The 60,948-nt window shown below is 34.7% G+C and overlaps 1 protein-coding gene across 1 annotated transcript; it reads right to left on the bottom strand.

Annotated features, from left to right (window-relative positions):
* Positions 1-15,190: 15,190 nt before the first annotated feature.
* LOC127559694 (SLAM family member 9-like) lies at positions 15,191-39,552 on the bottom strand. Its single transcript, XM_051993654.1, has 3 exons — positions 39,217-39,552; positions 18,472-18,813; positions 15,191-16,044 (listed from the first exon to the last, which is right to left on the bottom strand). The coding sequence occupies exons 1-3, from the start codon at positions 39,263-39,265 to the stop codon at positions 15,941-15,943; spliced, it is 495 nt and encodes a 164-aa protein (XP_051849614.1). The 5' UTR covers positions 39,266-39,552; the 3' UTR covers positions 15,191-15,940.
* Positions 39,553-60,948: the final 21,396 nt, after the last annotated feature.

Below are 60,948 nucleotides of genomic sequence, written 5' to 3'. Positions count from 1 at the left end.
TCACAGACAATAAGTGCTATTATTATTGTCAATTTAAAGTTGAAGAAATTGAAATAGGTAGATCACAAAACTGCTAAGAAGTTGTTTAGATTTGAACTTTGAGTTGTTTTTCAGTCGTGGCTAACTCTTCATGACCCCATTTGGGGTTTTCTTGACAGAGTTAGAAGGTTATTTCAATAGTCCAGGTGAGAGAAAACAAGGATCTGAATAGGGATGGGGTGAAAGAAATTGAGCTGTGTGAGTGGAGAGAAGGGAACATACACAAGAGAAGTTGGGAAGACAGAAACTACAAGATTGGGCAGTAGTATGAGAAGGAAAGACTCACTAATTTCTGTGTTATCAGTAGATTCAATTGTATCCATAGAATCTCTAACTCTTGATCTCTTTTTTATCATGTCTCACCTTGATTTAGCCCTTTTTCTTTGTTTTTAATTATTTTCAATTAATTTTTTAAAATGCAAAATAAGAAAAGTAAAAAAGAGGCCCAAGAAAAAACATTGTAAAGAAGATTCAAAATATGTAATAAAGAATTTCCATTTCAAGAAAGTATATATAATACTAGAAGACATTATATTCATAACTGTCCATCTTTGCTTCTGTGTAGTTTTTCTTTTGTTCTCTGATGTATACTTTTACTTTATTCTTTTTCTCTTTCCTCTCCCCCCACTTCTCCCCAAGAAGGCTACAGTTAAGCACAAATATATTTATGAATACATACCCCTCACCCCTTACATATATATATACACACATATAGAGAGATACATATATTCACACATATATGTATAAATGCACATATATACACACATACATATACTGCATACATACATACACACACACACATATATACAAATGCATATATACACATATGCAAAACAATATTAATATGGCTAACATAGATTTCTCTTTTGATTGAATTTTTTAATTGACAGTTTTTTTTTCATTTATATCATATCTTTCCTATTTGTAGTTTTTTCATAGTTTCAAAAATGCATCTTTTAAAAAATCTTTTAAAACAATCCTCTTAGAATTTCTAAACAGGACTCTACTAGATTTCCTCCCCCATCTTGGACAATTTTCTTTCCTCTTCAAATGGACTCACTTAGGAATTTGCAATAAAGGTTTATATTTTAGAAACATATACAGGGACTCCTCAAACACATAATCCAATTCTAGGGCCTTAACTACCTCTGGTGCAGTAAAAAGTTTAGTATAATACTAATTATGCAAATATGGTTCTTGTCTCCATTACAATAGACCAAGGCAATGAGGGCCTGCACCAGAGTGATGGCATTGTCAGGAGAAAAGGAGACTCTGATTAGACAAGGGTTAAGAAGGATGCCATGTGAACTCGATTTGCTTCTTCATGTTCATTTGTCCAGCCCTTCTTCCAGAATTCTCAGTGAAAATAAATTCTAGAAGTTCTAGTCTAGTTTCATTGGCTAATGAATATCAAGTAGTGTCTCTTAAACATACTCTTTTCATTATAAAAAAAAAAATCAAACAAAACAAGACAATAGAGACTCCACAAAGTCCCATAGGTACTACAAAAGTAAAAGTAAAAGATAAAGGAAAGTAGCAGGATCAGAACAAACAAACCCAGAGGATAGCTGTTTGGAATTTAGAGCTTAAGTTTTGAAAGTGTTAAAAGATCAATTCTCAAAGTATCTGAAAGAGGAAAAATACCAAAGATATGAAAAAATATGGCTGCTATTATTATTATTATTACTGTTCCTGCAACTAATAATAGGTGACCAAAAATTATTAATCCATATGTTTACTTTTCTGTCTCTACAAAATTTTCATGAGATTCACCTATAAATGCATTGAAGGCATCAAATAAAAACATGAAAAAGGATCATATGGGCTTCTACAAATGATATTCTATAACACACCATAAAAGTTGTATTCTTTAGAGGTAGAAGGACCTCAGAAATCATCCTCTCAAATCTCCTCCTTTACAAATAGGAAAATTGAAGCCCAAGGAAAGAAAGCATTTGGCCAGAGTATCATAGGTAATAACTAGCAGGGTCAGAATTCAAACTCATGCCATTTGACTCCAAACCCTCTACTCTTTTCACCACCTCACATACTACAAATACTTCAAAAGGTATTCTATGGCACTCATTTTCTTACAAAGATGTTAGTCTTTCTAAAGATGTTTCCCTGTCATGGAAATTTCAATCTTTGTATTCATTTAAATAAAATGGAGAGAATACAAGATCTCACTAGTCTCATTGTTTCTATATGATTTTTTTTGAAGCATTTGATTCAGTAGGTCAAAATATTATTATAAAGTCTGTCTTCTTCAACAAGGTATCTTACAAATATGTGACAAAACTGTCCAAGATTCCTTAAAATATGTAATAACATATTTTTTGGACATAGTCAATATAGGAATTCATTTTTCTTGACTGTAAATATTTTTTACAAAGGTTTTGTTTTTCTTTTCTTTTCCCAATGGGAAGGGGAGAAGTGAGACAGAGAAAAAAATTATTCATTGAAAAAATTGAACTAAATTAAAAAGGAAAGCTATAGTAATAGAGATAACTTTGGATGACAACTTTCGTATTATTAATATTAATTGCATTATGTGTAGGAAAATGTATGCTTACTAAAAGTATTCACTGATGGCAGAAAGGATATTTATTATGGAGTTTATATTTAATCAGAGTTCTCTGTAGATGACGAGGCAATGTTTGTAGATGACATTAAGCTGATTGCATGAAACCACAGAATACTGCAAGGCTTCCTAAATGATATTTACAATCAATTCAAGAGTTCAGACTAAATTCACAAAAAACAGTCAAGTGGATGAAGAATTTGTTTAAAGAATGTCATCAGCAAATATATATGACTAGAAAGAAAATGAACCCATAATATAGCAGGAGTAAAAAAAGTTAAAAAAAAAAGACAGTTCAATACTTTATTATTGATTAATTATTAAGCAATAATTTATTATTATTATTATAGAATCCATATTTTCAGTAGAACATGGACAAGAGTCATATGGGATGGGTAGACATGGATGGGATGTCCTCGGTTTCATTGTAAGGAATATCTTCATGAATGAGATTGCAGATCCACTGGAATGTAGGAGACATCTTTAATGGCATATTACATATTACAATTATGGAAGCTGACCAACATCTCTCATGAGATCGATGACCATTTCTACCCAGATAATTGCTAGGTCTATAGATCTAGTCCCAGTACACTTGCATTACTAGCTATCTTTTGGATATCATGTCGGTGGATCATGTGGATATGCATTTTAGACTCAACATGTCCAAAATTGAACCTATTATCTTCCTTTTTGCAAACTGCCCTATTATTGTCAAGGGCACTACTATCCTCTCAGTAACCTAGGCTAACTCATCACATAACCAATCTGAAGTCAAATCTTGTCTCTTCTATCTTCACAATATCTCTTGTATATACCTTCTTCTCTCCACTTACACAATCAACATTGTACTTCAGGCCTCTCTTGTTTCTCTGCAAGATTAATGCAATATCCTTCTTTGCTGGTTCCCTGTCCAAACTTCAATTCACTCTAAAATGTCCTCCACTCAAATGACAAGTTAACTTTTCTAAACTATGTCTGACCATCTCTCCCCCTTTCTTAGTAAACCTTAGTGGTTTTCTCATTGCCTCCAGTATTAAATATCAAATCTTCTCTTTGGCATCCAAAAGGTTATCATATTTGGCCCCTACCAGTTTTTCCAGATTTTTTATACTTTACTATCCTCCTCTATTCCATAGTCCAGAAATACTGGCCCACTTTTTATTGCTCCAACAAGACACTCCAATTACCTTCTTTTTGCTTTTTCATAGGCAATTGTCCATGTCTGGAATGCTTTCATTTTTCATTTCTGCCTCTTTGCTGCCCAGCCTTCCTTCAAATCTCAGTCCAAATACTAATTCCTACAGGAAGCCTTTCTCAATCCTCTCCACTTTCTTCTCTTCTATGATTATCTTTCATTTACTCTGTACTGTTTGTACCATGTATTCCCCAGTTATTGATGTTATCCACCCCACCAGAATGTTCAGAATTTCTATGTATTTACAAACTTTAGCACAGTGTTTGGCAGATAGTAGGTGCTTAATAAATGCTTGCTGTAAGGTTGACTTCGTTTTTAAGTAAGGACCACATTTTAATTAAACTAAACTTAACAAATCTCATAAGGAGTTAAAATAAACACCACAAAACAACTTTGTGTTTCAGAATCACCATTTCCTTCGTGGCATATCATAATTTCTGTCAACAGAAGAGTTCTCAGCAATTGGGAATATATTCCCTTTCTCTTCATGCTTCTTGTGACATCTTTGTCATTATTATCATGTAGTATCATTTTTGACTTGGTTTTTGTTCTCCTTTTCAAAATCTTGTGATAAGGAATCATTTGTAAAGCTTATGGCTATCATGTATCATTTATTTCAAGAATGGGAAAAAAAACATTTCTCAACTTGAGAAGATTTATTAATTCCTTTACAATTGTTTCATGAAAGTTCTCTTTTTTAAGTGACATTTCTTAAGTGAAGTCACCAACATATGAATCTGACATCCCTTAAAGTTCTATGTTCCTGGGGTACCATGATCTCCTTTCTTCTTTCTGACTTAAAGAGCATGAGTTTTCAGATATAGATTTTTTTCATAACAAGAAGGTAGACTTGGACTTTTGCAGACCCCTGATACTTCACTTAGAAACTTCCCATATATTGTGCACTCTCATTTTATATCTCATCAAATCAGAGAACCAAGTATCAATTTCTATTTCCACTTTAATTGTTGATGAAAAACAAAAGTGTTGTACCCAAAGTCTTTCCCTTTTACTTTTACTTCTCATTTCTTATTTTCTCATATGATTAAAATTCTTAAAAGAAATCATAAGACATTTATTGAGAAATCACAAAATTGCTCATTTGAAAACCATATGTTATGAACCTAAGGGAATAACTCAATGAGCATTGTGCTTTAACATCACAGATGTGTAAGTTTTTAAAAATGGCTAGGGGGAGGGAACATGGACTAGGGTGAATTAGTTTTGTCTTCTTAATTTTGCAGTGTTCCTTTAGGCCAGGAACCTAACCTAAGGTCCTTGTGCATAGATTTCAAAGAGTCTATGAATTTATATGGGGAAAAATACATAATTATTTCACTATTTTTTCTTTTTTTGCAATCCTTTTTATTTATTTATGCATTTTAAAACATTCTGAGAATGAGTCCTTAGACTTCATCAAAGCAAGTCAAGTCAGTAAGCATTTGTTAGCCACTAACTATGTGCCAAGTATTGTGTTAAAGTTATACTCTAAAGGGGAGATGATATTTAAACAACTATATACAAATAAGATACAGAGAGTAGATGAAAGATAATTTCAGAGGAGTTGGGAAAACTGGGAAAAGCCTTTCATAGAAAGTGGGATTTGAAAATTTCAAACCTATGCAAATGCTGTAATCCATTAGTGAATTTATATTTCAAAAAAATCAAAGAAAGAGGGAAAAGACTTATGGATGAAAAGATTCATAACTGATCTTTTCATACAAGATCCAAAATGGAAACTAATTGGGGAATGGATAAACAAATTGTGCTTTAAGGTAATAGAATATTGTTTTTTCATAAAAAATCAGAAAATGGGCATTTTCAGAGGTATTGGGAAAATTTGTTTAAATTGATAAAGAGCAAAGCAGGGAAAACTGGAACCATGTGTATATTGACAACAATGTTGTAGAGAAAAACAATTTTGAAAGACTTTAGAACTCTGATCAATGTAATGATAAACCACTGATTCAGAAAACTGGAAATGAAACATACCACTCACTTCCTGACAGGGAGATGGCAAACTCGAAAAATAAAAAAGCGAAACAAAACATGGCTAATATGAAAATTTGTTTTTCTGAACCACATATATTTGTAATGAGGGTTCTTTTTCCATTTTTTTTGTTGTAGTTATTGTTCAATGGAGGAGAGGGACAGTAATGGGACAAATTATAAATGCATATAAATAAATAAATACATTTTAAAAGGTGGGATTTAAACTCAGTCTTGATGGAAGCCAAAGAAATTAAGAGGCTGAGGTGAGGAGGGAGAACACTTCAGGCATTGGGGACATTAAAAAGATACCAAGTAAGGAGATGTGAAAAACAGGAAAGGAGTAAAACCTCCAGGTGAGCACTATGGAACTTTCAGTATTGGTTTCAGGAATGGGAGATCTACAGAAAGCTTCACTCCAGGTCATCTGTCCAGGTGTCTCTTTTTTTGAATGTTTATGTTTTACTGCCCTCCCCCAGCCCAAACCCTTTATCAGTCCTGTCCTCTGGGAAAAGAAAAGAAAGAAAACAGACATTTATTAAGTGATTATTATGAGGTGGGCATTGGACTAAGTGCTTTATAAATATTTCATTTGGTACTCCAACTCTGGGAGGAAAGTGCTATTATTATCCCTATTTTACAGTTAAGAATTCTAAGGCAGATTTGGAACTATGCTCAAAAAGCTATCAAACTGCATACCCTTTGATCCAGCAGTGTTACTACTGGGCTTATATCCCAAAGAGATTTTAAAGAAGGTAAAGGGACCTGTATGTGCAAGAATGTTTGTGGCAGCCCCCTTTGTAGTGGCCAGAAACTGGAAACTGAGTGGATGCCCATCAAATGGAGAATGGCTGAATAAATTGTGGTATATGAATATTATGGAATATTATTGTTCTGTAAGAAATGACCAACAGGATGATTGCAGAAAGGCCTGGAGAGATTTACATGAACTGATGCTGAGTGAAATGAGCAAGACCAGAAGATCATTATATACTTCAACAACAATACTATATGATGATCAATTCTCATGGACATAGCCCTCTTCAACAATGAAGATGAACCAAATCAGTTCCAATAGAGCAGTAATGAATTGAACCAGCTATACCCAGGGAAAGAACTCTGGGAGATGACTATGAACCACTACATAGAATTCCCAATTCCTCTATTTTTGTCTGCCTGTACTTTTGATTTCCTTCACAGGCTAATTGTGCACTATTTCAAAGTCTGACTTTTTATACAGCAAATTAACTGTTTGGACATGTATACATATATGTATTTAACTTATCTTTAACATATTTAGCATGTTTTGGTCAACTTGCCATCTGGGGGAAGGGGTGGGGGAAAGGAGGGAAAAAGTTGGAACAAAAGGATTTGCAACTGTCAATGCTGAAAAATTACCTATGAATATATCTTGTAAATAAAAAGTATTAAAAAAAAAAGAATTCTAAGGCAGATAGACACTAAGTGACTTTTGTTACTTCATATAATTAGTTTCTGAAGCAGAATTTTAACTCAAATCTTTCTTGCTTCAGACCTAGCACCCAATCCACTATGTCACTTGGGGACCTGAGCAAAACTTTCTCACAATGGTTATATTCCCTCAGTTGCACTGGAAAGTTCTTAGTACTAATAATATTTATAGTAATTTTGTTAAAAGTGCTTGGGAAGATACATTCTGGGAAATTGGTGGAATAAGTCAGAAGTTTTCAGGCTCTCCAGATTTCTTCCACAGACAGAAAATTGCTAAAAAATGAACATAGAACAAAAAAAATAATTTTTAAAAATTCAAGATGTCTTCTTGGCACATGTTGAGTGGATCTCAGAGAAGCTCTGGGGGTTGAGCTTTGATCTGAGTAAAGCATAAACACCTCCAGGCCAACTCCACTGAATTAAATAGTAGGCTTAAAAAAAGCAGACTAAGCCACAAGAAATTTTCCTGAGGAACTTTTACTTCACAAAATTTCATCTAAAGGACAGCAAATCCTGAGTGAGGCAAGACTGAAGGAACCCCTTGCTGTTTTCAGCTGTGCTGTGACTGTTGGGGAGAAAGTGTGAGCATATGCCCTGTAAATGTCATATTAAATGGAACAAGAACATTTTAGGAACAGGCTAATTGGGGGACCTAACTATAGATATTAAGAGAGGAAGAGAGGAGTCCTGGAGGCTGAAACTCCAGACAGAATTCAGAAAACGAAAGTAAGGAGGATTTAGGTCTAGGGCAACATTACCCACAACTCAGAATTAAAATTTAATAGTAATAGTATTAAGATGTTAAAAATAAAATAAGACAAATTAAAAATAAAAATGAGTAAGCAGATAGAATCGAGATGGCAGAGAGAAGTTGTCTGAGCTCTCTCGAATTTTTTTCTGAGACAATATTAAATAAAATATCTAATCAGATTCTAGAATGACAGAACCTAAAGAGAGACAGGATAGAAAAAAATTTCCATCTTAAGATAGCTTAGAAGGACTTCAGGCCTTATGAAAGGCAAACATAACCAGTGCAGATAATGTCGGGGGAAGCCAGTGGGAGGCTTTTAGCCACAGCACAGATCAGTCACCGAGACCCTTGGGCCTAGATCAATAGGCCAATGGCACAATATGCCAGCAGAGGAGCCTCCAGCCCCACCACAGAAAGCATATTGTCAGCCTTGGTAACCAGACAAAATCAGTAGGAAAAAATCAGGCTATCCCAGTTCAATGAGCAAGTCACCAAACATCTGAAGTCCCAGTGCTCCCCTGCCCATGGAGCCCAGGATAAGAAATTTGTGACAGTACCCTATGTACCCCAGGAGTATAGCTTAACTTTTAAAAGCCAAGAAATAGGCCAAAAAGTGATTAAGAAAAAAATAACCTTTGACCATAGAAAGCTACTAGGGTGATGGGGAAGATCAAAACACTAACTCAGAAGAGGACAAAATTCCTGCATGTGAAATCTCAGAGGGAGGTATAGATTGGTTTCAATTCCCAAAAGCCTTCTTAGAAGAATTTAAAAAGGATTTTTAAAATAAAATAAGAGAAGTAGAAGAAAAAATAGAAAAAAAGAAATGTAAGATATGTAAGAGGGAATCAATAACTTGGAAAAGAAAGGACAAAAATTAACTGACAAAAATAATTCATTAAAAAATAAAATTGGCCAAATGTGAACAAACACTGAATAAACCTGAGTAAAATTCCACTGAATAAAACAACTTTTAAAAAGTAGAATTAGCCAAATGAAAAAAGAGGCACAAAAGCTAACTGAAGCAAGTCATTCCTTAAAAATTAGAACTGGATATGTAGAAGTTAATGACTCTATGAGACAAAGAATCAGTCAAAATCCAAAGAATGAAAAAAATAGAAGAAAATATAAAATACCTCATTGAAAAAACAAATGACCTAGGAAATAGATCCAGGAGGGGTAATTTAAGAATTATTGGACTATTTGAAAGCCACAGTCAAAAAAAGATCCTGAATAATATCTTTCAAGAAATCATCAAAGAAAATTGTCTTTATATTCTAGAATCAGAGAGTTAAATAATCATTAAAATAATCCATAAATTAACTTTTGAAAGAGATACCCAAACTCCAAGGAATATTGTAATCAAATTCCAGAATCATCAGGTCAAAGAGAAAACACTGCCTGCAGTCAGAAAGAAATGGTTCAAATCAGGATTACCCAGGATTTAGCACCTTCTATATTAAAGAATCAGAAGTCCTGAACATGATATTCTGGAAGACAAGAAGCTTGTAATACAACCAAGAATCAACTACCAGAAAAAATGAGTATAATCTTTTAGGGGGAAAAAAGGGATATTCAATGAAATAAAAGGCTTTTGATCATTTCTGATGAAAAGATCAAAACTAAACAAAAAATCTGATCTTCAAATAAAAAACACAAAAAAAGCATAAAAAGGTAAACAGGTAGAGAAAAAGACAAATTATTCAAAAATTAGACTGTTTACATCCCTACATAGAAAGAGAATACTTGTAATTTTTGAGAATTGTATCTTTATTAGCACAGTTAAAAGGCATATATGTAGAATGAGGGTATGGGTATAAGTTGATTTTGACATGATGATATAAAAAATATATTAGGGGGTAGAAAAAGAATTGTACTGGAAGAAGAGGAAGGGAAAGGCAAAATGACATGAACTGCATCACATGAAGAGGCACAAAAGACCTATTACAGTAGAGAGAAAAATATTAAGGGAGATGAACATAGTTTGAACCTTAATCTCATCAGATGTGGTTCAAAGAGGGAATAATATACACACGCAGGTATAAAAATTTATCTTAACTTTCACAGAAGTAGGAGGAGAAAAGGGAAAGGAGAAGAAGAGAGTAGATAGAAGGGAAGGCAGAAGTAATAGGAGAAAAGGGGAAAGAAAAGAGAGGAATGCAATAGAAAGAAGAGCAAATTGTGGTAGTCAGAAACCAAACACTGGTGCAGAGAGACAGAATGAAAATAGAAAAAAAAATATGAATAGGGGAAGAAAAAAAAGTAGGGTAGCAATCCTGATCTCAGACAAAGCAGAAATAAAAACAGATCTAATTAAAAGAGAGAAGGAAGGAAACTATATCTTGTTAAAAAAAATAGATAAGTAAGACAATGAAGTAAAAGCATAGTGATATTCAAATTATTCAATATTAACAATATTGTTAAAATTATTTATTCATAATATCTAGTAATATTCATAAATAAGAAGCAATATTAATTCTAAACATATACATACTAAGTGGTATAGACTCCAAATTCTTAAATAAGAAGTTAAGTGAGTTACGGGAAGATACAGACAGCAAAGGTATAGTAGTGGGGGACCTCAACTTTATCTTCTCAGAATTAGACAACTCTAACTACAACATAAACAGAAAAGTTAAAGAGATGAATAGACTTTTAGAAAAATTAGATTATAATAGATGTCTGAAGAAAACTAAATGGGAATGGAGAGAAGTATTCCTTTTTCTCAATCATAGATAATATGTACACAAAAAATGACCATGTATTGGGGCATAAAAACCTTACAGTTAAGTGTAGAAAGGCAGAAATATTAAATGTCTCCTTTTCAGATCATAATGCAATAAAAAAGACATGCAATAAATAAACATGGAAAATAGACAAAAACTAATCGAAAATTAAACAATCTAATCCTAAAGAATGAGTGGGTCAAACAACAAATCATAGAAACATCTAATAATTTCATCCAAGAGAATGACAATAATGAGACAACATAGCAAAATTTATGGGATGTAGCCAAAGCAGTCCTTAGGAGAAATCTTATATTCCTAAATGTTTAAATGAATAAAATAGAGAATGAGAAGATCAATGAAATAAACATACAGCTAAAAAAGGTGGGCAAAAAACAAATTAAATTTTTCCAAATAAATACCAAATTAAAAATTTTGAAAATTAAAGCAAAGATTATTAAAATTGAAAAAAGGAAATAAATAAATAAATAAAAATAAATAAAACAAAATCAAGAGTAGGTATTATGAAAAATCTATAAAATAGATGAACCTTTTTTAAAATTTTAATTTTAAATTTAATTAAAAATTTTAAAATTTAATTTGATTTAAATTTAAATTTAATTTAATTTGATTTGATTTAAAAAAGAAAGAAGAAAACCAAATGAAGAAACACCAATGAAGCAAAAAATAAAACAATAATTAGGAGATATTTTGCCATACACCATGCCAATAAATCTGACAATCTAAGTGAAATAAATGAATATAAATAATAATATAAACTGCCCAGATTAAAAGAAGAGGAAAAAAAAACTTAACGCCCTTTTAGAAAAAGAAATCAAACAATTCATCAATGAACTTTCTAAGAAAATATCTCCAGGGCCATATATATTTACAAGTTAATTCTTCTAAATACTTAATGTACAATTAATTCTAATATTGTATAAATTATTTGAAAAAACAATGCAACTATGATTAGGCAGTTTTCAGATGAAGAAATTAAAGTTATTTATAGTCATTTGAAAATTTGCTTTCAATTACTATTAATTAGAGAAATGCAGATTAAAACAAGTCTAAGGTACCATTTCATACCTATCAGATTGGTTAATATAACAGAAAAGGAAAATTATAGATATTGTCAAGAATGTGAAAAAATGGAAGTGGGGAGGATTCTGGGAAGATGGCAGAGTAGGTTGGTAAATTTCATGCTTTCTCTATTTCTCCTACAAATAGAACAAATCCATGCCTCAGGGCCAACATAAACTGGTAAAAAATCAAGAATGCTTGGAGCAGAACAGGGATCCTCCTGATATAGCCCTGAAGAAAGACTCTGGGCTAGCAATTAACCTGCCTAAAATGAAAACACCTCTGGGCTAACTCTGCAGAAACATTGAGTAGGGACCCTTTAAGCTAGTTGGGTGGAACTGGAGAATCAGTAGGGACCACAGAAACTTTCACCTCCTAAAGTGTTTGTGGAGTTGGGATTTGAATCCAGGAAAATGAAATGAACTCCTGGCTGATTGAAGGCCCAGCTGTGCTGCTGAGACATGGTGAAAAGAAATCAGCATTGAGTACAGAAGCAGAGGACTGGAAGGCTATTGGTTGTGGGCACTTTCAGAAGGGTGGGATTCTTGGTTTGGGGTTCCTGGTAAGAGTGGTTTATTGAAGAGAAGCTTGAAGCAACATTCCTCCCCATGATTATAGGCGCTAACAATAATATCTCTTATTTAAAATTAAAAAAAAAAGATAACAAGGAAGAAAAAAAACTCATCATTGAAATATATTATGGGAACAGGAAAAACTGGGTTCATCTTCAGAGGAGGACACTTTCGTAAAAATAAAAAAAAAAGCTTCTGCCCCAAAGAATAACATAAAATGGCTTCCTGTCCAGAGATAATTTATAGAAGAATTCAAAAAAGAAATTAAATATCAAATGAGAGACATTGAAGAAAAACTAAAAATAAAAACCATCCAAGAAAAACAAGAAGCTTATGAAAAAAAGTTAACTAACTAGAAAAGGAGGAACAGAGTCTTGAAGATGAAAACAATTCTTTGAAAATTAGAATGGCGGGGCAGCTAGGTGGTTCAGTGGATAGAGCCCCAGCCCTGAAGTCAGGAGGAGCTGAGTTCAAATTTGGCTTAAAACACTTAACACTTCCTGGCTGTGTGACCCTGGGCAAGTCACTTAATCCCATTTGTGAGAGAGAGAGAGAGAGAGAGAGAGAGAGAGAGAGAGAGAGAGGAGAGAAAGAAAGAAAGAAAGAAAAAATTAGGATTGGGCAAGGGGAAGTAAGTGAAGCAATGAGAGACCAAGAAATAACAAAACCAATTATAAAGAGTGAGAAAATATAACAGAGTGTGAATCATTTTATGAGAAAAATGACAAATCTGGAGAACAAATCAAGAAGAGAACATATAAGAATAATTGGACTTCCAGAAAGTTGTGACCAAAAAGAGAACTATGACACAGTAATGCAGGAAACAATTCAAGAAAATTGTCCTAGAGTGATAGAATATGAGGAGAAAGTAGAAATAGAAAAAATCCACCTATCATCACTTCAAAGAGATCCTTTGTGGAAAATGCACAGGAATATTCTTGCCAGATTACAAAATCCGCAAATCAAAGGGAACATTTTGCAATAAACAAGAAAAAAACAAATTCAAATATGCTAGAGCTACAATTAGAATTGTACAAGACTTATCAGCAGCTATAATAAAAGATCAAGCATCTTGGAATCATATCTACCAACAATCAAAAGAATTAAATCTGTGGCTAAAAATATCATATCCAGCAAAATTATCTATAATTTTGAATGAGAAAAAAATGAATCTTCAATGAACTTGGAGATTTTCAGGATTTTCTACCAATAAAACCTGCATTTAATAGAAAATTTAACATATAAAAGCCAATATCAAAGATCAGTTTTAAGGAACTCAACACGGACAAACTATTCAAAGATGGACAAAATGTTTGTGCTCTTTTTTACATAGGAAATGTATACTATATGTTTAAGATTCACATCAATAATTGCTTGCTCAAAAGAAAGATTGGCAGAGTTAAGGTAAAAATAGTAATCATGTTATACAAATGAAGTACAGAGGAAGAATAAACACAGAGGCATTAGAAGGGGGAGGAAGTTTATAGTTCTAAAAACCTACTCACATCAGGAATGGGTTCAATAGGTAACACATCTACTATACCATAAAGGTTATAAGACCCTCCAAAATATATAAAATAAGGGGGTAGGGATGAGCAGGTAGGGAACCAAAGAGTGAGGGAAGAAGACAAGGAAGGGTCTTTGGGGAGGGGGAAGATTAAGTAACAGCAAAGCAAGTTGTGGAGCAGAATTTAATTGCAGAATCAGCAACGATAGAAAAGACATGTGTGAATGTGGTGTGTGTGTGTGTGTTTATGTATATATCTATATAAATATATCTTTTCTTAACTATAGCTTATTGGACATGGTGGAGGGGATGAAAGAGGAAAAAAGCATAAAGCAAATAAAGTGCACAGCAAAGAATCAAAGAACAATCTATAAGGAAGTAAAGAAAAAGATGGACATTCATGAATACAATTTCTTCTACTAACATATATATACTTTCTTGATCTGGTAAATTGTTGTTATACAATTTGAATCCTCCCTAATGTTCTACTGGGTGCATGACAATGTTTTCTTTTATTTTCCTTTTTTTTTTGTTTTGCATTCCTTTCCTGTTTTTCTTTTTTTTTTTCTTACTATTTTTTCAAATAAAATAAATTTTTTCAGAAAAAATGTGGGAAAATGAAACAGTAATATATTGTTGATGTGTTGTGTACTGATCCAACCATTATGGAAAGCAATTTAGGATTATGCTCAAAGGACAATCAGACTGAGCATATCTTTTGATCTAGCAATAGCATTACTAAGTCTGTCTTCCAAAGAGATCATAAAAATGGGGAAAGGACCCATATGTACAAAAATGTTTATAATAGTTCTCTTAATGGTGGCAAAAGAAGTGGAAAGTGAGGGGATAGCCATTAATTAAGGAATAGCTGAACAAATTATGATATATGATTGTGATAGAATACTTTTTGTCTATAAGAAATGATGGGCAGGCAGATTTCCATAATTTCTATGGTGTGAAATGAAAGAACCAGGAGAAAATGATACACAGTAACAGCATCATTGAGCAACGATCAACCTTGATGCACTTCTCAGCAATAAAATGATATAAGACAATTCTAAGAGATCCAAGATGGAAAATGCTATCTACAGTCAGAGAAATAACTACAAATTTGAATGTAAACAAATCAAAGAATAACATTTTCACTTTCTTTGGTTTTTTTTTTTCTCTTTCTCATGTTTTTTACTTTTTTCAAACATGACTAACATAAAAATAGGCTTAATATGATTATACATGTATAACATATCAGATTGCTTGCCAGCTTGGGGGAAAAAAGGATGAAGGGGGAGAGAAAAATGGAAATCAAAATCTTACAAAATTAAATGTTGAAAATTATCTTAACATCTAATTGGAAAAAATAAAAATATTATCAAATGAAAAAATGAGTAAACAAAGGAAAAAACTGATCATTGATAGCTACTTTGGTATAAAAGAACATCTGGGTTCATATTCAGAGGAAGATGGTGAGATTAAGAAATTCATTCCAACTCTAAAGAGTAAAATCAAATTATCACAAGCCCCAAAAGAAGTTATTCTAAATAAGTCAACCCATGTGGCAGAAACTAGATAAAAACCAATAATATCTCCATCATCCTGAATTTAGTTGCAAGCCTGTCACACATCATTCTTGATAGGGAACCATTATATAACAAATTCATTGTTTCAAATGCAATCATCTTTTTTCTGCACTTTATATATGGAAATGTTTATATTTATTGATGTTTGCCAGCTTAAGAATAACAAAAAATTTTTCAAGTAAGTAAATACACAATGATTTCTCATTCCCATATTCAAGTTTCAGGTAAAATTACTGTTTTACTTTCAATGATAGCAGGAGCAGATGCAGAAACATCCTGCAGCCAAACCATCTCTACAGATATAGGGATTCTAAGTGAAATAAGAAACTAGGAGAGCTGTATTCTCAGATTGGCTGATGAGCATAAATGGAAACTGGGTATTCCCTAGTGTCTCACAAGAGGACATCTGTCTTCACACTCTTCCTCCTGATTCTTTCTGTGTTAGGATCACACTTGTGCAATTCTCAAGACCCCCAGAAATCCAAGGAGGAAAGTCCCCTTTCCCAAAGAGGAAGAATCTGATGAGGCTGAATGAGCAAGAACTGCAGAATCTGAAAGGAGAGAAGAAGAGCAAATGAATCAAAGCCACTAGGAAAATAAAGGAAAAAGGGAAATTATTACAGAGAACAACATTATCAAGGAGGGACCCATAGCTGGAGCCCTGAACTCCATCCTTCAAGTAGTCTGGACCTTAGACTAATGGAACAGAGGCTTCTGTTCCTCAGGCTCATAAGTATCTGAAGCCTGATTTTAATTTAGCTCCTCCTGACTCCAGGCCCAGCAATATACTCACAGCACCTCCTGGCTGCCCCTTACTAATTTTGGGATCTTAGGCAAGGCTGCTGGCTTCTATGAACCTCTGTTTCCTCATCTATAAAAATGGAATAATAATAATAGTATTTATCTCACAGGATTAGTGTTGTAATTTTCAAATGATAATGATATAATAAAGGTTAAATTTCCCCCCAAATTGTCATGTGCTATTTAAACCAATTGAGACCTCTTTAGTCTGGAAAGTGTCAAGCTTTTGTATTCTGTAATATTTAGCACAACACAGGCTCCATGTTACTCACTTGATATCAGTGAATAAAATATCAACCTGGAAATGATTCTCCTAGCTAGCAAAAAGTGCACCTGTTAGGGTCTGTCTTGGAGAACTGAAGTAAGAAGGATTGTGACTCTTCCAAGGAGAAAAATAAAAAATCTCTGTTTGTATTTCCTTAGGAAAGGTTCTGCTTCTGAGAGACCCCAGAAGCAGAACTCTGGGCAGAAGCTTGAGAAGAATCCTTTTTTAAACAACTTCTCCCAGATCACAAGTCTTTGTAGGTACTCAGTCTTCCTAGGATTGTAAATTTAAAGCTGGAAAGGATTTTTAAAAGTGTTATCTTACAAATGAGAAATGAGGTTCAGAGTTAGGTCCTATTCCTAGAGGATTCCATTTGAGAAAAGTGACTTCCCTAGACACAAGACTAAGAGGGAGGGGAGGACATCATATTCTTCATAAAAATAAATGATGCCCTTTTAAGTTCGTTTCATATTATGGATGCCCATCAACTGGAGAATGGTTGAGTAAATTGTAGTATATGAACGTTATGGAATATTATTGTTCTGTAAGGAATGACCAGCGGGATGAATACAGAGAGGACTGGCGAGACTTACATGAACTGATGCTAAGTGAAATGAGCAGAACCAGGAGATCATTATATACCTCAACAATGATACTGTATGAGGATGTATTCTGATGGAAGTGGATCTCTTCAATAAAGAGATCTAATTCAGTTTCAATTGATCAAGGATGGACAGAAGCAGCTACACTCAGAGAAAGAACATTGGGAAATGACTATAAACTGCCTGCATTTTTGTTTTTCTTCCCGGGTTATTTATACCTTCTGAATCCAATTCTCCCTGTGCAACAAGAGAACTGTTCAGTTCTGCACACATATATTGTATCTAGGATATACTGTAACCTATTCAACATGTAAAGGATTGCTTGCCATCTGGGGGAGGGGGTGGAAGGAGGGAGGGGAAAAATCGGAACAAAAGTGAGTGCAAGGAATAATGTTGTAAAAAATTACCCTGGCATGGGTTCTGTCAATAAAAAGTTATTAAAAAAAAAAAAAAGAAAGGAAAAAAAAAGTTGGTTTCATATTTCCAGTGAAGTTTGAAAGTCCTGGGGATTTCAGATGGAAGAAATCCATCCATAGATGCCTTTATATTTTCTGTTTTCAATTCTACAAATCCAGTCTTCCTTAAGTTATTAATTAAAATGTTGATGTTATTAACTGCCACTGACACATTACTTTGTGGATTATGGCACTATTTACATTCATTGTTCATTTGATCTTCCCAAAAGCCCTATGAAGTACATAATATAAAAATTATTATCCCCATTTTAAATCTGAGGAAACAATTTCAGAGTTGTGTTATTTAGCTATGATCATACAACTAATAAATGGTCATATAGAATCTTGAACCCAAGTGTTCTGGATTCACTATCAGTTTTCATTCCAGTATATTATAAGTACTTCAGAAAGCAATAATAGTCCCTGTCCAGACTTCATCACTTCCCCAACATTTCTGAGCTCTCTCTAATGTACTTATCAGAATCACAGACTCTTGGTTTTGAAAGGGAAGAAATAAAAACATTAATGAATTATTATTATATACTATAACATTGTTATTAATAACATTGGATTATTAACAACAAAATGTAACACTTTAAGGGTTGTGAAATATTAAAAAAAACTTGACTTTTCTCTGCCTTCAATGGCTTATATCAAGATGATGACATAGGAGCCATCAGCATTGTAATGTTTGTCTCCATAAGCCATGCCAAGTGAAGGGAAAGACACTCACTGTGAAGATGAACATTCCATTATCTTAGCTCCAGAAGAGAAGCTAAGGAGCCAGGGGCTTTAAAAGATGAACAGTCAGAAATCACTAGTTTAAATGCCAGGAGCTCTGCTCCTCAACCTCACCATGAATGCTCAAAAGGAATTCCATGTTGGTGCCCACAGAACAGGTGTGAGTGGTTATCAAAGCTCTGTAGGACCCTGCATCCTCCATCCTCAGGGAGCTGATCTCCAAGGAGTAGCTATGGATAGGTACTTTCAACCTTCCCACATAAAGAGGGTTGATTAGAGTGATATTGGCTGGTTTTCTTCCTTGTCCTGAGTATACAACAGCAATAAGTGTTTTGGAAATCCAAGTGATGTTTTCAACCTTCTCTCCTGCCATGATTTTCAAAGGAAGAGTAATTGACTCCCCTACAATGCCAATGAACTTTCCTGGTCTTGCAGTCCCTTTGGAGCCTCCTGGCCCTGCAAACACAAAAAGAAAATAACAAAAACTTCCCTTTCCCAGATCTGTAAGGTCCTGGGAACCCCCCTTGTTGATAAATCTTTGTATAAGAACATTTCACAGGAGCAGCTAGGTGGTACAGTGGATAGAGCACCAACCCTGAAGTCAGGAAGACCTGAATTCAAATCTGACCTCAGACACTTAACACTTCCTGGCTGTGTGACCCTGGAAAAGTCACTTAATGCCAGTTGCCTCAGGGGGGAAACATTTCACTTTTCTAAAGCATGAGGAGCTTTATTTTTAAAATTTGCTCACAATTAACCTTTAAAAATGTAAAATATTACCTTCATTTCTATTTTGCAGATGAAGAAACTGATACTCTGAGAGGTAGAGTGGGATTGACAAAAATTTCAGAATGTATATGTCTTGGAGTCTAGATTTAAACCTGTTTCAGGCTCTCATCATGGTAATAACAAAGAACCCCTGTTCTTTTGGGATTGCAAAGAAGAGGGAGAAATGGAATGACAATATATTATGATCAGGTAAAATAATTTCAGAATTCATGGACATGGATTTAGAATGCTTGGAAATGACACCACAATGAAGAGCATATATATATGTATGTATGTGTGTGTGTGTGTGTGTGTGTGTGTGTGGGTATAAATATATGTATATATGTATGTATGTGTATATGTATATAGGTGTGCATATATATTTTAATGTACACACATTTACATATATGTATACATATACGCATGTATGTGTGTATGTATGTGTGTGTGTATATATATTTGAGGAAGAGTGTAGGAATAGGTCATGGGACTTAAATTTGTTGAAGAATTGGGAGGTTAAGGTGTCTGAAGTGTATCAGTATGTATTTCAAAGTCCCTTAATATGAAGTCGAGCATTGCAAAGGAGAGAAAGACTGGGCTAAGTACTCAACTGATTAAGCAAGAAAGGAGAATATTTTTGAGGTCAGAAGACAACAGCAAACATAATCTTGAAAGGCTAGTAAATATGGCTTAAATGAATCTCAAAGGAGGAGTGGTTATAGAGTAATGATGGTACAGAGGGTGCCTGAAAATACCAGCAAAGTAAAGAATGTTCCAACCTCCCCCATCATGATCAATGAGTCAGAGGTGTGAGTAATGTTCAACCAGTATTGGAAAGGGTTACCTCCAAAACTGTGTCATTAAGAGGGAGCCAGAGTGGGATCTGAGGCTACAGAGTATGAAACAGAAAGCAGGTCCCACCACTCAGCTCTCATAATAATAATGGTTGACATTTAACATAGCCCCTTTAAGATTTGCAAGTGGCTTAACCTACATCTTATCTGATCATCACAACTCTTGCGGTTCTGAAGCTCAAAGAGGCTAAGAATCTTGCCTATGATCAGAGGAAAGATTGAGACTCAAATGCCTCCTGATTCCAAGTTCTGTATTCTTTCCACTATTACATCTTGCTAAAGTTCTCCTATTCTGACAAATTTGGGGGTGTTTATTACCTCACTTAGTATTTCTTTGAGCTTTCTGAGACCAGTGCCATTGGTTTAGGGGCCAGAACTCACTTGCATGAAACTCAAAGAGTCTCATTTGGGTCCTCCCTTTGCCCTATACCCTACCCCTTTCTTTTTTTCCCCTTCATAATCATATTTTCTCTTAATCGTCTTTTTCTTCTTTCAGGTTTTATAATTCCTACCCATTTCCTCTCTGCATTCTTCTACTTTGGGGAAGGGGCTTTCCTCTTTGAGATCTGGGAGATTTATACCTTTTTGGCTTTGTGACCTATATAAATCTCAAGGCCACCCAATTACATCCAATCCTTAAAGTTATAGATTAAGGGAGTATCTGAAGCCTATTTAGTTTGGGGTGAGTATAAAGGTAAAATAAAAGGATTTTAACTATTTTATATTATATAGTTACATATAATATATTATGTGATCTTATAATATGTACTATACAATTTTACATTGTATTATTTATATTTTATCTGATCTTGTTTTTTTTAGGATATTTCCTGCCTAACTTATGGGAAACTTGTTTTCTGAGATAAAAAAATGTCATATTCTTTAATCATGAAAATCTTTCCCCCCACAGAATGTCAATTTAAATTCCATAATGACATTGTTATTGCAATAATAGGAAGACAATGACATTAAGTAGTTGTTCATTGTTCCTGGGAGGCAAGGATGAGATATATTGAATATTTGTAACAGCCACAAGATGGCCCCAGAAGCTTGAAATCTGAGAATCAACAAAGTGGCACTGGATCTTTAGTGACTGACTAAATGATCTAGTCTGCTAGGCAAATATAATTCCCAGAGCTCACAAAAGGTGTTTTAGTTGGAAGGAGGGAGAAGATTGAGGTGATGACAGTAACAAACTGTGCTTCCCAGCCATAAGGAGAAACATAAAGATTAAGAGAGTAAGAGGAGAAGATAAAGTAAAAGTGACAGGGTAAAAAGAAAAGTTGAGAAGGAAAATAGTGAGTAGAAATAAGGAGGGAAATTCACAAAAAGAAATTATACCTCTGAGTGTGAATTAGGGAAAAAATAATTCATTTGGAAAAACAAAAAATCAAGAATATTAAAGAAAATAATGAAAAAAGGTATAAAGAAAGGATGTTAATTAGTACCAAACTTTTAATTGTATCATAAAACAGTATTTATCAAAACTATCAGATACTGGCTAAGAATTAGGTAAATTAGTGGATTTACCTATTTACATCAGCAAATTTACAATTTACATCAGCAAATAAAGATAACCATTTTGTATTTGAAAAATGTAAAGAGGATAATTTGCTATTTGGTAAATATATATATAGGTATACATATATGTATATGTAAAAATTGGGAAAACTGGAAAGCAGTATGGGAGAAACTGGTCAAAAAACAATTATCTTGCCCTGTTTACCAAGATAAAATCAGAATAGATACATAACCTAGATATAAAGAGAGATTTTACAAGAAAATTAGAACACAAAAATATTAAATAGACTTACATATAGATGAATAACTTATAAGTAAACAAGAGATAGAGAGCAAAGTTAGGTTTAAAATAGATAATTTCAATTACATTAAATTAAAAAGAGTTTGTACAAAAATAAAAAAAAATTGTGCCAAGATCAGAAGAAAGAAAATTTGGAGGGAGTGAATTTCTATAGATAATTTATCAGATAAAAGGTCTCATATATAAAATATATAAAGAACTTTGGCAAATCGGTAAGAATACAAGCCATTCAAAAAAAAAAAAAGAATACAAGCCATTCCCCAATTGTTAAATGACAGTAAGCTCAAAGAGTTATTAAACTACCTACATATAACTTTTGACCCAACAATATCACTATTTGGTCTATTTCTGAAGATAATTAGAGGAAAAGAAAAAGAATTGAGAGATTCTGAAATGTTTATAGCATCTCTCTTTGTGGTGTCAGAGAAATGGAAATTATGGGGATGCCCATCAATTGGTGAATGGCTGAACAAGTTGTAGGGTATGATTGTGATGAAATACTAAGGTGCATTAGAAATGATGAGCACTATAATAATAAAAAAAAAAAAGCATGGATAGACTTGCATGAAATAATGAAGAACAAACTGAACAAAATTAAGGAAATATTAAATACAGTAAAAGCAAAATTGTTTTAAGAACAATTTTGAGTGAATAAGTTATTTTGTCTGTAAAGGACATATGAAGATGCTATCTGCATCCAGAAAAAGAACTAATATAAGTATGTATAGAATCATTTTACATACATACATATATATGCCTATTTGTGCCTAATGGTAGCCTTCACTAGGGTGGAGGGGGAAGGAAGAAAAAACTTACATAACAGTTTTGTTGCATATCTGAAAGGAATAGCAAGTTGTGCATAGCAGATTTGCAATTTCTTTTGCAAGCATCTTATACTATACTATGGAAATTCTTGTTTTATTCCATAAACATACTCGAAATTAAAAGGTATATTTCTAAGAGATCCCCCAACTCAGATTCTGGAAAGGGTTTGGGAGGACAACTGCTTCTTTTTCTAAAAACAGAGGCTACTAGGGCTACCCAGTCCTCTTAGAATCATAGATTTAATTAAGTATTTTAGATGTTATCTATTCCCACTCCTCATATTGCAGATGAGGAAACTGAAACTTAAAGTTAGTTTCTGTTTTTCATTTTTTCTTTGTATCCCAGTTATCTAGACTAATGTCTTAGATGTGATAGATAGCTAATAAAGGTTTATTTAGGGAAAATATAATAAGTGTCTGTTGAAAAGAACTGAAACAAGTTTAAACAGTATAAGAAAACAGCATTTCCATGACATCTTTAGTGTAAGAGAATATGAGCTATGAAACCTTTCTGTACAAAAATATTGTTGCATAAAGGCTTTTCAAAGAAATGAAGATCCTCTGACTCTGAAATGTCATTTCATGTTGGGGGCTTCAAGAAAGTTCATGTCCTGGAGACATTATAGACAGGGAAGATGAGCCTTCTGATTATCAATAGCTCAGAACCAAAGGTTATGTGTGACCTGTCCCTACTGGGCTCCAACTGAGAGAAGCTGATCCTTAAAGTATTCAACAGAGGAAGCGAAGACAATTCACTCCTTTGTAACAATCATAAAACCTGGTCTATACTATGCAAGTAATCATTCCAAAGCCTCCTGAGAAGATAGGAATTGAAATGATTATCTGCAAAAAATATGTCCATTAAGAACAGAGAACTATCTCCATCTAATCACTGATTAGATCTCTGACTATGCAAGTATAATTTGGGAGATAGATGTCCCGAGATCTCCAAAAGATACCTAATATTGAATCTCCATCAAACACAATAGTTCCAGGTCACAGTGGTATCAATTATATTTTGCAGTGTTTCCTTCCTATTCCACCAAATATTTTAGGATGATGACAGTCACCAAACTGACTGGAGCTCAGTGTAATTTTTGATTTTATAACTGGTTGCATAGGAAGAATAAAAGACCCCAAATTATAAATTGAGAAGGCTTCCAAGAGCAAACTAACTACTAACTACTAACTATTAATGAAAATTATTTCAAAGCAGCCTCTCCCTACTCTATCTTTGGACATTTGCTTTTCTGATCCATGTGAGGATTTTAGATTTAACCTACATATACATATATCTTCTTGACTTCAGTCCAGAGTTCCATTCTGTTGAAATCTTGGATCTTACTTCTGTCAGTCATAGTCTATGTTGGCTCTACTTCCTGACTTTATACCCCATGAACTATTGAGCTTCAGCAAAAAATTTGATGAGCACATCAGTTATGTGTACCAGATCTCTTCCTTTAAAATAGAAATGGCAAAGGAATGACTACAATTGTCCTCATATTTTCTTTCATATAATTAAATATGGAACGCACTGAATCTTCTCTCCTTTTTCCTTCCCTTTTCTGTTGGACTGATGAAGAAAATAAGTGGTGTCCACTTGAAGGCATGCATGGCTATGGAAGTGGAAGGATGAGAAATGCAGTTGATAAAAACAGAAGAATTTTTGTTTTAAGAAAAAGAAAAAGAATCCTCAAAAAAGGGTACTCACATAAAGTAAAACGACTAAAGGTTTTGCCCTTGTTTTGTATGGCAGAGCAGGAATGTATTTCCCTACACACACACACACACACACACACACACACACACACGCACCTAAAACCCTGAGAAAGTAGTTTTGAATTGGAACAACATAGTGGTGGTCACTCCCTAGGAATATCAGACTTCTTTTGAGCATAAATTGAAGATGAGTGAGTGAAATAGCTGTGAGCCAGATAGCTGCTAGCAAGTTGACATCAAATCTATATCTGGGTAAGAAATGTTACTCATTCATTGGATAATAGAATTTTCAATTAATTGTTGCATTTAACCTCCTTTTAGTAAAAATGTCATTTACAACAACATGAAGTTCAAAATTACAAGTGAGGAGTATATCTTAGAACACTATGGGTTACCATGTATACATTTCTCCTAAATGAAGGCTCTGAGCCAAATAAATTTGAAATCTCTTTAAAAGCACTTAATCTGAATTACTTTTTTCTAAGAGAAAAATTGATTTTCCCAGATGAATCAGAAAGGAAATTCCCCTAAAGGACCAGGATCAAATGTTTTTGTATTTAAAAGTATCTTCTCATTTTCTTTCCACTCCCATCCCCAATCCAGATTAGCTGTAAATATTCTCCCAGGCATCTACACATTATTTCAGTCTAGGAAGAGGGGAATCTCCAGGACCTTTGGGATTATCTTCCGTGAGTAAAGGATTCCAGCACTTGACAAATTTTATGTCTTCTTTTCAGTTTTCATTCTTCTGTATAACATTTGAAACTATTGACCAACTTCTTCTCATGGATCCTCTCTCTTATCTAGGTTTTCATGACCCTGCTCTCTCTGGCAACTCCTACTACTTATCTGATAGTCTTCAATTTCTTTTGTAAAATCATTATCTCTATTGAGTTCTTTTACTGTGAGTGATCTCAAGACTTTGTCTCAGATTCTTTTCTCTCTCTACATCCACTCTCTATTCTGTCTAAGTGATCTTAACAGGTCCTATGAATTGAAATATTATCTCTAAGCAAATGACTCCAAGATCTATAATGGGCTGAGGCTTGAGTTGATGCACTGAGGTCCCAAGCACATGAGGCTAAATAGTAATTGGACCATACTCTATTAATATATAAGCTTGGAGAAAGAATGGCCCCCACCCACTCTTTGTGCAAGTCCTGATGTGTTGTATAGGAAATGACGATTTTGGTGGGTGGAGGCAGGGGAGTGGAAAAGGAAGGGGAGGAGAGGCTTTTGGGATTGCCATTGCCACGGTTGGCTCGGCTCGCGTCCCTCTCTCTTAGCTGGCTTCCTGTCTCAACTGCCTATATTTGCTATCGCAATCTTTCTTGCCTATATTTGCTATTGCAATGTTTATTCACCTCTTCACTTCAATAAATATTGAAGATTTTTCCCTTAACCTGAATTCCTGACTCCGGCTGATTTTAAATACACGGTCATTACAAAGATCTTTTTCAGTCTTAGTATCTCTTCTGAATTCTAGTCTTCCCAATTCCCTATAGAATATTTTGGACTTAATGTTTACAGGCATCTCAAACTAAATGTGTCCAAAATAAAACTCATAAATGCAAATTAAGACATATTAAGACATAAATGCAAATTCTGAGGTACTTCCTCACACCTATCAGACTGGCTAAGATGGCAGAAAAAAATGATAAATGTGGGAAGAGATGTGGGAAAACTAAGATATTAGGGCATGGCTGGTAGAGGTGTGAACTGATCCAACCATTCTGGGAAACAATTTGAAACTATGACCAAAGGGCTATCAGACTGTGACTAGAATAGCCTTTTATCCAGCAGTGTCTCTACTGGGTCTGTATCCTCAAGAGATCATAAAGAAGAGAAAAAAAACCCACATATGCAAAAATCTTTATAACAGCCCTTTTGGTTGTGGCAAGGAACTGGAAACTGAGTGGATGCCCATCACTTATGAAATGGCTGAATAAGCCATGGTATATGAATATAATGGAATATTATTGTTCCATAAAAAATGATGAGCAGGCTGATTTTAGAAAAGTCTAGAAAGATTTATAGGAACTGATGCTGAGTGAAGTGAGCAGAACCAAGAAAACATTGTACACAGTAACAAGATTATATGAAAATCAACTGTGATAGACTTGGCTCTTTTTAATATGAGGCGATTCAAGGCAATTACAATAGGGAATTATGATTCCAGTTTATGATGGAAAGAGTCATCCACATCCAGAGAGAGAACTATGGAGATTGAATATAGATCAAGGCTTAGTAGTTTCACCTTTTTTGTTTTTTGTTTGTTTGCTTGGGTTTTTTCTCTTTCCTGTGGTTTTCTTTGCCTTTTGATTTGATTTTTGTGTGTGTGCAGCATGATGAATATGCAAATATGTTTAGAAGAATTGTACATGTTTAATCTACATAGAATTGCTTGGGGATGGGGGAGAAGAGGAGAGGAAAAGGGAGAAAAATTTGGAGCACAAGGTCTTTCAAAGGTAAATGTTGAAAACTATCTTTGCACATATTTGAAAAAATAAAATACCATTAAAAACAAAAATAAAAACTCATTAGTTCTTCCACCCCCCTCTCCCGAAAAAAGCCTTATCTCTCTTCTGAATTTTCCTATTTATAGAAACAACTAGATAGATATGGAGACAACTACTGGATAAAACACTGACCCTGAACTCAGATAGACCTGAATTCAAATTTAGCCTCACACATTTACTAGCTGTTTTACTCTGGGCAACTCACTTAACTTCTGTTTGCTTCAGTTTCCTCAACTGTAAAATGAGATTTGTTATGAGAATTAATGAGATTATTTGTTAAAAAAAAAAAAAGCACTTAGCATAGTGGTTGACATGTTGTAGGTGCTATAAATTACTTATTCCCTTCCCCTTTTCTCTCAAGTCCATCACCATCCTTTCAAAATATTTCTATGATCTCTTCATAAAATTTTAAAAATTCTATGAACTTTCAGTTTTTCTCCTGCCTTTATTGACATATGGGCTTCTTCTAATCATCTGTGCCATTCACTGTATACTTTCCTTATGATTTTAAAATTCCACTTCCTTAAAAGGCTATATGTCTTCTCATACTCTTGAAAGGTTGAAAAAAATATTTCTGGACATAATGGGTGATTCCATTGATACAGAAATGAGATTCAGACTAATGGATGCAAATTCTAACTGTCCAATCATTTGGAATGATTTTTCCTACTTTTACCCTGAGTAAACTTTGATTAAGGATCACTAAATAATGTCCAACCTTGGTTTTCTCTAGACTTGAGTGGAGAGGACTGAGTTGGATGGTTGTAAATTTTAGTCTTCATCTCATTTTGTGTTTCTAGGATGGCATTGGATTATCAGTACTTCTCAGGTCAGAAAAACCTTAAATACTCTGACATCTTTATAAGAGATGTAAAATAGTTTAAACCCCAACAAAATTAAATAAAAATTTTTGAAAGAATTTGGGAAACAGAATTTAACTTGTGATCCCTATCTGGAATCTGGGACAGAACAGTTTAGATGTCAATTTGTTAAAGACCTTCCTGAGCACAGATTCTCCTAATCTAGATATGAATTCTTGAGTTCTAATAACCATCCTCTGAAGTGAATTCTCTCATTCTGGCTTCTTCATAGAGCCCCTAAATGAAATTACCATTATTATTCAAACTAGAACTCTCCTGACTAAAGAGGAAAAAGCTATGTTGGTCCAATGATCTGTCTTTTTTATTGTTATACTTTTCTGTTCTAAGATAATTGCAAAATGATTGATCCATATTATAGCCAGAAATACCTACCAGGTCCTTTCTAATTGTTTTGACATTTCAATCCACTGTTCTTTCCCTCCCCCAAAAAATGTTTTTACTAGCTATTTGACCTTTAGCAGTAAGTTACTTAATTTTTTTTGGCCTCAGTTTTCCCAAATAGAAAATGAAGACATTGGATGAGCTAATCTCTAAGGCTCTTTTCATTTCAAAATCTATGATATTTATGATTTTAGCAACCTTCTTAGAAGAGCAACCAGAGTTCTAAACTGTCATGGAGTTATTCACAGAGGAAGTGGTGTAGTGTGGCAGAAAGAAAACTGTATTTCAAATCATGAAAATCTGAGTTTAAAGCTTATCTCATACATTTAGTGACATACACTGGACATGTCACTTAACTAATTTGAGCCTTACTTTTTTTAATCTGTAAAATGAGGAAAATAATAGCCCCTACCTTACACTTGTGAGAATCAAATGAGCTCATGTATCTTTATTTGCAAAAAGTTCTGCAAACCTTAAAGCTGTCTCTATGTGAACTATTATTAATCTAGTCTCAATTCATATCTTCTTTTTGGTTGTTGTCCCTTAGAAACAACTTATCTGCAGCAGAGTTAAATCAGTATCTAAATCTGAAGTCAGTGACTGGTCCTTTTACTCTCTCCCAAAGCTTTATATCTAGTATCATCCTCCTCCTTCCCCATTAACCACCACTGAGTATCATTACCTCTCCTCAACCTGGCTTCTAAAAACAAAACAAAAAAAAAAAAATGTGACCCATTCTAGTCATAAAGCTAAAATTTTTAAATTACTGGTTTCTCTTTCATGACACTCATTATAGATCCTTAGGTTATCTATAATCTTGTATGATGGTGACATTGGATTTCTTTGGGTTGATAATATGACTAGTAAGGTCCTCCAACCATCCTACTCAGCTATAGAATAGTTCATGGAAAAAACAGTCACAACCCTTGTAATGAGGGTCAGTATCTTAGAATATATCAGATTCTTGATGATTCATGAATGCAAAGAATGAGAATTCTAGGAAATATCCTCTATCTTCTTTCCCATAGCAATACCTAGGGATAGAATTCTGACTCCCTTAGAGCCACAATCACCATCACATTTCTAGGTTCCTTCTAGAGCTCTTCTGGACCAGCAGACTCTCTCTCTCTCCCTTTCTGTCTGTCTCTGTGTCTCCATCTCTCCATCTCTCTCTCTCTCTCTTTCTCTTTCTCTCTCTTTCTATCTTTCTCTCTTTCTCTTTCTATCTCTTTCTCTCTCTCTCTCTCTCTGTCTCTCTTTCTCTCTGTCTCTCTCTCTGTCTCTGTCTCTCTCTCTCTGTGTCTCTCTTTCTCTCTCTCTGTCTCTCTGTCTCTCCCCCCCCCATTCCTTTTTCTTTGTCTCTTTGTCGCTGTCTCTCTCCCTCTCTGTCTCTGTCTTTCTGTGTGTCTGCTCTATCTCTATCAGAGGATTTAAGGACAAACATTTGTCTCAGTGTCTCAGAATTTTTGCTTCTCATAACCCGCTCTGGATCATTCTTTATCCATGGATACTAAGTATCAATGAACAAAAACAGGTTTTCTTGGCAACATATATATTTCTACAGAAATAAAGTAGTCCTATATATCTAGAATATACTTCTTTCTTCCTTCTTCACTTCTTAGAATCCTTAAATAATTTCAAAGCACAATTGAGGAGCCATCTCCTATAGTTATTTCCTGATCCCCAAATTATAAAGGCTCTCTCTTTTTGGAAATTACTTTGTATTAATTTGTACATAATTTTTATTATCTATCTGTAACTATTACAGTATCCCCATGCCCTAAATGGACTGTTAGTTCCTTGAGGACAATCTTTCATTCTGTCTTCATATTGCCAGCATCTAACAATTCTTTTCATGTATTATGTACTTAATAATTTTAGCTGAATTAAATATTTTTACAAAGAAGGAAAAAGAAAAAAAGGAAAAAAGGAAGAGAGGGAGAGAGGAGGGAAGAGAGGGAGGGGGTGGTGGAAAAAGCATACAGAACTGACTTATCATTTAATTTTTTTAGAGATGCAGACTTTCTAATGTAAAATGAAGGTATTTGACTAAAGAATGTCTTCTATTCTTTATAAAAACTAAAATTTAAATCCGACAACTATGGATCTAGGATCTCTTAGTACTTTTTCTAGGCTCATAGTGATTATCTATGATAGTTAGGTAAATCATAGCCAAGCCCTTATTCAATACCACTCTATTAACTTCAAGAGTATTAGGATACTCCATCAAACCCTACAGTGGCACCAAGCTTAAGAGTAATCAATCTCTATCAATTAAAAAGAGTCATATGTAAATGGATTTGAAACCTTGGTTACTCTCTCTCTCATATACACACGCACACATGTATACATCATATATATATATATATATATATACACACACACACACACACACATACATATATATACATCTCATGTGTGTGTGTATGTGTGTGTAGGAACTGAACCCAAAACAGATTAAATGATTTGTCCCAAATTGCATAGATAGAAATGGCAAAGATGGGAAACAAATACATATTCCAAATTGCTCCTAGGCAACTTATTGAACTGAGAAATACTAGGAAAGAAAAAAAATGAAGAAAAATTATGCAAATCTGTCAAATAGTTAGGCTAGACCTGGGTAAAGAAACAATATTTCTGAAATACTTTCAGAGAATTATCAGTCATTGTTATGAGAATAATTTATAATATTCCCCATAACATGTTAGCATATGCTAACTCATGAACAGGGGGAATCATTGTAAGAGGTATCGATATCTCTTCCCAACTGGTCATCACAAATGCTTATTATAAATTAACCAAGGTACTAAGTCATGTAAATGAGGAAGTGTGTGGAACAAAGGGCCCAGCAATATGGCTGGATGTTGTTCTGAGCTGGGGATAAGGGGAAGAGATCCCAGGTTGAAATGGGATCTTAATTGAATTAGAGCAGATGTGTTCTCCTCACAATGGCTAAATCCTTAATAATGTTGGCCTAAGGTCAATTTAGTTAGTAAGTTTAGTTCCAATCATAAGTCACTAGTTTTGACTGCTCAGGTATAATCTTGAGCACACTGAGTTTTCTTCTACTATTTTTGGAGAGGTTGCAAACTTTATCCTTCCCTTGTAAATAAATCTCTCCCAAATTTATTGTAGCTCAGGTTTGAAGAAGGGGAAATAGGGAACTGGAACATATGGAAGTTCAGTATCAAAGACTTAAGGATGAAAGGGAGGTGGTAGTTAAGAATGTAAATTGAGGACCAAGCTACTAAAGAAGAGATCAGATTTGGACAAAAAGAAAGCAAGCAGGAAGCTAGTGTTGTGGGATTTTAAACTGCAAGGGATCTTAAAGGTTATCTAACATGAGGCAATTGAGATCTAGAGGGCTTTCTCCAAAGATACAAAGTAGCACCATTAGGATTCAAATCAAGATGTTGTTAGACCAAACTCAAGAAGTCTTTGGGCATAAACTGGGAGGCATGATCTTCTGGTCTCTAAACATCTTTTTTAAGGCAAAAACAGTTCTTCTTTTCAAGAAGCTCATGTGGATTTTTCAAGAAGCTCATGTGGATTTTTCAAGAAGCTCTCTTTTTCAAAAATATTTTTAACATTCATTTTTTTTAAAGTGAGTTCCAAATTTTCTTTGCCCTTATCCCACCAATTATAAAAGCAAACAACATATCAATTATACATGTGGAATCAAGCAATCTATATTTGCCATGTTGGGGAAAAAAGCAACATATATATATATATATATATATATATATATATATATATATATATATATATATAACTTCAATTTGTATTAAAAGTTCATCAATTCTTTCTTTGGTAGTAAACACCATTTTTCATCATGAGTAGCTAAGTCTTTCATTGTCGATCATTATTACAATACTGATGTTTATAAATATTGTTCTCCTGGTTCTAACTTCACTTTGTGTCAATTCATATAGGTCTTTAAAGCCAGGGCTTTTTGAAATCGTCTCCTTCATCATTTCCTAAAGCACAAGTCCATCAAAATCATATATCACAATTGTTTAGTCATTCCCCAATTGTCGAGCATCTCTTCAATTTCCAAAGAGGTGCTATAAATATTTTTGTACATATAAGTAATTTTCCTTTTTTCTTTTTTTTCAAATTTCTTTGGAATACAGACCTAGCAGTGGTATTGCTGGGTATGCAGTTTTATAGCCTTTTCAGTCTAGTTTCAAATTGTTCTCCAGAATGGTTGGACCAGTCACAACTCCTGCACAATGAATTTATGTCCCTATTTTTCCATCTCTCCTTCAACATTTGTAATTTTCTTTTTCTGCCATCTTAACCTATCTATTAGATGTGAAATGGTGCCTCAGAATTATTGTAACTTGCATTTCCCTATACATTAGTGATTTAGAGCATTTTTTTCATATGACTATGGATTTCATTGATTTCTTCTGAAACTACTTGTTCATATTTGATCATTTATCATTTGGGGACTGGCTCTTAATTTTTTTATGAATTTGACTCAGCTTCCCATATGTTTGAGGCCTTTGTGAGAGAAATTTTCTGTAAAATTTTTCTCACGCTCTTGATTTTCTTCTAATTTTGGCTACATTGATTTTCTTTGTGCAAAAGCTTTTTAGTTTCACATAATCAAAATTATTTATTTTACTTTCTGTGATTCTCTATATTTCTTGTTTTGTCATAAACTCTTCCCTTATCCATAGATCTGAGAGGTGAAAAATGTCCATGCTCTTCTAATTTGCTAATGAACTCTCTTTCTCTATGTCTAAATCATTTGCCCATTTTGACCTTATCTTGGTATACAGTGTGAGATGTTGGTCTATGCTTAATTTCTGCCCAACTAATTTCTAATTTTCCAAGGAATTCTTGTCAAATAATGAATTCTTGCCCCCAAAACTTGGAGAATAAGTAACATTCACTACAGCCATCTTTGCTAGTTTCATATATTCCACACATTTTCTAGGACTGTCTACTAGCTTTCTATACAGAATGTGATCAATACTTAATAGACAGACAAAAGTCTCATCTATCTAACCAGTATGTATAAAAGAGGGGAGGACAAGGAGAGAGGAGAGGGAACATAAGAGGGAACGCAATGCGGCAATTAACCAATGATTTAGGAACTAGATGGTTTCAATAACCAGCATATGTACTTGCCACCCTCAGACCTTAGAATTACCTAACCATGAGAATTAAAGGAATCCTGAGTTTCTCGCAAGAAAGTCAGGTTTTGGCCTTAGCTCACCCTTTCTAGTAAACTTGCATCTCAGGGATCCCTAAGATTTTGATTTGAAGAGGACAGAGAGGTTGCAAAAGAAAAAGTACGTAGCAAGTGGAGAATGGATGGTGTATTAAAATTGTTCCTTATTTTTTTTTCAGGGAAACAAGGATAAAATCAAAGACATAATCTTCTTAAATTCCAAAGGCTCAAGAAAACAACATAAGGATTAAACCAACATAAATGGAAAGAACAACAAACACAATACATTTGAAAATGGATGCTGCAAAGTTACAAATATGCACATGGCCCTAAAGATAAGATGCAATAACATTTCCATCCCTACTTCTTTGCAAAAGTTGGCCAACGAGAAGGGTAGGGTCCATGGTGTGCAACATCACCTTGTCAGATTTTTTTCATTATGCTGAACATTTTGCTGGGGTTTTTTTCACTCTTATTCCTCATTTTCTTTTCTCTTATTTTTAAACGTTTGTTTCTATTTGAGATGATTACAATACATTTGAAAACAGATGCTGAAAAGTTACAAAGATGCACATGGCCCTAAAGATAAGATACAATAACATTCCCATTCCTACTTCTTTGCAAAAGATGGCCAAGGAGAAGGGTAGGTTCCATGGTTTGCAACATTATCTTGTCAGATTTTTTTCATTATACTGAACATTTTGCTGTTTTTTTTTTCACTCTTATTCCTCTTTTTCTTTTCTCTTATTTTTAAACATTTATTTTAATTTGGAATGATTTTCTGGAAAGAGGGTAGGAGAGGGATATAAAAGCAAATTTTAAAATGTAAAACCAAAAGATATCAATAAAAATTCATTTTTAAAGAATGATCAACAATTCTTCAAGGAGAATAAGAATTGAGAAAAAACTCATTAGATTTTTGCAACTAAAACATTTATTAATTTTGACTTTTGGAGGGGCAATAGAATCAAGTGACTTGCCTTAAGTAACTAGCTAAATAAATATTAAGTGTCTAAGGCTACTAGTTTTCTATCCACTGCACCATCTAGTTGCATCTCTTTATTAACTTTGGAAACAGAAACTTCAGTGTCATGATAAGGTCAGAAGCCAAAATTGTAAGAGGTTAAAAACATAGTAACAGGAAAATGGAAGCACCTATTTTGGGTTACCTTTTTGTGGTTTGGGAAGAACAGATAAACTAGACACCATGTGTCAAAGATCTTTCCTAAATTCAGACCATCCTTTCAAGAATCTCAGAAAACAGGAACTGCTGGAGACCAATCTGGAATTATGCCCAAAAAGTTATCAAACTGTGCATACCCTTTGATCCAGCAGTGTTTCTATTGGGCTTATACCCCAAAGAGATACTAAAAAAGGGAAAGGGACCTGTATGTGCCAAAATGTTTGTGGCAGCCCTGTTTGTAGTGGCTAGAAACTGGAAAATGAATGGATGCCCATCAATTGGAGAATGGCTGGGTAAATTGTGGTATACGAATGTTATGGAATATTATTGCTCTGTAAGGAATGACCAGCAGGATGAATACAGAGAGGCTTGGAGAGATCTACATGGACTGATGCTAAGTGAGATGAGCAGAACCAGGAGATCATTATACACTTCGACAACGATATTGTATGAGGATGTATTCTGATGGAAGTGGATTTCTATGACAAAGAGACCTAACTGAGTTTCAATGGATAAATGATGGACAGAAATAGCTACACCCAAAGAAGGAACACTGGGAAATGAATGTGAACTATTTGTATTTTTGATTTTCTTCCCGAGTTATTTTTACCTTCTGAATCCAATTCTCCTGTGCAGCGGGAGAACTGTTCAGTTCTGCAAATATGTATTGTATCTAGGATATACTGCAACATATTTAACATATATAGGACTGCTTGCCATCTTGGGATGGGGGGGTGGAGGGAGGGAGGGGAAAAAACGAAACATAAGCGAGTGCAAGGGATAATGTTGTAAAAAAATTATCCTGGCATGGATTCTGTCAATACAAAGTTATTATTAAATAAAATAAAATTTAAAATTTAAAAAAAAAAGAAAGAAAGAAAACAGGAACTGAATTATGAGTTGTAGAGAGAAGAAATTCATCCTATATTTGTTGTCTATGGAAATTGCACAATGGAAATTTGCCAAATTTCTCTCTGGTATATATCCAAACCTGACCAGAGGAAATGCAAAACTTTGGCTTTTTTTTTTTTCTTTTCAGGTGAAACTTTGGTCTAGTCTATTCTGAACTTTGACAACCGATACATGTTAATAACTAATATTTTCATAGTTCCTTAAAATTTACAGATATTTAAATAATTGGAAAAATATGAATTGCTCAAGGAAGAGCAATTCATTCTACCTCATGGGAGGATAGAATCAACATAATAAAAATGACAATTCTACCTAAATTATTCTACTTTGAATTATACCAATTAGACTACCAAAAATATTTTATAGAACTAAAAAAAATAACAAAATTCATCTGGAAAAACAAAAGATCAAGAATATTAAGGAAATCAATGGGAAAAAATGTGAATGAAGTTGGACTAACCATATCAAATCTCAAACTGCATTATAAAGCAGTAATCATCTAAAAAATCTGGTACTGGCTAAGAAATAGAGCAGTGAATCAGTGGACTAGATTAGGTGCACAATACATTGGAGTAAGTTACTTTAGTAATTTAATGTTTAATAAATCCAAAGACCTAAACTTTGGGGACAAAAACTCACCATTTGTCAAAGATCTTTCCTAAATTCAGACCATCCTTTCAAGAATCTCAGAAAACAGGAACTGCTGGAGACCAATCTGGAATTATGCCCAAAAAGTTATCAAACTGTGCATACCCTTTGATCCAGCAGTGTTTCTATTGGGCTTATACCCCAAAGAGATACTAAAAAAGGGAAAGGGACCTGTATGTGCCAAAATGTTTGTGGCAGCCCTGTTTGTAGTGGCTAGAAACTGGAAAATGAATGGATGCCCATCAATTGGAGAATGGCTGGGTAAATTGTGGTATACGAATGTTATGGAATATTATTGCTCTGTAAGGAATGACCAGCAGGATGAATACAGAGAGGCTTGGAGAGATCTACATGGACTGATGCTAAGTGAGATGAGCAGAACCAGGAGATCATTATACACTTCGACAACGATATTGTATGAGGATGTATTCTGATGGAAGTGGATTTCTATGACAAAGAGACCTAACTGAGTTTCAATGGATAAATGATGGACAGAAATAGCTACACCCAAAGAAGGAACACTGGGAAATGAATGTGAACTATTTGTATTTTTGATTTTCTTCCCGAGTTATTTTTACCTTCTGAATCCAATTCTCCCTGTGCAGCGGGAGAACTGTTCAGTTCTGCAAATATGTATTGTATCTAGGATATACTGCAACATATTTAACATATATAGGACTGCTTGCCATCTTGGGATGGGGGGGTGGAGGGAGGGAGGGGAAAAAACGAAACATAAGCGAGTGCAAGGGATAATGTTGTAAAAAAATTATCCTGGCATGGATTCTGTCAATACAAAGTTATTATTAAATAAAATAAAATTTAAAATTTAAAAAAAAAAGAAAGAAAGAAAACAGGAACTGAATTATGAGTTGTAGAGAGAAGAAATTCCATCCTCTACTTGTTGTCTATGGAAATGATTTGGCACAATGGAAATTTGCCAAATTTCTCTCTGGTATATATCCAAACCTGACCAGAGGAAATGCAAAACTTTGGCTTTTTTTTTTCTTTTCAGGTGAAACTTTGGTCTAGTCTATTCTGAACTTTGACAACCGATACATGTTAATAACTAATATTTTCATAGTTCCTTAAAATTTACAGATATCTAAATAATTGGAAAAATATGAATTGCTCAAGGAAGAGCAATTCATTCTACCTCATGGGAGGATAGAATCAACATAATAAAAATGACAATTCTACCTAAATTATTCTACTTTGAATTATACCAATTAGACTACCAAAAATATTTTATAGAACTAAAAAAAATAACAAAATTCATCTGGAAAAACAAAAGATCAAGAATATTAAGGAAATCAATGGGAAAAAATGTGAATGAAGTTGGACTAACCATATCAAATCTCAAACTGCATTATAAAGCAGTAATCATCTAAAAAATCTGGTACTGGCTAAGAAATAGAGCAGTGAATCAGTGGACTAGATTAGGTGCACAATACATTGTAGTAAGTTACTTTAGTAATTTAATGTTTAATAAATCCAAAGACCTAAACTTTGGGGACAAAAACTCACCATTTGATAATAAGTGCTAGGGAAACTAGAAAATACTCTGACAGAAACTAGGTAAATACCAATATTTCACTTGATATACCAAGATAAGGTTAAAATGGATACATGATTCATACATAAAGGTTAGACCATAAGGAAATTAAGGGAGCATGGAATAATTTACCTGTCAGGTCTATGGGTAAGGAAAGAATTTAGGATTAAACTAGAGATGAGGAACATTACAAAATACAAAATAAATAATTTTTATTATATACAATTAAAAAGTTTTTGCAGAAACAAAATCAGTTCAATTAAAGAAAGCAGAAAAATAGGAAACAATTTTATATCAAGTAGGCCTTATTTCTCAAATATATGGAGAACTGAGTCAAATTTATAAAAATTCAGATAATTCCCCAATTGATAAATTGTTAGAATCTTTCCAAAGTATTAACTCACTGGAATTGATAGAAACAATGCTTATGTACTTAAGTTTACACCTTTGAGAGTTCACACATTAGCTCACACATTAGAGTTCACAAGTTCGGGAGATTCACAAGTCAGGAACCCACAATCCCACTCTCTCGGAGGAGGAGTCAACTTTTGAGTTTATGCCTCTAAAAGAGCCTATAAAAGCTCTCAGAGCCTCAGCGAGGAGTCAGTTGAGAAGAGTAGAATTGGAGATTCAGAGGGAGCTGGAGGTGACAAAGGACAAGCTGCAAGAGCTCTTGGAACCAAGGAGGGAGATAGGCCTCTAAGAAAACTAACTGGGCTACTTTGGAAGAGACAATAAAGGACTGTACTTTAACAGCTGGCTGTATTTGAGGTGATTATTGAACTGAAACTAAGGCTGCCTCCAGAAGCTCCCCAAGAAACCTGCTCCTCCAGAGAACGATCATATTTTAGAAAAGAAGAGAACACTACAATAAATGGTCAAAGAATATGAACCAGCAGTTTTCAGATGAAGAAATCAAAGCTATCTATAGTAATATAAAAATGTTCTAAATCACTACTGATTAGAGAAAAGCAAAGTAAAACAACTCAGATACCACCTTATACCTATCAGATTGTCTTACATGACAGAAAAGGAAGGTGATGAATAGACTGGGGGGTGGGGGTGGGAACTGGAACATAATGTATTGCGATGAAGTTGTGAACTAATTTAACCCATTCTGGAGAGCAATTTGGAACTATGCTCAAAGGGCAACCAAACTGTATCTAATCTTTAATCCAGTAATATCATTATTAGACCATTATCCCAAAGAGATTTTTTTTTTAAGGGAAAAACACCTATTTGTACAAAGGCATTTATAGCAGCTTTTTTTTTTTTTTTTTTTGCAGTGGCTAAGAACTGGAAATTGAAGGAATGCCTATCAATTGGGGAATGACTGAGCAAGTTGTGACATAAAATTTTGATGGAATACTATTATACTATAAGAAATGACAAGCAGGATGATTTCAGAAAAACCTGAAAATATTCACATGAACTGCTGTAAAGTGAAGTAAGCAAAACCAGGAGAATATTCTACACAGTAACAGCAATATTTTTCTGACTTGGAAAGTGGTCAGTTCAAAGCCAAGAAAGATTAGAGTAGTGAAAGGTGAAAGAGAGAAACTGGAAAGTGAAGCACCTGAAGCCTCAGATCATAGTATAACAGTGTGTACTCACCCAGGAGGATACTGAGAAGGAAGAGTGGCCACAGTCTGGGATGGACCATTTTAGTTAAAAACAGGATTGAGCAAACTATTTTCTGGATCTCTGTGTGTGAATAACCCCTATAGAAAAACTTCCTCTTTCTACCATCTAAGCTTTGGAGCCAGATTAGGGGAGGGAAGTGCAGATGTTAATAATTACTTTTAAAAATTAAGATGAAGAGGAAGTGAGTGCCTGGGCACTGAGGGAGTGGTTTGCAGAAAAGTAAGTTAAGTCTGCTAAGATGGAAATGAGAACAGAGGCCAAGACTCTTGGCCAAGGACCATTTATCATGGAAATCAGACTTAAAAGGACCCCATGACAAAATTATTTTATCCTTTAGGAAGACTTGATTGAACAAACATGCAAAAAAATTTTTTTGAAAGTACTCAATGTACCTTGGGTAGGTTTGAGGAGAAAGATTATCTTCTTAGGGATCAACACTTTTATCTCATTTGATCTTAACAATCCTGAAGTAATTACTATTATGATTCTTATTTTACAGTTGGAGAAGCTGAGGGAAACAGATTAAGGGCTTTGTCCTGGGTCACAACTAGTAAATATCTGAAGCTGAATTTGAACTCAGATATTTTTAACTCCAGTCTCAGGGCTCTGTTCACTGGGCCCCTTGTTGCAATAAGATATTTGTAAAAGTGTTTAGCATAGTAGCTGGCACTTAGTACATGCTTAATAAACTTTGATTTCCTACCTCTTCCCTTCTCCTTGTGTGGGATCTTAAGTGTTTATGTCCAGGAAAATATGCAGGGAAGATGAGAAGTACCTTCTCTATCCAAAATGGAGAGAGAGAACACATATCCATCTCGAGGATCAATGTAGTTCTCTTCATGTATCATGACCTTAACTTAATTCTATCATTGACTATAACCTCTGCATATTGTACCTTGTTGGGATACAAAGATAGAGCTATTCTTGAGCAGATAAGGAGTCAGGAAACCTGGATCCTACTCTCAATTGCTGCCATTGCTTATATGAAATGTTAAGTAAGTCATTTCCCCTTCTACAAGACTCAGTTTCCTCATCTTTAAATTTAAGGATATGGCCAACATTTGCTATCTGTGCCACTTTAGGAAAGTAACTTAATACACTTTACTTATAAAATGGAGGGAAGTGGACTAGATGACTGACACTTTATATCTGTGATCCTTCTCAACTATAAAGTTTATGAATCTATGGATTGAAGTGAAAAAGATTTTCAAATTATTTGAGGTTCTGACTTGTGGATGATGTCTTCAAAATATTTCTTTAGGACACTACTCAAGAGGAGGTTTTTCCAGCTAGTACAAAAGTATCTATGAGTCAAGTCAAATTGACAAGCATTTGCAATATCCCAGACATGTCTTAAATGCTGGGAATACAAACATAATTGGGAAAAAAAGATAATTCCTTCTATCAAGGAGCTTACATTTCCACGGAAGAAGGCAATCCATAATAGAAAGCTGAAAAATAAGGGAGGGAGGTTCTCAAGATCATGGTAAAGAAAGTCCAAAGAATGAGGGATAGAAATTTAGCTAGTTTTAAGTATTACCTAAAGGACAGCTAGATATAAAGTGGATAGAGCACTAGCCTTGGAGTCAGGAGTACCTGAGTTCAAATCTAACCTCAGACATTTAATATTTATATACTTAACCCCAATTGTCTCACTAAAATAAATAAATAAAAATCTTATCTGACAGTTTACCTCCCCTTCCTATACTGTACTGAACCTCCCAACTCTTTCTTTCCTACTTCCTTCCTGGATTTATATAGATGGTTTAATACAATCAAAAGTCACTTAAAAGCAAGAGACATTCTCCTTATATCTTGCACACAGCACCCATCATTATCTTACATCACACTTAATATCCTTGTCACCATCTGTAGAGGACCACAGACAGTAGGGGAACTCTGGGTGAGGTATAAGACCCGTCAGCCCAAAGGGAACCTGCTGACAAGGTCTGATTCAGCTCTCCATCTCCCCTAAGAGGTCTTGGCCTTCCTGAGAAGTCAGTGGGCAGTGACTGCCTGTGTTGTGATTGAAGCAGAGTGATACTAGGTGGGAAAGAGTGATCCCAGGTGGCAAACTACATGTAATAGCAAGTTGTTTATGTGGTCCCACATGCCCAGTATATACTTAGCACATGCCCCGTGTTGTTTTGGTTACATAAGGGTATTAGGGTATATAAAGGGGGAAGATCTTGGATAAGCAGACTCCATATTTCTACCATTCTCAGGAGTCCCACCTCATCACTCCTCCACTAAAACAGTATGTTTCAATCATGCTGCCATGGGGGATCTAGAAAGCAGGGCACAACAACCATCTGAGTTGGAAAGGACTACAGAGACTACATAGTCCAGTCTTTATCTGAAAAAAATCATCCTTTCTCTAAAAAACCCAATAAATGATCATTCAATTCTTGATTGAATCCCATTCATGAAAGAGAATTTATTTCCTTCTGAGAAAACACATTTCACTATTTGATAGTTCTCAGCAGGGGTGTGCTAATACATATTTAACAACCAGCTTCTTAGACAGGACATGTTTTTCTGTTTAATCTGCATCATCACCTTTTTCTCTAGTATTTTATTAAGATTGGACTTAATAAGAGAAGGCAGCTAGATGATACAATGAATAGTGCTCTTGGCCTAGAGTCAAAACGATTTGAATTTAAATACAGCCCCAGACAATTATTAACTGTGTTATCCTATGCAAGTCATATAATCTCCATTTCATAATATAAATTACCTCAATTACATAATAGAAAAAGGGATAGTACCTACTTCTTCAAGGTTGTTACTAGGATCAAATGATATCATATGTGTAAAGTGTCTGACACATAGTAGGCACTATATAAATGCTTATTTCCTTCCCTAGACAAACAATAAATCAAGCCTTGATTTATAGTAGCTCTTGAGTGCTAGAACAAGTTGATTCCAATAAAACCTTGGTTCTAATTGTCAGGAAATTTCTCTTTACATTAAACTTAAATCTGCCTCTTTACAACTTCTTTCCATTGATTCTAGATTTGCCTTTTTGGGACCACAAAGAAAAAAAATTAATCTCTCTTCTATGAGGAAGTCTTAGAAAACTTGTAGACTGCTAGCATGATTCCCCAAAGACTTCTCTTTTCAAGGTTAAGCATTCCTAATTTCTCCAACTCATCCTTATTTGCCATAAACTTCAGTTTTTCATCATCTCAGTTCCCTTTTTCTGGATGCTCTCAAGCTCATCAGTGTTCTTCCTAAAATGTGGCACCCCAAAATAAACACAACACTCCAAAGATGTTCTGATAGTGGCAGAATGCCATGATATTATCACCTTCCCATTTCTAAACACCATGCTTCTCAGGCTACCTTGGCTTATTTTAGTAGTCCTATTACTGGTGACTCATATTAACTTTTTGGTTAATCAGACCCTCCAGTTCTTCTTTCAGGCTAACTGTATCTACCTATGCCTCCCCCTTCTGCTGTTCTATGCAACCCACTCTGTGCAGAAACCAGACCAGGAAAGTGTGGAAGTTAATGTGGTAACTATTTCCTCCTTTCTCATTATAAAGATTTAAATCTATGTCTGCAGGGCCTTTGTTGTAAGGTCAGCCCAAGACTCATCTTAGTCTTGCCTACTTGTCAAAGTTAGCATCAGATGCTCCAACCCTAATTGTGGCCCCTGTGGCTTCTCTGTCTGTACAAGGGTAAATTCACAGTTATTTCTATTTCTGATTTTTAATTCTGGTGCTGCTAATACAGCTTCTCTGAATTTTCAGTTAATCTTGGTTTATCTAAGTTTATCCTCACACCTTCTTTGCCTAGGTAACCCCCATCTGTAAAATTTAGGAAATTCTAAAACACAATTGACAATTTAGATCATGGGTACCATCTGTGTGCATGTATGTGTGTGTGCATGTATAATAATATGTATTATTATTATTATATTATACCATATAATAATCTCATTTTATTCTGGTCTCAGGCTGTGGTCTTTCAAACCTCCTTCATAGCAGCAAATCTTAGCATATTGGGTCTAGTTTTACCGAAAATAATTGTGTTGGTATTGTGACTATTATGTACCAAACACTCCTCTAAGTGCTTTAAACTCTTATTTTATTTGATCTTTGCAAGAACTCTGAGAGATAAATATTATTATTATTCCTATTGAGGAAATTGAGGCAAATAAAAATTAAGAGACTTGCCCAGAATCACACAGCTCATAGTGTGTGATGCTGGGCAAATCTCTTAATTTTTATTTGCCTCAATAGTGTCCAAGGCTGAATTTGAATTCAGATCTTCCTGATTCCAGGTCCAGCCCTCAATTCATTGCACCACCTAAATTGGCTCAACTAGTGATATCATATTTGGAATTATTACTCATGTTCATTTCTTTAAGAAGAATGGTTCAGTGGATAATACACTGGGCCTGGAATTAGGAAGATTCATTTCCTGCAATCAAATCTGACCTCAGACATTTACTATCTATGTGATCATGGGTAAATCATTTAGCCCTATTTGCCTCAATTTCCTCATCAAAAATGAGTTAGAGAAGGAAATGGCAAACTACTCCAGTAAGTTTGCCAAGAAAATTCCTAATGGGATTGCAAAGAATTGGACACAACTAAAATGACTGACCAACAAGAACAGCAAATTAAGAAGAGTCATTTTATAAATTTGGGATTGGACAAGACCAGCAATGATGGCTGGGAAAATTCCCACAACTTTTGACCCTCTGGAAATCTTTAGAAATGGTTGCCATTGCTATCAAGTAAATGAGGGGATTGAGGAAGAGGGAAGAGTAAAAGTTGTAGAAAGAGGGGATGAAAGGAGATGCATCCATGCTGAGTACTGCCTAATGTACTCCATTATTTTGATCATATTTCTCAGGGCATAATGGAGTTTTTATAAAGATATGATAGTCTTAGAGAGAGAATTAGTGCCATGTATATGATTGGAAAGAACATTAGATTGAGGATCAGGTAGTCTGATAGAGACAGAATCCATGAGGCTTTGGAATCTAGTCATGGTTATACCTTGCCTAACTGTATAAACTTGGATAAGTTATCTCATATCTCCAGGTCTCAGTTTCCTGATCATATAAAATAAATGGGTTGAACAAGATGTTTTCTAATTTCCTTCCAGCTCAATGATTATGAACATTTTTCTTCCTGATCCAGATCCTGCCTTTTCCCTTGAAAATGTCAACAAGTCAAGTCAACAAACATTTAAGTTCACTACATGCTAGGTATGATATAGGGCATCACTGAATATATGGTGGAGGCAATTTAAGACCTTGAAGATCTCTCCAAACTTGCTTCATCCAGAGTCTGTAGCAAATTCTGCTTTCTTGAGGGCTGTGAGGGATGATAAATTTCATGCTTAGCACTGGTGGGGAGGGGGAGGGGCACAAATACAAGAAATAAAAAGAAAAATAAAGAAGTGATCCATGTCTCCAGCTATCTACTCTACCTTTGTGTCATTTCTTAAGGATTTTCTGACAAGTACATCATCTCATAAGAATTGAAATCCTAAGAACTCCAATGAGGCCCATCACTGAAGTCTACAACCTCAGGAGAAAGATAGTTCTTTCCTTCTGTCACATTGCATTTTGGGGATATGACCTTAAATTTCCATGGCTCAGAGAATAACTCATATTCCATAGAAAAATATTGTATCTTCAAGTCAAGTCAACAAGCATTTATTAAGCACCTTCTATGTCAATACTATGTTAAGTGCTAGTTATGTTAAAAAAAAAAAAAAAGGAAAAACAAGAAAACAAGCAAAATTCATCCTCTCAAGAGGCTCACAGTATAATGGGGAAGATAACATGTAAACAACTATACACAAATAAGAAACTGCATATATAGAATAAAATGGAGATCGTCTCATAGGAAAGCACTGGCATTAAAAGTGACTAGGAAAAAAGGTTGAATTCAATGGCTACTTAAGGTTACTTTCAACTGCAAATCTGTATTTTGATCTAATGAGCTGACCTAACAAGTTTTATTCATTAAGATTAAAGAAAACAAGGTTAAGATCCCCAGGAACAGGGGCTGCTAAATAATGAAAGTGCCTGGCATGCTGTAAATGGATCCAACCATTCTGGAGAGCAATTTGGAACTATGCTCAAAAAGTTATCCAACTGTGCATACCCTTTGACCCAGCAATGTGTCTACTGGGATTATACCCCAAAGAGATTTTAAAGGAGATTTTGCACATGTACAAAAATGTTTGTGGCAGTCCTCTGTAATGACTAAAACTGGAAACTGAATGGATGCCCATCAATTGGAGAATGGCTGAATAAATTATGGTATATGAATGCTATAGAATACTATTGCTCTGTAAAAAAAAAAAAAATGACCAGCATGATGATTTCAGAGAAGCCTGAAGAGACTTACATGAACTGCTGCTAAATGAAATGAGCAGCACCAGGAGATCAGTATACAAGGAAACACCAAGACTACAGGACGGTTAATTCTGATGCACATGGCTCTCTTCAACATTGAGATGATTCAAACCAGTTCCACTTGTGCAGTGATAAAGAGAGCCATCTCCACCCAGAGAGAAAACCATGGGAACAGAGTGTGGATCACAACATAGCATTCTCACTCTCTCTGTAATTATTTGCTTGCATTGTGTTTTCTTTCTCAGTTTTTCTTTTTCTTCCTTCTTGATCTGATTTTTCTTGTGCAACAAGATAACTGTATAAATATGTATATATATAAATATATTGGATCTAGCATGTATTTCAACATATTTAACATATATTGGACAATGTGCCAGCTAAGGGAAGGGCTGGGGGTAAGGAGGGGAAAATTTGCAACAAAAGGTTATGCAAGGGTCAATGTTGGAAAATTAAATAAAAAACTTTAATAAAGTTTAAAAAAAAGAATGAAAGAAAGAAAGTGCCTGGCATGGAAAAAGTATTTAGGAAGTGCCTCTCATTTTATTGGATAAGGAAACTGAGGCTGAGGCAAGTGAAGGGATTTGCTCAGGTTCATACAACTAATAATTGTCTTCTTATAAGTTCAATGTCCTCTCTACTATGGCTAGCTCTACCTATTTCCCTTAGCTTTCTCTTATGATTCAAACCTTCTTCAAGAAATATTTTGTAGTCATTCTTAATGCTTAACATAATGTTGATATAGTAGATGCTTAATAAATGCTTGTTGACTTGACTTGAATACTTTCTCTTTTTCTCCTCTCAAAAGTCTATCCCCTTCAATATTGTAATATTAAACACTTTACATGCATTATAACAATTACATTTGTCACTTCAAATAAGAGGAAAACCATACTTTTAGAAAGGATAGTTCAGAAATCCACTTTAGATTTAGAGGTCAAGATGGACAGAATATTTTTCTACAGAATATGAGTTATTCTTTGAGCCATGGGAATTTGAGGTCATGTCCCCAAAGACCAATGGGATAGAAGAAAAGAACTACCTTTCCCTTGAGGCTCTGGACCTCAATGATGACCCTCATTGGAATTCCTAGCATTGCATTTCTTATGAGATGGTGTATTTCTCAAAGAGAGTGATTGTGGAAAATATTGTCATTTTTCATGATGAAAAATGCTATCCCCCTCCAGAGAATTGATGAACTCTGAGTACAGATTGTAGCATATTTTTTTCACTTTCTGTTTTTCTTGCTTTTTTCAACATCACTAATATAGAAATATATTTTGCATGACTTCACATGTATAATGGATATCATGCTGCTTCTCAGTAATGGGTAGAGAAGGGGCTAGAGGGAAAAAGAGAGTTTGGATCTCAAAATTAAAAAAAAATGTTAAAAATAAGTAAATATAATTTTTAAAGGAGGAAAATGGAATGCTTTCCCTCAATTGTATCCCTATTTTTATTCAAGAAACCATAGGATGATGGAAATATTTCTACATTTGTATGTTATTCTATCCATAATAAACTCTCAGCCTGCATATCAACCTTAGAGAAAGGAAGGACCTTCAGGAACTATTGCCTGGGCAGTAGAGAGGTAATGATGTAATCTTTCTCTAGCTTCAAAAGAAGTATCACTTGAATCTATTAGCTGAGAGGTATAATATCAGAATGAGGATAAGATTGATGACAACAAAGAATAAGCAATGTTTCTTGAAGAATAGATGATACCAGAAAAACCTCTTCTTTTTTGGAGAGGACTGCAAATTTGATGGATAAGGGGAATTCTATTTTTTTTTAATGTAATTTTGTTCTGAACTTAAACACCAAGGGGAAAAAAAGAACATTTCTATACAGATAGCAGAACATACACAAAAAGGAAATTCCACTTGCTTTTTTTTTTCAAAAAAGGGTAGGGAGGTAATATAATATTTTCTATTAATTACTTTGAAAACCATCCCATTTTGTGCTTTCTTCTGAACTCCTTTCTATTCTCTCTGCATTTTAAAATATGTTACAATGACTTTCTTTTTTGACATCACTTTTGCTATCTCCCATCAAAAAAAATGAGAGAAAGAAAACAGGGTTGGGGGGAGAATCCCTTATTTAAAAAACAAATAAAAAGTAGGCAAGCAAAATTAATCCATACAGTGGTCATATCCAAAAAAAAGTATGTCTCTGTACCTTATGCCCATCATTTCTCTGTCAAGGGGTAATATGCTTCATCATAGGTTTGAAGGGAATCTCATAGTTTCCCTAGGCCTTTCACAAGAAGTATTTTACTTTACATCCATAGAAAGAGCATACATCCAACATTTGTTGGATATATTTACTAGATCATATACAGTCGAATAAGTTTCTCTTTCAACATCACTATTTTGAGATTTTGCTGGGGTGTGGCTATATAACAGTTCCTAAGAAGAACTATTTTTAGTGAGCTGAAAGATCATTCTGAGTCAACAGGATACCATGACACATGTTGCTTTTCTTTTTATTCACCCAAAAAGCTAATTCAAATCCATTCTATTCTGCTCTAATGGAATTCAATCTAAAGAATTATGTTAAGTTGCAAGAACCTTACTGAGACAGGATATATATACTCATAGCTATATAGAATCAAATAGGGAATAAGTCTTTTTGCCATTTCTTCCAGCTAACTCTCTTGGAAACAGCTTCAAATAGTTCTCATGCTTCAACACCAGAAAGGAGGAGGAGTGCTAACTCCACAGAGTTAGCAGTTAATCAGATGGACTCAATCCAATAATGAGTCATACATAGTCAGAAGCAGACGGAATCCTAACTTCCACTCTGCACATGTAGAATTCTAGCTCATCTCCAGGAATGGCAAATAAGCATGCTCCCAGAGAGGTTTGAGAAAGTGTACCTACTACACAAGCATGACCTTGACAAGCTGGAGAGCATCCAGGGGAGTGTGATTCAAATTATAAAGGATATTGCATTCATTTCATATAAAAAGTGAATGACATAGGGATTCCTGGTCTATAGAGGAAAGGGCAGAAGGGACTGTTTGGCTTCAAGTATTTGAAGGACTATAATGTAAAAGAGGAATCCAGAAGGCAGAACTGTGTACAAAGAGTTTATAAAATAAAAACTTTATTTTTCTCTAGGAAATAACAGCACTCACATTGCTTCTGAGGCTAGATACCTTAGAAGGTTACTGAAGTTATATCAGTTGGGGCTTCAAATTAATTGTAAAATGAGTCCAGTAGAGGGTTGGACTACAGAAACTCTATTGCTCCTACCTGAAGCATCCCTTAACACTACTCTAACCTTGTAGCTCCCCTTAGAGTTCCTCTTTACTGCCCGTCCATCAATGGCACGGTTAGGCCATACGTACCCGTCTTTGAGCACCAACCCAGATCCCACAGAGATAGACCGACCAGGAGGTAGGGGTGAAGCAAAAGAGAACTTTATTCTTAGGTAGCACATATTTATACTTCACTGAGGGTCTGGGGGAAGAGGAGGTCCTCTAGAAACCTGGACAAACAGATCATAACGGTATTGGCCCAAGAAGAGGGAGGGAGGTGTGCTAGAATTTGAGAGTACTAAGGAATACCTGAGTGATACTTGGGGTCAGACACCACCTCTTGAGGCTATGCCCCACCTTCACATAGAACTCGCCAGTGTCTCAGTACCTCTCATCCCTCAGGTCCTCCCACATGCCTTTAACTGCATCCCTTGCTCCTAGCGGCTTTTTAACCCTTACACCTACTAGTTCTAAATCTCATGATAGTCTTCCAAAAGAGAGTCAAATTTTGGCTGCCAGAAATGGAATTCTTTGCTTCTCAAAGAGTTCTCTATAACTGGAGATAGTCACTTAGAGACTATTTGGCAGATAGGCATTAGATAAGCTTCTTCCTCAGGTACCAATTGAGCTGAAAGACTTCTAAGCTTCCTCCCAATCTGAAATCCTTTGAATCTATTCCCATTGTCCCCATAACATCCCTAACCCTATCCCATTGCCAAATTTTAAAAAGAAAAAACTGTGGATGGAGCACCCTGAAGCAATTTACTCATAAAAGAAAAGGTCAAATTAACACTCATAAAAGAAAAAGTCAAACTGAAACTTAAATTAGCCCAATCTTCTAACTGTAGACTCTGGATCTTCTCTCACTGACTTCTGGGTCTTGTTTGCTGATGCTTATACTACTAGATAAGGGTACTCCCAAATATTCCATTTAATAAAATAACAGGCATTTATGAAGAAGTTTAAAGTTTGCAAAGTGCTATTACATTATCTCATTATCTCATTTGAATATCCCAATAATCCTTCAAGACAGGTATGACATTCTGTGAGGGTGACTGGAACTAAACATACATGGTTAGAAATCCTCTATGCCTTAGTAGCAATCAAATCACCCCTTCTTGAGATCTCTGTCCAGGTAACTATTTCTTTCATTTGTCTTTAAGTGGTTTTCAGCTGCCCCTGAGCATCTGCAAGGATTTGGCCTTAGGACTATTCTCAAGATACTTATTACCACAGCTTGAATCCAAAGGAATACCTTATATAGATGAAATGTACAGCCATCCAGACATGAATTCAGGGGCCTCAGAAAAGCAGCCTCATCCTTCTTCTTGTTCCTAATTCTTCTCAATTTTTCACATTTCTATACCTATATACTTCCTAGGAAATAACAGTATGCAAACTCAGTTAAACTACTGAAATAGTTCTCAAAATGATCTATGTATTAACTAATATAGTATTCTAGCAACTCAGAGGTCACATATTCAAGCATGGACAAAACACAACTGAGAACAAGGAAAAAAACAGCAGTGAAGACTTCTGAGGAACCAAAATAAAGATCACAAAAATCATATTCAAAATACAAAATACAAAAATACATTCTTTATACATGGAAAATCTTCACAATTATTCAGAACTCATTTCCTCTATATTTTTATACAATTCTAACAGCCAGGTTCTCTGGTTTCCTAGCTCAGAATGTACTAAATTATGACACTAAAAAGATAGTTTGAGTATGAACCTGGCCTGATAGTGAAAAAGCCAGTTATGAATCAATTGTGAACCATTTCATTTTCAATTTAATTAACATTTATTAAGAACCTACTATGTGTCAGGCCCTGTATTAAGTGCTGAGGATACATATAAGAAAAAGGCAGTCCATGTCCTCATAGAGCTTACAACACACAACACACAAAAAGAGGTGGGAGCAATAGGATACCAGGAGTATATTGTTCCCTGAGACTGCAACCAGGCAGAGCACTAGATGCAAAGTACAATGAACTGAAAGTCCAATTTCTGTCATCCATAAAAGAAAGCTTTGGGAGGAGTTTGGTATTCCATCTTCCAGCCCTCCAAACAGAAGAGAAAGTGGTTGAGGAAGGTCATATTCATTAATAGCATGGTGATAAAATTGGAAATGATGAATTTATCTTCACCTCAAATTAAATCAAGTCTGAAAAGTTATCTAAGAGTTAAAAAAAGGAATAAAATGAGACTGAAGGAGTTATGCTTTAGGGCTTGTGAGTGTTCCCTGGGAATAGGAATAAAAGGGTTGAGTATAGAGTTAAATGTCCATGGAGGAAATTAAGATGAGGGTGACTCAGGGCAAAATAAGGACATTGTAGGGAGAAAACTATTCAAAGGCCTGGAGAACCCTTCAAGTCTGGACAAAAAGAGTCAATGCTTCCATTTCTAATCAATCTCTATAGAGCTAGGAACCTCAGAAAATAACTGCTCCCATAATGGTGATTGGAGTCCGGAGAACTTGTTTACTTTCTTAATGGAGATTCCATCAGGAATTGAGAGCATTGCCTCAATTTCAAATACTTTCCCTAACATGACAGAACCAGGAGAAATAGGAAGGATGAACAGAGCCAAGACCCAGAGACCCAAAGAGGTAGAGACCCTTCCAGGAATTTTTCCCAGCAAATTTCTAATGTGCAAATACAGAACTTGTGTATGCACCAAGTCTTCCAGAGTCTGTTCATTTACTCAGGTTCGGAGAATTAGAAGATGCAAATTATAAATGCTCATAAAATACATAAACACATTTATTAAATGAAAGCATTGGATAAGATGACTTTTGAGATGCCCCCCAGCTCTAGAATTTTGCCTACATCCAAAAGCAGCCCATTCTACATTTGGTTAACTAAAAAGTTTCTAGGTCTGGATTTTAACTTGGGTCTTTTTGACTACAAGTCTAGTACTCTGTCCATGGTACTACTTAGCTGCTATTTCATGCTTAATTTTCTTTTGTATTTTCCAATGTATTAGAGATCTCAAAAATTTTAGTGTGGAGTTTAATTTTAGTCTTTAATAGAGCATCCTTAGTGGACTTAGGAAGACCTGGGTTCAAATCCAGCATCATACACTTACTAGCTGTATAATCCTGGGCAAGTGACTTCACTCTATTTGCCTCAGTTTCCTCCTCTGTAAAATGAGCTGGAGAAGGAAATGGAAAAACACTCCAGAAAACCCCAAATGTGATCACAAACACTCGATATGCCTGAAAAAAGCTATTGAACAAAAACATAAAGGGAGAAATGGGGAAGCTTTGAGAAATCCAAATGAATGGAGAAATTAGGAAAGATTTCACAGATATAAAGAACAGCTAGAAATCATTTCCCCATAGCCCTGCAGCTCCCAGGACATTATCTTCTGGGGTTACAAGTGTCTATTTAAAGGATAGCTATCTATGATTTAGGTTAGATGATGAGCCCAGAGCAGTTTTGGACATGGGAATGTCCATTTTATTTGTTATTTATTAAGAAGAACCTAAGTGGCACAGGGAACCTGGAATGATGAGCCCAGCATGATGGATCCAGAATCAAGAACATCAGTTCAAATCCAGCCTCACATACCTAAGATTTACTGGGACCAAATGGATCCATGCTTTGGTCTCAGGGCTGAATGAGACTATCATCTCCAAGTATCCAGCAAACAATGTGAGTTCTCAATGACATATAGACACGTGGCTCAGACAGAGGGAGTAGACTGAGGCAGAGGCAGAGTTAGGCTGCTGAGAGTGGGGGACTAACAATCTGTTAACAATCTGTTTGCTGGATTCTTGGAGAGGATAGTCTCATTCAGTCCTGAGACCAAAACATGGATCCATTTGGTCCCAGGAAATCTCTCCCTTTCAAATAAAATATTAAATACTCTCTAATCTTGCCTCAGTTTCTCCAGCATTATGTTATATTGTTGCAAAATTCCTGAACAAGTCCAGTTTGGATTAGATAGTCCCTGAAGTCAATTCTAAACTCTGAAATCCTATAATTTTAACAGAGAAAAATAGCAAACTGAACCATGGAAAAGCTTCTTTAAAAAAATTGTTTTTAATGTTTTGGGGAAGCATTTCTAAAACATTAGCACTGACAGAAAAAGAATAAAACAGGAATTTGACTTCACTTTTCTCATGAGCCTTTGTTTTTTTTTCCTTCACACATTGCAGCTATAGAAAGTTAAAAATATAATGAATCTGATCACCAATGAGGAACAAACCTTTACTATTACAATGACCTATCAGTACAGGGCAACAGTTATGCAGACAATGTGACATACAGTACGACACCACTAGGGGGAAGAATCCTTGTTTCCCACGAAGATCTATCTTATTCTCATTATCTCTTTGAGACCTGGGGACAATAAAAAGAACTACATCTGTACAGCCAAGAATCCTGTTAGGAACAGCTCTTGCTTACCTCCTAGTAATTATTTCTTTCCCTTGCTCTGCTATGACCTCTCCCACACTCACATTCCCAACCATCTTTGCCTCCTTAAATGTTCCCACAGATTATTGGGGCTATCTTATTTCAGAGTCCACTGAGCAGCAGGGAATAGGGAGGGATGCATATAAATGAATATTTTGGGATGTGGTATTTCATAGTAAAAAATAATACAAGTATTTGTGATTGTTTACAACTAAACTTTTAACAATAGGCTTCTCTTGGGAGAATTTGAGCCAGGTCAGATATGCTACAGAATATATGGAGTGATCCCAAGAGGAGGAAGTCAGAAGGAGCTAAATACTAAATATAGAGAATGAATGGAGATCAGAGAGAGAATGTCAAGTTTAGTATAACCAAACATGGAAACTACATTAAGCAGAGTAATGTGATGAATGAAAAACCTGAGACAGAGTTTCTGGGTAATTAATAACCTTTTAATTAGGTAGCTGACAACCAATAAATTGCTTGTCAGTGGTTGTCTCTAGGTAACCAAAAATAAACTGGTAGAAACATTTGTGAAAGGAAATGCTCCTGACAAGTGAAAATTTCTCCTGATTGATGGACATTTGATGAAAAGGCAGACTAAGTCTTCAGCTCCTCTTGCTGAGAATGTGGCTTGATCTTAAGATTCAGCCACCTCCAATCACCTGGACAAAAGAATCCATTTCCATCTAGATCATTTGGGCTGGTTTTGTCCTTTATGAACTGGATCACCCTAAACTAAAAGATATGAGTATCTTTATTAATTGGGCAAACATCTAATTGAAGAGCACCAGGACAGGGGTTCATTTCCCTGGAATAAGAACTTGCCCAGACTGGATCTGTTTATATCCTAACCAGAAGTCAGTTTTCTTAATTGGGTGGGGTCCCATATAAAATTAAAAAACATGTATCTTAAGGACTTAAACAATTTTATCAACCAGTCCTGTCCTTCAGAAACTGACTTTTTATAGGGCCTGGGCTTAAATGAAGAAATAAAGAAGAAAAACCTGGATCCTAATTTAATAATTTGGTTTTTAACATATTAATAAAATAATTTCTGTCAGGAACCTGATAAAAGAAAGACAGAATCATAAATCTAGAAATAGAATTTCAAAATGGGAAGGAACCTTTAAAATAATCTAGTAAAATTTCTTTCACTTTATATTTAAATTTTTATTGAGGTTTTTTGTTTTTACATTGCAAACATTTACATTGCAAACATAGACCACTCTCACTTCCTGAAAAGTCTCTTGCAACAATGTAAAATGGTTAAGTAAAACGAATAATACAGTGACCATCTGAAAATTCACAGCATCTCCTATATTGTATTTCCCTGTCTCATGCTTCTCTCTCTCTCTCTCTCTCTCTCTCTCTCTCTCTCTCTCTCTCTCTCTCTATATATATATATATATATATATATATATATACATATATATGAATAAATATATTTTTCTTCATGTCCTCTTGCCCCATTGAAAAATAAAAAGAAAAGAAAAACAAATTCTTTGTAACAAATATATAGTCAAATGATTTGCCTATACTCCTACACGGTCACTCACATGAACCTAGGAACACTGACTTCAGTTAATACTTTCCATCATAAACAGCGACTCCTACTTCTGAGCCACCTTGTGGAGAGTCATTGAATACCCAATTGAGAAATTTGGTTTGTTTGTTTTTTAATCTCTAGAGGAACAGGGATTCTCTGAGGGTTTTTGAACAGGGAAGTGACAAATTCAGAAGGTTAGAGACAAGAATCCAAATTAGGAGATTATTATCATGGTCCAAAAAAGAGGTAACAAAAGCCATGGTAGTGGGAGAAAGAGAGGAATTTGAGAGATAGTATGGCTAAAAAAATCAACGCTTGACCACTGATTAGGTCTGGGAGGACAGGTTTGCAAGTGAAGACTCAAAATTGACTGTAAGGTTACTAATATGAGTAAGAAGATGGTAGTACCCAAGAAAAACAGAAAAGTTTAGAGTAAGGAAAGATTTAGGATGGGGAGATAATGAATTTTGTTTTAGATATGTTGAATTTAAATGCTAATTCAATATTCAGATGGAAATGTTCAGCAGTCATTTAACAGTGGAGAAAAGCCTAGGGTTTAGGAAAGCAGTTAAGGCTGGATATATAAATTTGGGAATCATGTGTATAGAGTTGATCACTGAATTGATGGAAACAGATAAGATCACTAAGGAGAAGAGAAGCCAAAAGAGAATCATGAGGTGATCCCATATTCAAGAAGTAAAAGATGTCCCCACAAAGGAGACTGAGAAAGGGCCAGACAGGTAGGAAAAGAATTAAGAAAAAACATCATCAAAGAAACAAGTGGAAGAGAGAATCCAAGAGGAAGAAGTGATCAGCAATATTCAGTATTAGAGAAGTGTGGAAGAAGATGAGAACTGACAAAAGAGCACCAAATTTAGCATTTAGGAGCTTACTGGAAATCACATAGAACATAGTTTCATTATATTATTGTGATTGCAAAGGAATAAAAAAATTAAGTGGTTTATGAAAAAGTAGAGGTAAAAAGTGAACACAGTTCTTTCTGGAAGTTTGACAGAAAAGTAGGAAGATATAGAACTATAATTAGAAAACATTTCAATTTTAAATGAGAAGTTCTTGATATTTTTAAGGAAAGGGGGAGGCAAATTATATTATTGTTGTTTTCTATATGTCAAGAGGAAAATATCAATAGATGAAAATCAACTAAAGATAGGAGAGTGAATTAATTGGGCAAACATCTGGAAAAGATGAGAGGATAGCCACTAACAAACATAAACTCTCATATAGTTCAAAATTCCACTCTATGTGGTATCACTGGATAACATGGCATCCTAGGAATTTTCCAGTTTTTCCAACTCAAGCCAAATATTGTCCACAAATGATCACCTCTTCAAAAAGGAAATCAACAAGTGAATAGAGAAAGAATGTGATAGAATGCCATTCATTTGGTTTGGGCTTCTTAATCTAAGTCCATGGACTCTCAAGGGGTCCATGAATAGGTTTTATAGGTCCATGAGCTAGGAACATTATAAGTTTATTTCAATGTAATTGGTTTCTATTGGAACCTTATGTGTTTTTTATACATTTAAAAGCATCAGCCTAAGGAGGAATCAATAAGTTTCACCTGACTTCAAAAGGGATCCATGACACATATTAACAAGTTAAGAATTCCTAGGATAGAGCAAGCTCCTTTGGTATAAGATTATATTTTCTTAATATTCTTGACCTTTTGTTCTTCTAGATGTTTGAAGAACTTTTAAATCATTTTATATCTCCTATAGGGCAGTTCTCACATTTCACCTTGTATTGTAGTTTGTGTTGCAGCTATGTCTGATGAAATTATGACTTCCTGAGTGTTGAAATAAGTCCCATGTCTTAGCCTCTACATAGTTTTAAGTTCCTGGAATAGTCAAATTTTATTGATTTTAGTATCTCCTTCATCAGACCCATACAATACTTTTATAATTATATGTGATGTATCAAATCTATATGAATGAAAACAAACAAACAAACATGTATTACTGCCTGAATGAAGCACTTAAAAGGAAAAACACTGGTCCTAGTCTGACCAAGGCTAAACTTTCCTCAGGTTTCAGCTGAAAAAAGGGTCAGAATTAGCCTGGGCATTTGACAGCAGTGAGGGAAAGAAGTTGTAAGATAAATACTTTTCTGAGTTCAGACAATTTGTCACAGGAGCTGCTGAAGAACAGACTGTGGATGCTAAGCAGTACAATAGACAGCACTGGGCCTGGAGTTAAAAATTCAATCTGGCCTTAGGCATTTATTAGCTATAGGACCCTTACCAAGTCACAATCTCAGATTCCCCATCTGTAAAATACGATTATGAGAGCACCTACCTCCCACAGTTTTGGATCATATGAGATAATATTTGTAAAATGCTTAGCACAGTGCCTACCACATTGTTTTTGTTCAATCACTTCAGTAATGTCTGATTCTTTGTGACCCCATTTGGGATTCTTGCCAAAAATACTAGAGTGGTCTCCCATTTCCTTCTCCAGCATATTTTGTGAATAAGGAACTGAGGCAAATAAGGCTAAGTGAATTGCTTGGTCTTCCTGACTTTGGCCTAGTTATTTAGCCTAGTAGGTAGGCACTTGATAAATGCTGATTTTCTTCCTTACTTCCATTGGCAATTAAAAGAATTTGGAACTTGTCTCTGAGGAAAGAGCAAACTGGACAGGTTGTCAGAAAACAGCATTAACACAAGCCTATTTGTGCAAGGACTCTAAAACATGACCTTATCAATGAAAGTGGCATGTATGTCTCTGTCTGGAGCAGAGTCATTTGGAAGCCTGCAGATAACCATATATCTGTGGACATTTATTCACAGTTTTGTGGAAACAAAACTCCCAGAAGCTATCAAGAAGCCTGGTAAACAGATACATACCTAGGGCATTGACATACGGAGACAATAGTGGATGAGCTAGATGTTTGGTATTTTGTAAGGAAAAGGAAAGATCCCAAATCCTCAGAAGTACAAGAGTCTAGAAACACTTTATTACATGGTGAAGAAACTCCTTCATTTTAACTGATGAATAAATCATTCACTTCACAGACCTTACAAACTGCAGACTTTGGACTTTTCAAAACTGCCCCATGGTGACCACTGCTTTCTAGAGGGACAGTCCTCTTTTATATCTGGTATTACTAAGGCAGAAATTGACAGAATTATCTGTTATTCTAATAAAAATTAGAAAGAGAGGCTAAGAACCAGGGGTGTCCTAGTATATGTTTAACAACACTGTGAAACAAATAAATAAAAAATTCAATCCAACAAAAAACATGTTTAATCTACATTATTAATATTTTCTTAAGTCTAGACAATCAACAAAACAAAAATCAAGCCCTTATTTGTAGTGATGGTTGATGCTTGAGATGTAAGTGTTCATAATAAAACTGAAGAATTGAGTTCTCACAAACTCATTGAAGCTGGCTCTAGGACACCCCAGCTAAGAGTTAAACCTCTATCTATAAAAGATCTATGACTAAATCTAATTCTGATCCTAATTCTAACCCTTTGGGATGCTAATTGATCAAAATGATACAGCATATTAGCCAATAAACACTGTTGATATGCAAATCAATTAGCTGACTAATTTGGACATTAATAACAAATCTTACTCAGTTCTACCATAATGACTGTACAATAGGTTTAAGAGAGACATCTATCAAGTATTAAGTATAAAATAAATTTCATTCTCTATCAAATTTCAATGCTGTTTTTATGCCAGCTTCCCTTCAAAGAATGATCCACATAAATAATCCTAAATAGAGATATAAGTTTCAATTGATAAATGATGGACAGAAGCAGCTACACCCAAAGAAAGAACACTGGGAAATGAATGTAAACTATTTGTATTTTTATTTTTCTTCCCAAGTTATTTATACCTTCTGAATCCAATTCTCCCTGTGCAACAAGAGAACTATTTGGTTCTGCAAACATATATTGTATCTAGGATATACTGCAACATATTGCATAACGTATATAGGACTGCTTGCCATCTAGGGGAGGGGGTGAAGGGAAGGAGGGGAAAAATCGGAACAGAAGCAAGTGCAAGGGATAATGTAAAAAAAATTACCCTGGCATGGATTCTGTCAATAAAAAGTTATTATAAAATTTAAAAAGAGAGAGAGAGAGATAAGGAAGAACATTTTAATTATTTCATAACCTTCAACCTGACTTCAAACCAGCTGTTCATTCTGCTCCCATTTTCCTAAACCCTCCTTGGACTTCTCATTTTCTATTTCCCCAATTTTACCTCCCCTCTCTCTGACTTCAGACATGTAATGAAAGTTTCTCTAGGTTTTTATCTTCTGCTTATTGCATTAACCACTTTCCCTCTGGCTCTGACTCTGAGATACAAGATACAAATAAAGCAAGGATAAGAGACTATTCCTGATCAAGAAGAATTTACACTTATTAGGCCTTGGACACATGAAGTTGGTAGGCCAGTTCATAGCAGGCCATCATGAAGAATTAAAATATGGTGGCAATAATATTTTAGATCAAAAGAAAGAAAAGATAAGAGAAATAATTATGGGTTTGTCAGAGCTGTAAAACACGTTGAAATTCATCTAATCCAACTCTTTCATTTTAACTGATGAATAAATCATTCACTTCACAGACCTTACAAACTGCAGACTTTGGACTTTTCAAAACTGCCCCATGGTGACCACTGCTTTCTAGAGGGACAGTCCTCTTTTATATCTGGTATTACTAAGGCAGAAATTGACAGAATTATCTGTTATTCTAATAAAAATTAGAAAGAGAGGCTAAGAACCAGGGGTGTCCTAGTATATGTTTAACAACACTGTGAAACAAATAAATAAAAAATTCAATCCAACAAAAAACATGTTTAATCTACATTATTAATATTTTCTTAAGTCTAGACAATCAACAAAACAAAAATCAAGCCCTTATTTGTAGTGATGGTTGATGCTTGAGATGTAAGTGTTCATAATAAAACTGAAGAATTGAGTTCTCACAAACTCATTGAAGCTGGCTCTAGGACACCCCAGCTAAGAGTTAAACCTCTATCTATAAAAGATCTATGACTAAATCTAATTCTGATCCTAATTCTAACCCTTTGGGATGCTAATTGATCAAAATGATACAGCATATTAGCCAATAAACACTGTTGATATGCAAATCAATTAGCTGACTAATTTGGACATTAATAACAAATCTTACTCAGTTCTACCATAATGACTGTACAATAGGTTTAAGAGAGACATCTATCAAGTATTAAGTATAAAATAAATTTCATTCTCTATCAAATTTCAATGCTGTTTTTATGCCAGCTTCCCTTCAAAGAATGATCCACATAAATAATCCTAAATAGAGATATAAGTTTCAATTGATAAATGATGGACAGAAGCAGCTACACCCAAAGAAAGAACACTGGGAAATGAATGTAAACTATTTGTATTTTTATTTTTCTTCCCAAGTTATTTATACCTTCTGAATCCAATTCTCCCTGTGCAACAAGAGAACTATTTGGTTCTGCAAACATATATTGTATCTAGGATATACTGCAACATATTGCATAACGTATATAGGACTGCTTGCCATCTAGGGGAGGGGGTGAAGGGAAGGAGGGGAAAAATCGGAACAGAAGCAAGTGCAAGGGATAATGTAAAAAAAATTACCCTGGCATGGATTCTGTCAATAAAAAGTTATTATAAAATTTAAAAAGAGAGAGAGAGAGATAAGGAAGAACATTTTAATTATTTCATAACCTTCAACCTGACTTCAAACCAGCTGTTCATTCTGCTCCCATTTTCCTAAACCCTCCTTGGACTTCTCATTTTCTATTTCCCCAATTTTACCTCCCCTCTCTCTGACTTCAGACATGTAATGAAAGTTTCTCTAGGTTTTTATCTTCTGCTTATTGCATTAACCACTTTCCCTCTGGCTCTGACTCTGAGATACAAGATACAAATAAAGCAAGGATAAGAGACTATTCCTGATCAAGAAGAATTTACACTTATTAGGCCTTGGACACATGAAGTTGGTAGGCCAGTTCATAGCAGGCCATCATGAAGAATTAAAATATGGTGGCAATAATATTTTAGATCAAAAGAAAGAAAAGATAAGAGAAAT

This window comes from Antechinus flavipes, chromosome 4 (assembly GCF_016432865.1).
Source record: "Antechinus flavipes isolate AdamAnt ecotype Samford, QLD, Australia chromosome 4, AdamAnt_v2, whole genome shotgun sequence".
NCBI lineage: Eukaryota > Metazoa > Chordata > Mammalia > Dasyuromorphia > Dasyuridae > Antechinus > Antechinus flavipes.
This window is presented reverse-complemented; position numbering and strand designations above follow the sequence as displayed.

Excerpts from the sequence above, each read along its gene's own strand:
- LOC127559694 (XM_051993654.1), bottom strand. The coding sequence starts at position 39,265 with ATGGTCCATCCCAGACTGTGGCCACTCTTCCTTCTCAGTATCCTCCTG. Across the intron at positions 18,814-39,216 it reads CCTTCTCAGTATCCTCCTGG|GGCCAGGAGGCTCCAAAGGG; the intron begins GTGAGTACACAC and ends TTGTGTTTGCAG. Across the intron at positions 16,045-18,471 it reads ATTCCTTTTGAGCATTCATG|ATTCTGCAGTTCTTGCTCAT; the intron begins GTGAGGTTGAGG and ends CTCTCCTTTCAG.